Source organism: Ceratotherium simum, unplaced genomic scaffold, assembly GCF_057802395.1.
Source record: "Ceratotherium simum simum isolate JZ-2026a unplaced genomic scaffold, ASM5780239v1 HiC_scaffold_47, whole genome shotgun sequence".
NCBI lineage: Eukaryota > Metazoa > Chordata > Mammalia > Perissodactyla > Rhinocerotidae > Ceratotherium > Ceratotherium simum.
The window spans coordinates 105,190-173,262 of record NW_028261263.1 but is presented as its reverse complement, the minus strand read 5'-3'; the positions used below and the strand labels follow the sequence as shown (position 1 = coordinate 173,262).

At 44.3% G+C, this 68,073-nt stretch overlaps 1 protein-coding gene and 3 long non-coding RNA genes across 6 annotated transcripts; 2 read left to right on the top strand and 2 right to left on the bottom strand.

Annotated features, from left to right (window-relative positions):
• Positions 1 to 130: 130 nt before the first annotated feature.
• On the top strand, positions 131 to 6,819 carry LOC147911210 (uncharacterized). Its single transcript, XR_015551415.1, has 3 exons — positions 131 to 525; positions 2,553 to 2,789; positions 5,584 to 6,819. It is a non-coding gene; the product is annotated as an uncharacterized LOC147911210 (long non-coding RNA).
• Positions 6,820 to 14,641: 7,822 nt separating this feature from the next.
• LOC147911209 (uncharacterized) lies at positions 14,642 to 18,455 on the bottom strand. The gene is made up of 3 exons (XR_015551416.1): positions 17,408 to 18,455; positions 17,260 to 17,299; positions 14,642 to 15,271 (listed from the first exon to the last, which is right to left on the bottom strand). It is a non-coding gene; the product is annotated as an uncharacterized LOC147911209 (long non-coding RNA).
• An 11,660-nt stretch (positions 18,456 to 30,115) lies between these two features.
• Positions 30,116 to 38,368, bottom strand: LOC147911208 (ral guanine nucleotide dissociation stimulator-like). Its single transcript, XM_087428421.1, has 11 exons — positions 38,172 to 38,368; positions 36,516 to 36,808; positions 36,098 to 36,396; positions 35,109 to 35,324; positions 34,638 to 34,741; positions 34,084 to 34,153; positions 32,395 to 32,463; positions 31,902 to 31,976; positions 31,275 to 31,307; positions 30,811 to 30,932; positions 30,116 to 30,608 (listed from the first exon to the last, which is right to left on the bottom strand). Exons 1-11 carry the CDS (start codon positions 38,321 to 38,323, stop codon positions 30,362 to 30,364), a joined length of 1,680 nt encoding a protein of 559 aa, XP_087284547.1. The 5' UTR covers positions 38,324 to 38,368; the 3' UTR covers positions 30,116 to 30,361.
• A 22-nt stretch (positions 38,369 to 38,390) lies between these two features.
• LOC147911207 (uncharacterized) lies at positions 38,391 to 58,254 on the top strand. 3 transcript variants are annotated; one of them, XR_015551410.1, is made up of 10 exons: positions 38,391 to 38,890; positions 40,122 to 40,229; positions 43,987 to 44,076; positions 46,746 to 46,867; positions 47,674 to 47,724; positions 51,594 to 51,732; positions 52,491 to 52,703; positions 54,598 to 54,775; positions 56,639 to 56,757; positions 57,490 to 58,254. It is a non-coding gene; the product is annotated as an uncharacterized LOC147911207 (long non-coding RNA). The 3 variants fall into 3 exon arrangements; XR_015551409.1 differs by lacking the exon at positions 38,391 to 38,890 and having other exon boundaries at positions 40,096 to 40,229; XR_015551408.1 differs by lacking the exons at positions 38,391 to 38,890; positions 40,122 to 40,229; positions 43,987 to 44,076 and adding an exon at positions 46,093 to 46,365.
• The last annotated feature ends 9,819 nt before the right edge of the window (positions 58,255 to 68,073 follow it).

The following is a 68,073-nucleotide window of genomic DNA, read 5'->3' as shown; positions in this document are numbered from 1 at the left end:
AGTAAGAGCGAGAGAGAGAGAGAGATGGAAACAGAATGAGGGAGGGCAAGTGGCAGGGAACCCAATTAAGCCAGTAATTGGGAGGTGACAGACGTTTTGTAATTTAAAACTTTGGAAGTGATGCATCCCATCACCTTGGCTGTGTTCTGTTGTTCAGAAGCCAGATACTGACCACTTAGTGGTGACACAAGGATGTGCACTCCAGGAGGCAGGGAGCATTGGGAACATTGTGGAGGCTCCCACCACATAGGCCAACATGAGGCTCTTGGGACTGATTCTGAGTAAAACAGGGGACCGTGGAAGGTTTAATGCCAGTGGATCACAATGTCTGAATTTCCTCTAATTTCAGCCCCTTCAGGATGCAGACCTGAAAATGAGGCTCAGAGCGGCAGTGACTTACCAAATATCACACATCTGGGACCTAGAGAAGTTCTGACTGGTATTCTATGTGATGTCCTACTCCTTGTACTTCATCCATCTCTAAGTGTGTGCATTAGACACATGTGACACCAGCCCACAGGTGTTGTACGTATTATCACATATACACCTGATGAGGTCCCTAGGAAGCTGTTTTTAGCCCAATCCTCATTGTGCAGCTTGGGAGACTGGGGAGATCTTGAGAGGCACAGCAGCTTTTCCAGGACACAGAACTGGTAGGAAAAAAGAGGTCTGACCTCAGCTCACACCCAGAAATAATGCTTCACAGTCTATCTGGGCACCCCTGAGTCTAGTCAAGTTGACACCTAAAGTTAACCATCACATCATGGCTCTATCCCACCAAGACCAACAGAGATATCACAACGTGACCTATGTCATTTAAATTTTCCAGCACACATATTACAGAAAGTAAATACAAACAGATGAAACTCGATTTTATAACATTTTTATTTAACCCAAGAAATACAATTATTATCATTTCAAAATGTGGTCCACATCAGTACAAAGAACAAGATACTCAGGTTTTCCACCCACTGGGTCTTACTGGTGAATTTTAATGAATACTGGCTCCTCATATATCTTAATATGATCCAATATATAATTTTCTCCTATCTATTTGAGTTTTATTGTATCAAATGGAAATCATTTTCTCCTTATTGTCAAACTGCTCTGCTATCTCTTTTTAAAAAAAATTCTAGTTATATTGTGTTTATGTTAGAACTGAAATTAAGAATTTAAGGAGTTAAGAAGGCATTGATTCCAGCAAAAGGCTGGTTAACTAAAATGGAAGATGGTTCAAGAGCAAATCTCCCAAGAAAACCATAGGGTCAATGACAGTGGAAAATTCAGGGTAGAATTAGAAGACACATGGACTGTGATTACAAGGGGAGTAGACAGAACGTGGGGAGGAATAGATATCAGAAGTGAAAATACACAAACATGTTCCAAGTTGATGAAAGACATCAATCCACAAATTCAATTGATTCAAGATTCCCTAAGCAGAGTGACTACACAGGGAATATTAATGAACCAAACCTTGGTCTAAAAACCAAAGTTAATGTAAAGGATTTTAGGGACTATAGAGGCCAAATAAGCAATAAAACGTCCAATTGGTGATTTCTAACCATAAAGAAAATAAGATAGACATCAACAGAGCAGCATTTTTAAAATGCTAAAAGAAATCTCACATCAAACCAGAATTCTACACCCAGCAGCAATAGTGCCCCAAATAAAGATGTTCTAGAAAAACTTAAAGTGAAACTTTTCATTGTTAGTAGCCTTGAATTAGACAAAATACTGCAGTGAGTTATCACATCCAAAGGAATATGATCCCAGGTTAAAAACCAGGAATGCAAGAAGGACTGAAGAGGAAAGGAAAGGACAATTTATAAATAAATATAAATGAATTTTATTTTGTGAAGTAATTCTAGAAATCTCTCATAGGGATTAAAATATATAGAGAATAAAATGCATGAAAACAGTAATACAAATGTCAGGAAGCTTAAAAATAGAATTGAAAGTGTTGAAGGTATTAGCATTTGGGGGAGGAGGTAAAAGTAATTATTCATATTAGACTGTATTAAGGATTCAGGATTTAAACATTAGTGCAATTAAACAAAGATTTTTATATGATTTCAACGAGTAAGTTTATAGAGGAAATAATGGAATAATAAATGAGTTAAATCAACATCAGTGAAGTAAAGAGAGTAAAGGAACATTAATTATTCAGGTCAAAGGGAAGGGAAAGAGTAAGACGGTTGAAATAATAACAAGTTTACTGGAAATTACCTGAGATGTAAATGCACAAAATACTAAATTCTTTTTAATGGCTGTGTGATATATTCTAGAGACTTGTTAATAAATATTGTGGACATTCTTTATTGATAAACGCTACACAGTCTCTAATTTTTCCTATTAAACCATAAGTTGTATGGATATTTTTGGACATATAAACTTCCATTCCTATTTTAACAGAAGGTATCCAGTGGAAGAAAAAGGAAATAGTAAAATGTTGATAGAAACTGCAAATACCACCTCCCCACACAATTGTATTAAATGTTTTTATCTACCAACAGTATCTGACAGTGTCAGTAACCCAACATTTTTGTGTTTAGATATAAAGCTTTAGGAATCTCTCAAACCCCATTGATAAGAGACAGGATGTCTCCCCTGGATTATCCACTAATTGGATTATCCACTCCCTTCCGCAATAAAAGGGGAATCAGAGGCAGAACTCACTGCATTTTCCAGCAATCCACGGGCTGTCTGCACATCAGGAGTGGGGTCAGCAGGACAGCTCTGCAGCCATGGAGGAACCTGCATCGGCCTGTTTTCCAAGCCAGCCTATTTTGGTGAGTGTGGAATCCATACAGATGGCAAGAGTGTCCATTTGTACACTTGGTCCTTCTGTGAAACCTCTTTAAGTGAGCAGGCAGTAGCTCTTAAAACAAGAAGATACCTTATTGAAAGTTGTTTCCTAGGTGTTAATGTTTGTTAAGTAATGATCAAGGTGTTGTACTTTTCTGCATAGGAGACTTTCTTGGGATAATAGGCCAGACATTTGTTTTGTTTTGTTTTTAACCAACAACATCCCTGGGAAGTGCAAGTAGTATTTGGCTCTACACTGTTTACATTGTTCCCTTCTCTGGGAAATCTTTTACCCACAATGTGATTGGTCATTTTAAAAAATATTCAATTCTGTGCTCAAATATCACCTCATCAGTTAGTCCTTCCCTAATCTCTTCATCATCAATAATTGTAGGTGGGCTGCCCCATGCCGTAGTAGCCGTTAAGTGCACACGCCTCTGCTGGTGGCCTGGGTTCAGATCCTGGCAGGCACTGAGGCACCACTTGTCAGGCAAAGCTGTGGTGGCATCCCATATAAAGTTGAGGAAGATGGGAACAGATGATAGCACANGGCCAGTCTTCCTCAGGAAAAAAATGAGGATTGGCATAGATGTTAGCTCAGGGCTGATCTTCCTCACAAAATAAATAAATAAATGAAATAATTGTAGGTAATTTCTTTCCCTTTATCCCTCCTTGCTGTTCTTCCTCCATCCCTCTCTGTGTCTCTGTATCTCTGTGTAGCCCTTACTGTTTATTACAGGATCTAATTATACCTAACACTATATTACACATTGATTAGTCCCTTTATTAACTCATTCCTTTCTCCAAGGTTAAAAAAAACAGGGGCAGTGACTTTTAAGTTAAATTCTGTATCATGGGTTTTAGTACATAACTTGGCTTATAATAGGTGCTCTATAAATGGGAGGATCAACTAATTTTCCCTCCACACTGGGACATGTTGGAGAATAAAAGGGATGGTATTAATGATTATGGCAGGACAACAGGGATGAAGTGAGATTTATGACTTCACTTGTAAAAAGTATCTGAGGGGGCCGGCCCAGTGGCGCAAGGGATTAAGTGCACATGCTCTGCTGAGTGGCCGAGGGTCTGTCGGTTCGGATCCTGGGCTTGCACCAAGGCACTGCTTGTCAAGCCATGCTGTGGTGGCATCCCATATAAAGGAGAGCAAGATGTGCATGGATGTTAGCCCAGGGCCAGTCTTCCTCAGCAAAAAAAAAGAGAGGATTGGCAGATGTTAGCTCAGGGCCGATCTTCCTCACACACACACACACACAAAAAGTATCTGAAGACAGAAATGAGAGATTGTAAAGGAAGGGTGCACTGATTAGGTTTACATTTTAAATAGATTATTGTGGCTAGAGTCTTATAATGGATTACAGACAGAAAGGATTTGCAATATTAGTGATAACTTATTGCAGTACACCATAAAACAGATTCTATCCTTGTATTACTGCAGTCAAGTGAATTTGTTTGAAAATTTTAGAGAGTATTTTTTGGAGTTTGAAAAATTTCTTTCGATAAATATATTGTGCACTCTCTAAGGGCAAAGCAATGAGTGAATACGGCAGTGTAAAACATTACAGTCCACATTAGTCTTCACTTCATGGAGTATCTAATTTAGTGAGAAAAACACTATGAGAGAAATAGATGATAATACACTTACAATTAAAAATTAACAGAGAAAATGTGACATTACATGGCTGGATCAGGAAAGGTCACTCTGTGGAAATGGTATTTTGTAGGAATCTGAAAGGTGCTCAAGAATTATTCAAAAGTGCAGAATCTTTGGGTGGATTCAGGAGGCTGGACGGATGGTTCATTGATGTACCAGTGTGGGGTGGCAGGGTGTCCAAAATGACACTCAGGTGTAGACAGGATATCAGTACCAACAAGTGAGATTAGGGGACCCTGAGATATGGGTGATTATTTGGAGAACTGGTTGGTTCATCTTGGGACCTGCTCACTGTGAGCTGAGTCATCGAGTTATCACTGATGTGGTGAGTGGGCAGATGAGTATTTTGGTCTCAGGGTTGAAGCCAGATCTGTGCTAATTCTATGGGCATTTCTAGTTCACTAATGGTATTTGAAGCCAGGGAAATGGATGGGATGACCTAGAAGAGGGTGTGGATGTGGAACAAATGTGAGAGCAGGATTGACTGCTAAGAAGCATCAATTGTTGTGTTAAATCAGATGGTGGAGCCCAGATTAACAGGGAGGAGTAGGAGGAGAGAGGAAGAGTCAGGGGAGGAAAATGGTTATTTACAGTGGGTAGAACTGTGTGATGGGAATATGGCGTGTGTGAGTTATTTACTTATGAACAGGAGAATATTTGAGTGATGATGGGACGTGGGTGTGCAAGTGAAGTGAGCATCAAATTGCTGAGAGGAATGTGATTTCATTAGAGATGAGGCACTAAATTACTATGCTCTGGGCACACAAGCATCTAGTTTTCATAGTCCTTTCTGCCCTTGACTCATATCAGCTTGATGTCCCAGGATGTAGTTCTCAGTGTGTGGTGCCTGTGCCAGCAGCATCAGCAGCATCCGGGAACACTTAGAAGTGCAAATTCTTAGCTCTCCCCAGGCCTCCTTGGGTGGAGGTCCAGCAATCTGTGTTTTAAAAACCCTCCAAATGATTGTGATGCACAGGGCAGTTTGAGAGATATTTCTCCAGGATACAGGAGGGTGGAAGATCCAAATGAGGTGAGAACATTCTCCATGGCTGGCAGTCTGCATCCCCCATTTTATTCAAATTTCACATTTCATTTTGTTTTCACAGGGGAAGCTCAAAAGAAATATGATGCCACAGACTTCAGAGAAGAAAAGACAGGTCCATTTATCCAAGACCAAGCAGAGACACCGTGAAACGTCTGCACTTCCTATAAGACTCACCAGCTGCATTTTTAAGAGGCCAGCTACAAAGATGACTTCCTACCCTGGCGCTGAGGTCAGGTACAGTCAACGGGAGGAGACCTTGCAGAAGCCTCAGTAAGTCTGAGCACACAGGAGACTGCAGGGACTCCAGGCCTGCAGCAGTGAAGGAGAACTTTTAAGTACTTTCCATATCACAAATACCTTAAATATAATTGCACCAGGTGGTCCAGGTGAATCCCTGGGCTGTGCTGGTGCTGGGTATCTAGACCCCAGCCTCAAGCCCACTGCCACACAGTCTTCAGACTGGGCAGAGACGATCCCAGGAGTGGGTGTCGGTCTCCTCCAGCCGCTCTACAGACAGCCCGTAACTTATGGGGACATTCGCAGACAGAGTCAGAAAGTGAAAAATGCAAGGGAGAAGAGGGGCTGAGGCCCTGAGGGCAGCCAGGTTTGCCAGGGAGGCAGAGAGAGCAAGGAGCCAAGAACGATGTTCTGATACCTGATGGAAAATAAGAGAAGGTCATGCTGAAGAAGCCAAGAAGTGTGGCCCTGGGGAAGTGTTTCCCCACGAACAGCCCCCAGTTTCACTCGCCTCATTTAATGTCAACCATGCTTCTTGCTCTGGACTGTGATGCTTTGTCATTTTATAATTGTACTTCATTAAACTCTTTTGAGAGACATAAATGTGAAGAGTAGACAGTTGTGTGGGTGAAAGATCGGGTTTCCTGTGACAGGAAAGAAGATCTTTACTTGTCCTTGTATACTGCAATTTCTGCTTACCATGATTCTTATTCACTTTTATATTAAAGGTAATTTGGCCTAAGGGATCATTTAGTGTTTTTAGTTATATATTTTTTTAGAATACGTGCACTCACAAAAAGATGATACTTAATGTAAAGAGATTATTTTTTAAATTTAAACTAATTTGATTCTATAAAGTCTTACTTTACCTAAGCTTGCTTTTATAGCTCATTCTAACATAAGTTGTATCCTTTTTTCCCCCAAATACTAACTCAAATACAAGACGTTTTTATATAATTTAATTAGCCCTTAGACTACCGGTTACAGCCTTATCTGTTACCTAAAATTACCTCGGTAATTTTTTAAAATAAAGTTCACCTTTGATTCTTAACAAGGAAAATGTTGTCTGGGAGCATTTTGTCTTTGGGATGCTTGTCTTCCTACATATCGAGATGATGGGTGCATTGCAACAGAATGCTTGGGAAATCAACACAGTTGTTCAAACCTAGTGGGAAGTAACTCTGTTCTCCTGTTATCGGGTCGCTTCTTGAAAAACTATGGATGAATACAGCTCTGCCTTCCTGTCCCACATTCTGTCCTTTCTGTCATTATTTTTCCTGTATGTCTTGCTTTTCTTGTTCACGTTCTCTCTCTTCTGCTGTCTGCTATTCTCTTACCATAAATATCCATTGTTAACCAAGAGAATAAAATAAAAACTATATTTAAAAATAGTAAAATGAATGGAGTTAATCAATATGGTAAAAGAATCTGGTGAAATATCAGTGACTTCATATATTGGGCCAGAAAAGAACATCTGTTTTCACCTGTTTACCTACTGAATTAAGCCAAATACATATAAGTCTGTGGGCTTCTAGATTGAGGAACTTTTTAGGGGGTGGGTGGAAGGAGAGAGAAGCATAGTATCCTCAGTGCAGACTCACAGGCCCTCTTTGGAAATAGTTTTAACTATTAAAAACTCTCCGAACCTCCTGCTCTCCTAGTGATTTGGATACTTATTCTGTATGTGCTCCTTCTCCTTCGAAAATGAACTAGGATTCCAGTGATCTGGCCTGCTAGCCAGATGCTTGAGAGGAAACCCTGGGAGCCATTTGTGATGGTTCTCAACCACCCTTGTATATTAGAATCATTTGACAAGTTAAACTATATAGACAATAGGGCTCTAACCTCAGAGATTCTGATTCATCAGAGACCCAGGTATAAGTACATTTTGTACAACCTTCCAAGTGTTTCTAATGTATGGTCAAGTTTGAGAATCACCAAGCATGAAAAGATATTAAAATATTAGAAAGGATTTCAAACCTTTAAAGCGAGTGTTGCATTCCCATTTCCACACCGATTTGAGAGCCTCACTAAGTCAGAGCAAATCCATTTACTGTTATTCTGATAATTTGTGAAATTCAGCTAGTAAAACACACACTAGAATGGCGATGTGGACGTTTTCTTTATACCACAGAGATCTGGGCTTCATAGAAATATGTGTATTTAACTTGGGCAGCCAAGACTTTGAGTGGCTGATAGTTCACGTGACCATGATGTTGACTTAAAGCTAATTATGCCTTTATAGATGGTTAGTACAATTTGCCAGTAGTTTGCTCAGGACAAGTCAATATGTAAAAATCAAAATCGGTTATAAGAGATTTAGTATCTGAATTGACCACTTGAGGGATATTTTCTGACATTCAACACATTTAGTATTAAAGAAAGGCATGCTCAACTGAGATTCAGAAAAAAAGGAAAATTTTTAATGCCGTGACCTATGAGTTATTAAAAGATATAAAGCTGCATTAATTAAAAATGTTGTTCCTGTTAGGGAAATAAGAAAATAGGTGAAACGAAGAGAGCAGAGAGTGTAAGAACTAAATTCATGTGTGTGTGGGATGCCCAGCTCCAGGGCTGCAATAGGGCTAATGGTCACTTCCCCACCCAATTCACAAAAAAATTGCAAAATAGTACATAGAATTTCTATACACACCTCACCATGTTTTAGTTATCACATTGCATTTTGAAAAGGAGCATTTTAAATTAGCGGGTATCTAACGAATAAATAGAGCTGGTACATTTAGGTTCAGATTTGGAAAATATCTACCACACAACATATTGAAAAATGTTGCGAGAGTCTTAAGTATATTCTATGTCTGCCCCTTCTCATGCCCAGTTCACAAGATGATGACGGTATGAAACTCACCTGGACTTCACAGTCTCTGGAAAATTTATTTTTGCCAAGTTGAGAAGAATTAGGGTTGATTTCTAAGAATGAAAAATAGAAGAGAAGCTGGAGAGAGTTACTTCCTCAAGGTCAGGAACTATTTGACCTTACAAGATGAAAAAACGTCTCCCCATTTTTCTTCTCACATTCCCATAGCATCAAGTATCTAAACCTGAGACAGGATCAAGTTTTCTAAAAAAAAAAAAAAAAATGTTTTGGAGACCCAGGGAAACAGAGTAGCATTAATGAAGAATGTTTACCTTCAAATGTTCCTGAATATTTCTCTCAAACTCCTTATACCATCTCTATAGACTATTCCCTATACTAGCCACGGTCCCTGTTTTATTATATAAAACAGTGTAACCTATCACCAGCATTGGTGGGCAATAATTCTTGACATGATTTTTATGGCGTGTCCCCTGCCACCTTTTTTGACTACTGTTGTAGGTTGGGCTAAGGCAGTGGTTCTCAAACTCTGGTGTGCATCAGCACTGCCTGGAGGGCTTGTTCAAACACGCTGCTGGGTCCCATCCCCACAGATTTCAATTCAGCAGGTCTGGGGTGGGGCCTGAAAATTTGCATTCCTGACAAATTCCCAAACATTCCACTCTCCTGGCTGACACGGATGCTTCTGCTTCTGAAGCAAAGACAACTCTTACCCAACTTCATTAGTCTCTTCTCCTACCTGAAAGTGAAAATATCCAGTTATCAACTTGCACTCATTTCCTGACAGGACCATTTACAGAAGAAACCCTTGCTTCCTTAGCTTTCCTCAAAGCCACGTGGCATAAGGCCAGACCCTTCAATAAGCCCCTTCTAGCATCTTCTTACTGAGACACCGAAGCTTCCCAATGGGAGGTGCACTTTGCTGCAGCACATTAATAAACCTAACACTTTGGACGTCATATGCACTCCTGGGGGTCCGCAGGCACTGGGCTTTATCAATACTTACCCGCATGCTTCTTCCTCTTCATGTCTGAACTTTGACTTTCCCTTACTTGCAGCCAAACCAGGTTGAGGGGTACGAAGGTAGCTTCCAATTGATAGGTCCAATAATTTTGGGGTGGGCAGTCAGTGGCGCTCATCCTCATCTGTGGAATGGAGCAAACAGTTCATAATCAAACCAGCTGAATGTATACGCTCCACCTATCCATTGGCAGTGGTGCCCAAGATGTTTCTGTGGACTGACAGCATCAGAAATATTTAGAGATAATTGTTGAAAATATAAATCCCAAAGTAAATCTCAGACCCAGTAAAACGAATTTCAGAGAAGTTGGGACTCAGAATCTGATGTTTTCAGAAAAACGCTGGGTGATTTCATTCAGCATACAGGTTTGGGAGCCACTGATAAGGACAGCTGGACTGAAGAGATAAGAGATTTTCCTAAGATATTAAGAGCTTAAAAATTATCTGAGTGTATGTTCTTTGGGAGAATTCTTAACAGTAACAGCCTGCTGTGCACAGAGGCAATAATTCTCCAGTATCATAGAGAGAATCAAAATGGGAATAGAAGACTAACCTGTTCATACAATGTCCACATCTAGGACAGGGACTGGATAAATGGGAAAAGTCAACTGTTATGCTGTTACGATTCCCATTTGTTTCCTGGGTTTTAATTTGATAATGTGCACAGGCTTCTCTAGCTGCTTAGTAACGTTTCCAACTATGGATGGCCTTGGGCTTTGATTGAAAACCCTGGTCTATTAGGCTGTTATTGCAGAATGAGTTAAGACTCTAAGGTGTGGACTACTTTCAACATTCACTGTTATTTTTTTAAAGCAACCAATAAAAGAGAAAATCAATTGTAGGCCTGGTGTCACATTTCGGTTCTATGACCTGTTTTCTTCCTGGCATCTTTGCTCACTTCGGTAGGTTTTCTCTAGAATTTCACGTCATATTCTAAGGAACTGGTTCAATTTTGCAACAGCAACTAGGCTGTTACTCTATTTGGAAGTACCGTTGCAATCTTCTGTGCCATTTGTAAAATTCTCCCTTCCAGGACATGATATAAATCCTGTGTCAGTGGTAGATTCATAACCCTTTGTGATGTTATTGCACGTTGCATTTGGGGGACAAGTAGTGGAGACATTTTCACAGTCACAACAACCGTTAGAGTGGAGGAGAGGATAGGAACTCTGTTTAGACCCTGGCCTGCCTCAAGTCAACTTGAGTCTTGGTTACTTGAATCCTTTTATGTGCTGAGTGTGACACTCGGCAAGTGGGACTCACTTTGTAAACATTTGTTCAATGGATGATCAATGAACATGATTGGTGATGCCAGCTTATGTCATTAGAAAAAAAAATTTTTCTTTCAGCAGGGACTCAAACTCTTTTGGAAAACATTGGAGCAATCCTCTTGAACTGTCCTACTCAAGGTGTGGTCTCTGGACCAGCAGCATCAGCATCACCCGGGAGCTTGTTAAAAATGCAAATTTCCTGGCTCCACCTCAGCCCTACTGAATCTAAGTCTGGGTCCTGGGCTAGGAATCTGTTTGAACAAGCTCCCTAGGGGATGACGATGATGCTCAGGCTTGAGATCCTCTGCATCTCAGCTGCTTCTAGAATAAAAGAGTTCTCTGATGAAAACCCTAAGAATTTTTAATAAGACTTGATTTAGAATTTCTTGACCTTTATTTCATTCTTTTACATCAACTCAGTGAGGTGTCATGAGTCACCCTGTCACTATTTAAAGCCATGGTTTTCCATCAGCCAAAATTCCCAGGTTCATATTGGAATTCTTAAACCTCAGATTGTTTTCAACACCAGTTCTATTTCTAGTTCTTCCTTCTTTATCACCTCACCAAACCTATTACTCATTTTCTCTCTCCTCATGAAGCTTTCTCTCTAATCCCTCCTTCTCCTCTCCTTTTCCCAAGATCCAAGTCCCTTTCATATCTTCTTATCCATTGTCCTATCTCACACCCTTTCTCCATCATCTCTGGAAGCAGATGGCTATGATTCAGGGGGCAGATTTATTTGTATAAGATTTAATTTTTAAATTAATTTTAATTTCATTAGTTGTGATATTGAAACTTTTGTATTTAATCCAAATGAGATAAAATTATAAAGAAAGAGATTCATCCTCTAACATATGATAAAGTAAATAAAAATTTTTAAAAATGTGTGCCAAAACATGCATCTAAATTGTTCACCTGGGAGATTATGTACTCATTTGAATAAAATCACTCCATATAATATCTTTTAATTCTTTTCTCTTCCTTTTATTTTCCTTTTTATTTTTCTGGTCTTCTTCCTTTTTTCCTCCCTCTTCACACCTATACATTTTGTCCTTGGACTTTATTACTGAGAAAGACAAGAAAATTCACCTCATTTTCACTTTTTCTTCCAAATAGTATTTTTGAAAAGAAATAAAAGACATACCATCTTCAACTGAAGAAGAAACACCACTTTGAATACCATTTTGTATGATTTCTGACATTTCACTTTGACCAACCACCTGGGGAAAGGATGAAATGATCTGAATCCACTGAGCCCCTATGTAAGCCCTGAGTCCTGAACTCACTAATGCATTGCTTCTGCAGGCCTCTGAAGAAGTGTTCTTCATTGCTGGTGTGCAATAGAGAAGTCATCTTATTTCCAACATTATGATCAGTGTTTGAGTCGGAGGAAATAGAAACAACACTTATTGTGCACTTATTCTGGCGAGTACTGAAATAGGCAGTTTACTGGAGTTATCTTACTTAATCATTGAAGCAGGCCTCTTCATACAGTAACTCTTAAAGCCATTTTAGTGACCAGGAAAATGAGGTTCAAAGAAGGGAAGTCACTTGCCCCTGGTCTCCCAGCTGGTAGATTGCAGGACGGATAGAGTCTGGCATACTAGGGAAAAACCTTCATGGAGGCTATTACAGCACCATGTTTCAATGTGCACGCACATGATTGTGGACACACAACAGCAGTTGTAATGGGGTCTCATTTTAGGTTTCTCCAGGAGAAACTACTGATGGATAATTCTGGTCTTTAGATTCCATTTAATTTTCAAATCATGTACAAATATTTTGCACCCTCTTATCTTCCTTAACAGCTATAAATCCATATCCTTTCTGAATCTAAATCAGCTTCCATTTTAGCGAGTAATGGAATACTCAAATGCAAATATCGTAGATTTACCTTCCAATGAAAACCTATACATGCTCATTTGATTAAGGTGTTATTTTTAGGGAAAAAAAGAAGTATATTCAAGTAGACAAAAGAGCCATATATATTCTGCAAAATATTGCAAAATTGTTACCTATTGTAGCTGCCCCTCTATGGCTGCAGGAAGTGAGGAAACAGTGAGATTCCTCTCTTCTGGTTATAAAGAGTGAGTATCAGAAGCATTTGAAGGGTCATGATTTTTACATAATGGAAACAATGGACAAAATGCCATTTTGCATTATTTTGTAATAAAGTTATTTCTTAATAAAGGAGTGAAGCAATCTGCCTTACCTCATTTTGCCATGAAGAATCTAGTTAAATGAAGCTTTGATTAAAATAATGCCTATCACTACTAAGCATTTATCACACATAAGGCATCCCACAAAATGTCATTCAGATGTTCTATTTATTTTATTGCATTTCCTCAAAATAGCCATATCATGTAAATATTATCATTCACATTTCAAGTTGAGGAAGAAGCAACCTAGAGAGGTTCTATATTCTCCCAAGGTCATCTCTTGGTATCTATGGGAGCAGAGGTTCAAACTCACGATTGTCTACCTGTAGATCAAATAGCATTGGCCTCCATTCTCTGTGTGATATTCTCTTCATTACTTAAGAAGCTCACTTACCATCTCTATGCCACACTTTCTCCATCGGAAACAGGTTGAGGACAATGTTTGTCTTTCTTACCTCCAAATGGTTGTAGGATAATATAAAATCACACACAGGGACTGTGTTGAAAACCCAGTGCTGTAGAACTGCAAGAGGTACTAACCACTTCCTTCACCATCAACAAACCTTGGGTTGAACACTTTTGAATCTCAATGAAAGCAAGAAAGCAGTAGAGTCCTGAAAGGGAACAAAGATAATTTAGGTTAATAGCTGGCATCCACAAATGCCTTCTGGGTCTTGGAGTCGGCCTGGGGCTGACCTTTTTTGCCATCCTGCACATTGCAGACTTCAGTACTGTCTCTTAGTTCCCGCCAAACCAGGTGCAGAAGTTCAATTAGGGAAATACAGTGTGCCACTGGCATAACTCCAAGATTTCCACTCTAGCCAACGGCCTTTCACATTTTTGATCGTGGAGAGACCATTATAAGAGTGGATAATTGGCCCTCGGGAATCAGATTCGATGTTTATTAAGGGACTGTTTCCTAGGAGTTTCATTCTTTAGAAAACAAAGTATTGCCAAAAAAAAAGCAAAACACGAAAGTCGGACAGAAACTCAAGAGTGAAACAGAGTCAACAATTAGAGGTGTATTCTTATTTAGTTGGGATTGTCACCAATGTCACATTTTAATGACACAGGATTTTAAGGTGCATGTAAGATTAAGACTGGTGGCTAGTACTTGTGAAGTCTCAATTTTATGATGCCATCTTTGCCATCATTATTTCCTTGACCTTTTCCCTCCCCTCACCTTTACCTCGACACAAACACATACACACACACACAACCACCACCACTAACATCAACAACAAGGGTGCATGGATGACACAGGATGGATAAGGCGATGCTGCAGCTTAGCAGACTAAAAGAAGATGAGATGACAACAGTGATCTGAAGACAACTGTCTTTTAGGTTCAGCAGTTTATCTGCAGGCTTGAACTGCACGTTAGATCATTTTCTCCCTGGAGAGGGAATAAGCTGTTTAAGCCCTTACCCCAGAAAAGCAGCACTCCTCTTGTAGCCAGAGATTTGAGCACTGTTTCCTGACAAAAGTCAGAGACACACCTGAGCCCTTATTTCTCCCACCTGTTTCATGAGAATCTTCAGCGATTATGGTCTAGTCATGTAAAACAATACACAGTTTTCCTTATTACCAAAATTGCATGATCATTTTAGCAGAAAATCAGGTAAGCAAAGAGAAAAAAAAATGAAAACTGAGTCAACTGTAAGTTCATCTTTCAAAGATATTCCCTATGAATATTTTGGTGCTTTGTCTTCCAGCCAATTTTCCTCTTATGTAGATAAACATAAAAATTTCATTTCACAACGTTGGTATCCTATAATAGCTAAACTTAGTTTTTGCTCAAAAATAGACTCCGATTTGATTTTTAATGTCTAGAGTACTTAATTTGAATTTATTATAATAGCTTTAACCAGCATCCTATCAACAGACACTTAAGAGTTTGGAAAATTTTCAATATTATAAATCAGCTTACATGGAAGTTCTTCTTTGGTTCATCATGAATTGGACAAGGTCCCATTTTTCTCAGACAACAGTGGGGAAGGGCAAGTTGGACCTGATTCCAATAACCTTGTGACGGCCTTTTCCCCAGTTAAGGACTCTTGAATCACAAATATCTCCAAAATTTCCAGCATAATATTTAGAGCTCCGCATACCACTATCTCTGTCTCCTCAAACAGCCCAACATCTTCACCAGCTCCTGTGGCCCCAGAAAAACCACAGTGACACCAGGGACCTCTGCTACAGCAACCAGTTTTTCTGGAAACCACTCCAACCTGGAAGGAAGAGAATAAATCCCCCTTTTTCTGCCTCTGTTTTATGTTTCCTGTGTGACATGAGCTCTGCCATTTATACTTGTATGACTTTCCAGGGCTGCTGTAACAAAATATCACAAAGTGGGTGACTTAAAACAAAAGAAATTCAATCTCTCCCAGTTCTGAGGCCTAGAAATCTGATATCAAAGTATCAGCAGGCCCTTCCTTGACTCCCCCAGCTTGCGGTGGTGGCCGCTAATCATTGGTGTTCATTGGCTGCAGCTGCAACAGTCCAATCTCTGCCTCTGTCATGAAATGTTGTTTCCTCTCCAACCAGTCATATTGGATTAGAGTCCACACTAATGACCTCATCTTAACTTGATCACATCTGCAAAGACCCTCTTTCCAAATAAGGTCACATTCTTAGGTTCCAGGGATTAGAACATCAACATATCTTTTGGGAGACACAATTCAACCCATAGCAATAGCCTTGCTCCAAGTCAGGAGAGGTGGGTTTGAGTGTGGGAGGCCATAAGTTTATGAGGTGGTTGCAAAACCTAGAAGACTCTGCCTCAGCCAGAGTCTTGTGTGTGTGTGTAGTTGTGCATCTTGCAATTCCCAAGTCAGTAGCCATGTAAGCCTTTCATTTTTTTATCTTAATATATTTTATTTAACCCAACATCTCCAAAGAATTATCATCTCAACATGTAGTTAATATATAATTATCATTGAGGTATTATACATTCATATTTTTATATAAAAGCTTTGAAACCCATTGTGTATTTTACACTTACAGCACATCTCAATTTGGACTAGCCCCATTTTAAACGCTCAATGGTGACATGCAGCTAGAGTCTACCAGATAGGAAAATATGGTTTAAAAAAATAGATTTTATTTCTTATAACGTTTTACAGTTATAGGTTTATCGTTTTAGGTTTACAGAAAAATTAAGTGGAAATTATAGAGAGTTCCTATATATACCCTAATCCCCCCTAACATAGTTTCCCTATTATTAACATCTCATTAGTAATCTATATAACTTATATAACATTATTACTGTAACATTATTAACTACAAATTATTAACTTTAGTGTGGTACATTTGTTATAATTCCTGAACCAGTCCAGATACCTTATAATTAATGAAAGTCCATAGTTGGAATTAGGGTCACTCTTTGTGTTGTACATTCTACGGGTTTTGACAAATGCATAGTAATATGTATCCGCCATTACAGAATCATATAGAACTATGGTTTCACTGCCCTAAAATCCCCTTTGCTCCAGGGCCATAGAGGTGTATAAGTGTGACCTTGTCTTAGTCATAGATGTTTGGGGTGATGGAGAATACAGGGGCTCCTTCCAGCTAGTATCCTCTGCTTTACGGTGAGGAAAGGGAGGAATTTCTCACAACAGCATTAATAATGGAGGAAACCAATGTTGAGGGTGCAGAAGTGGATCATCACAACATATTGATCCCGGAATTAACATGGTTAAAAGAACTGAGGAAAAGGAAAGGAGGTCAATTTTTAGAAAATCAAAATGCAACTTGATTTCTGCATTGATCTTGAGTTACTGATTTGGAATCTTATAAATTCAGCATGACTATTGATTCCCCAGGCAGGGACTCATGGGTTTGTGGTGTTTCTGCACTCATGATTGGTGTGCAGCCCTGCATGGGTCACACACAGAATGTTCTGTGGCTGCCCTGGGCCCTGGGTGTGTGAGTCTGTCCCTCCCTATCTTGCACTTTGGAGGCTGTGATGCTGGATTGTTCTTGTCTGACCCCTGAGTGGCATGGGCCCTGTCTGTCACCTTCACCTTACACCTGACATCGCCTCCTCTGATGCAGTTCATTTGCATCACTGCAGAGGTTGCTCATGCAAATGGCTTGTTGACTCAGGCTTGGGACCCAATCTAGCCAAGAGCAGATGGTCCCTGGAACCTTGTTATCAATGGACATGGATGAAATCATAGAGTTTAGGGATACCAAATAAAGGAAATGTGCATACCTCACTAAGACTCTATACACTCGTCCTTGGAGATTACATCCTGTAAGAGATGCATAAACACAGTCTCCTCCTTTCTTCCTTTTCAGGCACGTGAGAATGGCATCAAAGTAGACATGGTTTCATGTCTCTCCATCCCACACAGCCTTACCTGTGGAAATTTGTACAGTTCCAGCAGTGTTCCAATCTGGGCAGAAATTGCACATGTTGTTCCAGTAAGGGCTGCTAGAGACTTGCTCTCTCTCCTACAGGTGTAATTTGGGATGTCGTTGCCCAGCCCTGAGAGCCAAGTGAGTGAACTCTCCAGTGTCCTCTGTTCATAGTGCAGGACATTATAGAGATCAACTCCCAAAGATATGTTGGGTAAAAAATGGTGGTTTCTGTTGATTTCCTCAATGGCAAAAACCAAGGCCACAACATACTTATAGTTCTTGTACTGAAACCTGCTGAGACGGATGGGGCTCCTTAGGGAAAAGATTCAAACCACAATTATCTTCAAATCCAATGTAATCACTTAATTAAGAAAGAATGCCAAGCCAACTCATTCCATCTGTGGCAACAGCTCTCCTGAAGCCTTAGAATTTATAGCTAAATCAAGTAACATCACCTGGGCTCTGGAACATCCTTACTGAATTCCACGCACATGGAGAAAAGTGATTAAGTTTATGAGAAAAGTTTAATGAATGGAAAAGCAGATCACATTCAGAGTGCGGTTTGTAAATGGTTCTTTGGTTCAGGATCCAAAATGCTTGTTCATTTGAACACATCATCAAATGCTTCAGAGAACAGCAATAATATCAACATGAGATTGGAGATAGCCCTGGGGAGGAAGAGTAATTACAACTGAAGGCTCTGGGACAAGCAGAGAAGCACGGTGTCTGTGGGTTGAGAATGGTGCAGCAGAAGGCTGGCAATCAAACTGCCTAAACTTCTGCCCCACGAAACTCGTGTATCTGCCACTGTCAACAACCAGGCAACTAGGAAGAGCTTCAGAGCTCCCATGAAGAAGGAATCACCGTAAGGCAGGAACATCTGGGAGAAGTTTGAAGGAGTTAAAACTGAAAACACTTAGGAGTCTAAGAGACACAGCCTTGTACAGTTTAAAAATTGAAAATGTGATTACCAAAACTGACTCAAATATAAAATAAAGAGAGAATATTATACAAATGTGGCCATGTGGTTTCAAGAGAACATTTGAGAAAAAATTCCAAATATCCACCAGGCCTGGAAGAATTTACATGGGTCGTTGCCTGCACGCCAACTTGGCCAGGAACAAGGTCTCCTGAGCTGGTGTGAATGGAGAGCAGAGGGCGAGAAGAAAAGCATTCAGCCTCTCGTCCTGCAATGAGAACAAGCTCTCCCTCCACCATCCAGGTGCCTGAAGCTGCGGGGACACATGAGTTGAGCTTGATTTCTGCCCCCAGGAGACTCACCCCAGACCTTCCCTGACAACACACGTGTCATTATAAATAACATGTCAATACATTTGAACATTTAGATGAAATTCACAAATTGCCAGGAAAATGAAAGTTACCAAAACTGTCTCAAGAAGAAATGAGAAATCTGAATAGTCCCATATCTAAAGAAGAAACTGAATCCATAGTTTAAAACATTCCCACATTTCATCGTGGCCAACACAGCTGCTGGCAACTTCCACCAAACATTCAGGAGAGAAATAATACACATTGACTCTAGCTCTTCCACAGAACAGGAAAAATGGGAAAAACTTTTTGATTTATTTTATGAGAATAGCTTAACTTTGTTACAAAAATCTTACAAGGTCATTACAGGAAAGGAAATTTACAAGCCTCTTTTTTTCTGGAACTAAACTCATGTATTCCTAAAAAAAATTAACCTTCCAAATCCAGCTACATATTTGAAGCAGGCCACATCATGACCAAATTTGCTTTAAGCATTGCCATTCAGTGTGCTACTTCCTGAAAAAGGAGAAATCATAATCTGGGTAACTGCGGTTATTATCTATTATATATATCATGTATAATCTACTATAAACAGAACTGGTCATGTTAACACATGTGTACACTCTTTGATAACTTATCAATCTTTACACTTGGATTTGTGCTCTATTCTGATTGTATGTCATATTTCAACAAATATGTTTATTAAAAAGAGAAAATGAAAGCACAACAACGAATGAAAAACACAACAATTATCCAACTGAGAAGTGCCCAGAGGACTAACCAGAAAGTTTGGGGAAAACAAACCGAAACAGACCTAACAAGTTAAAATGCAGAGTTATTTAGAGTCAATACAAACCGGAAATTTACCTTATTGAAGGTGAAATTGTAGAGATATACACATGTGCATGTGAGTATTCTATCATGTATACATACACGTATGTGATATACATAGGTACATGCATTATATATATGTATGAGTGTTTGTGGACACATGCACATATGCTTCTCTCTATATATAGAACTTATAGGGGGTATATATATGTGTGTGTGTGTGTATCTATACATATACATACGGCTGCTCTGGAGAGGGAAGGAGGGACAGATGTTTACTGACCACCTACAAGGTTTCTCAAACTTAATTTTTCCAATATTTGAAATGTCATTTTTTTAAACTTAATATATGTTTCAATAATACATTTGTATTTTAATGTGTTATACCAGTATAATCCCAGCATTTTTAATTTGTTCATTAATGGCAGAATTCTCCAGCTTGTATGCATTCTCTTGATGCTGTGATGTAATAGGCTGGGTGCTCACAGCCTCCCTTTTGTATTCCACAAACCTCAAGTTTGTGGTCTCTCTCTGGCCTGCGGATTTGGACCAAGTTTCTGCACGTGCTCACTAGCTGTTCTCCAAAATTCACTCTAACCACCACTGTTGGGAGCATACACAAGGAAGAAGCCCTAGGGTGGAGGTGTGTGTATGTGAGGCACGCAGAGCACTGGGGGTGCCTAAGGGCCAGCTGGGGAGATCCATGGGTGAGGCATACCCCACAAGTCGTGGGAGACTTCTTGATGGAGTGCTCAGTGCAGTTACAGGATCCACATCCTTTAAAGCCCTCTAAGAGTACCTATCTGCCAATGCCTCCAAACTCTTCAACCCATCCAGACTCATATTTTTGTGCTCCAACAGAGGGCTGGAACTTCTCTTCTTGAAACCTGGACTTCCACAAAGGCCCTCTCCTCTGTGTGTCATGATCTAAGACAGTGTTTTCAGGGGTTTCCATGCAGCAGCTGAAAGGAGCTTGAGCTGGTTCACAGGCCACTGTAGGGTCCAGAGCTGGGACCGAGGTCTGTCTGCCTATTACCAGATGCATGGCTGGGTGAGACTCCCTCTGGGTCCCTTGCCATATGGTGCTGGATCCCACTTCTCCCACAAAGGCACTTTTGTCTATGGATGGATGCCAAAGCATTGTTAGTGCAGGAGTAGAAAAACAGGAGGTATCTTATTCCACCATGATGCTGATATCACTCTCCTTTGAATTACAGAGATTCAAATTTGACTCAGTTTTTCAGGAGCCTGCTATTTGCCTACAATTCTCTACAACCTCAGACTCTCCCAGACCCACTCTATGAAGGACATAGAAAGAATGTTCTCAGATCTACTTACAAGGGCCAGGCAAATAAAAGCCAACAAATTGGTTCTGGTCATTCTGCTGGGAACAGAGGGCAGTGGACGCCTCATACATTCTGGTTTGGAAGCAAGACTTCTTGTTCTCTGTGGATGAATAAACAACAAGAAAAGAGAGCTTGTGGTAGGTAAATACATGCTTGATTCATCTGAAAAGTTCATTTCCTCCCCTTCAACTTGAAGGTTAGTGTAGGGAGAGAGCATGGGTAGTTTCCACTGTTCACCTTCTCCCTTAATATTCAGAACAGAGAATCAGTTTTATTTTGGGTGGCAATTCAACAAACTAAAAGATAAAATTCCTAACCCTTCTTGCAGATAAGAGTGACCAGACCAAATTCAGGCCAATGATGTGTGACAAGAAGTATGGAGGGGGTTTGTGGAAGCTGCACAGATGGAACTGACATAGATGGGAGGGCCAGCATTAGACACATGTGACACCTGCAGCCCACAGGTGTTGTAGGTTTTATCTCATATCCACCAGACGATGATCCTAGAAAGCTGTTTTTAGCACCATCCCCATTGTGCAGGTTGGGAGACTGGGGAGATCTTTGAGAGGCACAGTGGCTTTTCCAGGACACAGAACTGGTAGGATAAAAGAGGTGTGACTTCAGCTCTGTCTCTCAAAGCTGGCCACTGGTTCCACTCCCAAGGAGCTGTGGGGAGGGTGGTGATGGATATTTGTGTACAGTGATGGAGATGACATGGGCAAGGAGGGAGAGTAGCCAGCCAGTCTAGCGGGGCTTTGGGTGGGTCTGATTGAAGGAAGGGGCCAAGTAATAGGAACCTTGAAGAAGTGACTCACTTCCTTGGTGACAGCCCCCAACAGGAATCTTAGGAACTTCTTGTTACGCCAGGGGCACCCACACATTGTAAACCACAGCCTCCTGTCCAGTTCATTTGAGGTGGAGACACCTGGACACAGCAGGGATGTTCTCGAAGAAAACTCTGCAGTGACTTTTCTCTATGCCTCTGGGCCCCTGGAAAGCCAAGAACAGAGCATATTAAGTCGAGACATTGGCTCAGCCCCTCACCTCGACATGTCTGTGGCCTTTAGCAGGAGGAACCATCAGGTAACAGCGTAGCCCAGGGCAGGCTCACTCTAGGTCAGGCCACAACTGTGATCCTAAATGGACAGCCACAGACCCTTTGGACTCTCATTGTGTGTGTGTGTGTGTGTGTGTGTGTGTGGAGTGTGTGTGTGAGATGGAGTTAGAGAAGTAGTATGAGGAGGAACCACCCTGAGCAGGAGCAGGTAGCTAAATGGTGGAGATCTGGTGGTGTCATGTTCACACTGAAGCATGGCTGCAGGAGAGGATGGTGAGTGCTGGTGACCAAGCTCTTCTACCCACATGTGAATCCCAGGCCATCGAGGTGTCATTCACTTCCCTGATGGAGACTAAGTAGATGCCCTCTGTGCCTGAGGCCCTGATTCCTCTGGCCTGACTGCAGTCCAGGCAGAGCACCCTTCTGGCCTGTCACTGCAGAGCACCTGGTGATCTTGAGGAACTAGATGGTCTTCCAGTCCAGTCTGCCATCTCCTGGAGAGGACACAGTGCACCAGTCTCATCAATGAAGGCTGGTCTGATATGAGATGACCACATACCAGAATGCAGACTCAATACCAGGGTTTTCTCATTAGAGGCCACAGTCCCACTCCCAAAGGAATCTGGACCTCCACTCCTTCCCACCAGCTACACAGGAGGGTAGAAAGTCACCTCAATCCTCCCGCTGGTTCAATGATGTCATTGAGTGTATGTCCTCCTCTCCTCAGTGTGAGGATGAGTCCACCGTGAATTTCAATGAGGCCTGCAGGATGGGACTCCAGACAGGCATGAGGAAAGCACAGGCTTTCCTGAGGAGGAACATCTCTAGCTTCACCACCTTCATGGTCAACTACACCTTCCCACACATCCCACCAGGTCCTGACCAGGTGAGAGTGGCCACTCCCTCAGCACAGTGTGACTCCTCCTGCCAGCTGTGTGTCCTGCAGCCAGCTGTTTCCTCCATCCAGCTGGTGCCCTCTGAGGAGAGACATGGGGATCTGGGAAGATAATGCGATCAGGTGGCTATGGTGCCTGCTTAGAGAGGGCTGTGCTGGGGACTTTTCTTCTCTGGCAGAAAAGTAGTCTGCCTCACCCATCTCTGAGATGCTTCTGAATTTGGAAAAGCACATGGAAACCACCTGTCAAGGAGGAGATTCCATCCAGCTGGTCCTCCAGTCCTCTTAGCCACAGCAGAGAGGCCCTAGGCCCACTCAGGTGTCTGGGATGGGTCTATACATTCATCACCACTGATTAAGCACCTATGCAGAGAGTGATTGTGAAGAAGGAGACACATGCGTGGCCTCACCGCCTGAGAGTTGACAGACATCATTCGAGGTCTTGTCATCCACCGCCCATCTAAGGATGCCTCATAGCCTTTACATCTGAGGCATCCAGGACAGAGGGGACCACCTAAAAGTGAGTCCTTGAGGTCCAGAAGGACGGCCTCCTGTCTCTAAAGAACAAGCTGAAGCTGTGCTGAAGCCTGTCAGATATCTCACACCATCGATAGAAGGCATCCGGTGGTTCTCCAGGACAGGAGTCAAGCCCTGGATTCCAGAATGGGAACAGATCTGGGAGTCAGGGTCCCCCCTTCTCAGAAGTCACTATTCGCTCCAGACCCAACACCCAGAGGCCCCACCTTCACCTGACCTGTCTAATCCAGCTGCAGTGCATGAGTGGGGTGGCCTGTCAGACCTAGGAGAAGAGTGTCCAGTGGAAGAGAGTCACAACAGACTCTTGTCAACCTGTCAGCTGGCCAGGCAGGCAGGGGTGGGCTGCCACCCCACCTGGCGGGAGGGGCAGGGGGCGCCTCTGGTCAGGGGATGCCTGCTAGCCTCACAGGCCAGGGTCTGCTGCGCCTGTGCCTCCCTCCAGTGCCATCTCTCTCTGGTGGGAACTGCCTCCCAGGCTTTCTGGGCTCTGCACTATCCTCCTCCCTGAAGTTCTCCAGCTTGCCTTCTGAGCGCTACCTTCCAGACAGGAGCATCCACGGCAGAGCAGAGGAAGAGTCAGTCTGGAATGGAGTCTTTCAGCTTCAAGGCAGGGTCTTCTGCTTTGAGGACAGGCATTTCTCAGCTACTGTTTCCCACTGGAGCTCCTTCAGCCCTCTCCAGAGCTCCCCCACACAGATCCAGCCAGCTCACTGTTAATCCAGCTCCAGCTCTCCATTGAAGCAGTGTGCAGCATGCCTCTCCAGTGGCAGACTGAGGAGGCAGTGGAGCCCCAGCCAGAGAGCCAGCCCCCTCCTGCCCTGACAAGGAGCCAGGATCTCCAGGCCTCCACCTGGACCACCCCAGAGCCGCTTTCCCCTGTGAGAGGTGAAGCCGACTTCCATCCGGGAGAGCGGAGCCTTCAGGAGTCAGCACACAGGAACAGGAGGCTGCCAGCAGAGGCCTCACTCTGCTTCCCATGGCAGTCTGCCAGTGGAGCTGGCAGAGCTGTGTGCAGGGTGGACAGCAGGTTCTGGATGTGGCCGTGCAGTCAGGTGCATTGATTGCGCTCTTTGGTGGGGGAGGGAGCGCCAGCGCTGTCTCGCCTTCTTCACCTTCATGCCCAGGAGGCCTGCCTCAGACACTCAATAGCCCTCATGTGGACAAGGCAGACACAAATGGTGGATCTGGGATGTGCATCTGGGAGAGACACCAGTGAGTCAGTGGAAGATCCCAGATGGTCAGAAGTGCTCCAGTAAGGACCACAGAAGCTCTGCGCCCTGCAAGCAACAGCCACAGACTCTCAAACATGAGAGCCAGGGGAACAAAGCTCAGATGCAATGCCATCACACATGCCTCCCACTCAGATGGGATGCAGGATGCGAGAGCTGTGCAGGGACACTGAGGGGCTGTGGTGAGCTCTGTCCAGGTCCAGCCTTCAAGAAGCAGGGCTACTGACCCCCAGGGGACAACAGAGACACCACCTCCCATGGCTCACCACCTCACTTTCAGCAGAGAGTCCAGCTCACCCTGCAGCCTGGGCTCCTGGCCCCAGGGAAATGGAGGGGTGATCTGTGTCAGCTCACAGCTAAGATGTGAGGAGCCTGGTTTGTGCTCCTCTCCTCAGGGGGAGGTGCACCTGGACAGCTGACACCAGTCCCAGGGTGGTGACCCACATTGGTTGAGAGCCAGCAGCCCGGCCCAGGGTGGAGCCAGGTCCGGTAAGATCAGCCTCCCTGGTTGAAATCCTCCTGAGCCTGTCTCATGCAGGCATCTAGGCCACCCTGGGAGAGGGACCAGACAGCAGGTGAGTGGCTCATCCAGCTCCCACAGCCCCTCTCTTCCTCTTCCCAGGAATGCCAAGAGCCTGAAACCTTCCTCCAAGTGACCAGAGGGCTCTGAGGCTCCCAATGGTTTAAAAGAGACGGGGAGCCACTGTCCAGGCTGGGTTCCAGCACTGGGGAGGCCCTCAGGCTGTTCCCCTGGTCTGCAGCTGGAGGCTGGTGACATGGGGATGGGTCTGAGCACCTGGGTGACCAAACTCCCACATTTCAGGTGTTCAGCACAGATCAAGGCTGACTGATTTCATGATCCAGGAAATAGGAGTTCTCTGTCTGATCAGAGACTGTTGTCACATCCCTGCTGGGAGACAGAAATGCTGAAAATGCTCCCCAGGTGACAATAGAGAGAGCCCTTCCCCCCCCCCTCAGGTGAAAGACTTCAGTGCCAGCTGTCTTCCAGGCTGTCTGTCTTCTGAGTTCTCAGGACAGTGAGTGAGCTCCACAGGTCTGTGCTTTTTTCTGGGAAGGTCCTTCTCACCTGAACTGCAGCTGACAGGGGTGATCAGGGAAGGTGAGGTAGTGGTCGGTCTGGGTGGAGGAGCAGTGGGGAGGGGGCAGAGATGGAATCTCTCATCCCCAGCTTCAAGGGGTGAGTGGGGATGTTTCTCCCCCAGCAGCCAGGCCCCAGGTGCTCCTTTGGCAGGAGCAGCTGGGAGGCATTCTGCCTGTCCCAGGGATGGCTTCTCACCTCCAGGGGGGCAGGAGTTGGGTGAGGGATGGGACAGAACTGTGTGCTCTCTGGGACTGTGCAGCCCAGAGCCTCAGCTGATCACTGCTGCACTTCCAGGAGTCTGGGAGTGGGAGGGCCTGAGGTGGTGATCACATTCAGCCTGCACTGAAACCCTGGCACAGAGGTTCTTAAAGCCTCAGGGCAGAAATGACCTCAGGTCAGGCAGGACTGTGAGAGAGGCTCAGAAGGGCTGGAAGGGAAGAGTGAGGATGCAAATGTCACCATTACACAGTGTCAGCTCAAATGATGTCTGGCAAAGGGGTCCTCTTCGAGTGAGGAAGGAGGAGTTTCAGTTAGGGAGAGCAGCAGCTCCTGACCAGCGTGACCCGGGCGGAGGTCAGCCCCATGGAGACACCAGATTTCCGCTCTCTGGCCCCAGTGAGATCCTCCCTGACTACTGCATGAGGATAGTTGCGTTTCAGCAGGAATACGTGTTTGTAAGCTCTGCCTGGGGTGCGGAGCTCAGCTAAGGACACAGAATCTCATCTGCCTGAATTCAAGAACTTCAGGGTGAGTTTGAGATGGAGTGGGGATGCCAGCCTCCCCGGAGAATGATAGCCCTCAGACCGGAGACGCCCCTGCCTGGATGGATCAAAAGGCATTGCAGTTCTGATAAGTGTCTTTTACACTGTTGCACCATCCTTCCTCAGCGGCCGGTTTTCCAGAAGAAGGCTTGCTTCCAGAGGAAAACCGTTTTCACAGTCTGAATCAACATTCATGAAAAATGTAAAGATAAAAGTTTGATGAGAGAAGGAAGACATGGCCAGGTTCTCGTACTGGGGGGTTCCAGTCCATGGGATTTCCTGCATATTCAGAAAGCTGATGCAGCCAGATAGACTGCAAATGCTCCTCCCCAGGAATCAGATTATTTCAGAGTAGCAGTCTGATAGGTTCATGTGCAGTAATTGCGCTCGGTTGGTTCAGGGGACAGGTATTTTGGTCTACCATGAATCTCTGCCACTTCCTCACTGTCATTGCTGGATCAGCCAAATTTGAGGCCAGCCAGCCACTAGTCATGTGCCTGTCTGCATCAACACTTCCAGGCAGCGCCGCAAGACACGCATGTAGTTCACAGAAGCGTGCGGATGTGTCGCGGGCCAAAATTGCTGTTGCGCAGAGACGTCAGCCTAGCCCAGAAAGGCTCAATCACCATTCGCCGAAATGCTTCCTAAGAAAGGAGTCTTTCCGAGAATTGATTCGTCAGCTCCAGCTTCACCAGCATTTGATCATCAGTACCTCAGCAATACTGATTCCGCCTCCTCCTCCTTGAATAGGCGCCAGTTCTCAGATGCAGAGTGACGTCGGTTTTGGCACGCCATCCATGAAAAGCTTATCTGAATAAACAGATATTGTAATACCAAACATCAGATGCATGTCGAATGTCTGAGACATCATCTTGTCTCGATAAATTGCCCAGGAAGACATCAACTCCAGACTTTGTACTCCGTGATTATAGGAATGACACTCTTTGTGCAAGATACACTGTGTTCACCACTGAACCGAATTGTCTCCAGCCAAGGGATCCATGCACTGCGAGCATTAATTTGGCAGTATCAGGTTCACAGAGGATTTCTCTCTACCTGAGATTTAGAGATTTTGCTTTCAGAACAAACTTGATAAAATATATTAAAATGAGCTGAATTAAAATATTGATTGTAAAGGAATGCTTCTCCTTCCCACACTAGATCCAGAGTCGTGGAAATGTGTTCACCTTGCACACAGCACAGAGCACATAGGAATTACTCCACAAACATGTGGCAAGTGAACAGTTGGTGGCATCATCAGGTCATTCACAGAACGAGACTGAGAGAGAGCTTCCTTAGGTCAAGAAGGAGAAGCCTTCCTTTATATTTTCAATCAATGTTTTAATTTGTAACATTGTAATGTGAACACTGAGTATAAGATTTGTATCAAAATTGTTCTGAAAGTTTTCAAAAATCTCTAAATCTCAGAGTAGAGAAAACTCAACCTCTGTGAACCTGTCACTTGCTTCAAAAATTGTCAACTCGTATACCATCAGGCTTCGTTTATCCTCACACCCACCCCGCTAGAGTTAACCAGCTGAGATGGCTGAGAGCACATCATTTCAGCTGTAAATATTTTCAGTTTCTCTTACAGATGAGGGATTTTTTGAACACAAACACAATAACGTTATCACACACAAAAATAAAAGTGTCATTCCTATAATCAACTATCTGGTCAGTATCCAAAGTCCCCCAGTTTTCTCAAGGTGATTTCCTGGTTTTGGATTTTATTGGAGTCAGGATCTTTAAAAAACCCTTTTTTTGCAATTGCTTGATGTGTTTCTGAAGTGGCTTTTACTCTCTTACTAGTTCATGCATCTTGATGTTTGGGTGGGACATGCCCGAGTGTGTTTACATGTCTACACCGAGGTGTGAATTCTTTCTTTCCTGGATGGCAGTGCCCTGGAAGGAAGGGCCTGGGCTGTGGGAACCAGGATTTCTACTCTGCATCTGGCTGAACTGAAAAGGCCTCCCTGGGTGACACTTGCAGCCTTCAGAAAGGAGGGGGAAGATGTACCAAGGAATTCAAGACAACAGCCCTTGTATTACAGGGTGTTTCCAGGGCATGATGTTCAAAATGCCGGGTGGTAACCCTTTAGCTCCTAGTCGTAGGGTGGGTTCTCGGGGTGAGCTCAGAGTAGTGTCTGTTTACCACCCATGTGGGAAGCGTTTCAGTATTTTAATTGGTAAGTTTGTGTCTGTTGTGTCTGTGTTGTCTAAGATGGGTTGCATTCCCCTGCTGGACCCACTCCTATACCTGCCGCTCTCGTGCCTCATCTTTAAAAACTCCCAACAGGCAAGTTTCACAGCCCCGTAACACACATCCACATAACCACAGCACAGATTGGGGAAAAGAACACAGTCATCCCAGGGGCTACGTGCTCTATGCGCTCAGGCCCAGCTGCCCCTTTGGGACAAGTCAGTAACAACACGACTGAGTGTGTAAACTAGTGATTGTCTGAGACCATGGACCTCAGAACACCAGGGTCCCAGATGTCACCCTAGGCAGCAATGGACAGTGTGGGTCATTCAGTGGCCAGGATTAAGGTCTATTATCTTGGCAAACCAGAGCTCACCCCTGATCCATCAGGCCCAGCCAGGGAGGAATGGCCACAATGTACCTGACAGAAAGGCTGGGGGCCTTCTAGGGAATTTCTGCCCCAAAAGAATCATATAAGGAAGTGCGGGGATGCTGGAAATCCTAGTTCACAGGGAGTGGTGAGGTTTATGGAAGGAAGTCCTGTTGTAGGTTTAAAAGCTGCATCATGAGTCTTTTCCTCTGGATATGAAACAAGTGGGAAAAGGACTTCCATGGCATGGGCCAGGATCCCAGGAGGATTCCAGTCTAGGCGAAGGGTGAACAGGGAGCCCTAGAGGCGTCCTGATGGGGATGTCCTGTCGGCCCTTATTCCATCAGCACATGGTCTTCCTCTGGCCTTGTGTTTTCCACATGCAAACTTTTATCTTTTTACATTTTTTTCTCATTTAGTGTTGATGCAAATCCAGAGACTGATTAGAAAACGGTAACTTCCAATATTTGGTCAAAAGAAACCTCAATGGGAGGAGCAGAAAACATTCCTTCTTCCTGGAAAACTGTAGAAAGACAGCCGCTGTCCTGGGGAAGGACATGGTCCTGGCAAGTGGTATTTGAAAGACACCCACATTTCAGTGGTTGTTGCTCTGCCTGGGAAAGTCCCTCCAACCTCTACATCCAGGGAGATCTGAGGGGCTGTCTCTGCTCCTGGCCCAGGTGAACCACACTGAAATGCACCTGTCCTCTGAGGAAGGGGGACTTGAGAGTGTCATTCAGTAGCCAGGGAGGGGACTGGCCGTCCTCCCTTCTCCCACATACCATAAGCTCTGACCATACATGAGTTCTTAATTCAAGGCAGAATGTGAGATTCTGTGTCTCATTTACATGAGCATGAGAAGTGAAAGAACCACACCACAACACCCAGGCTGTGACAGAAACAGAACTTACTGCAACATTCAAATCTGATATTTACTCTTAAACATATACTAATGCTCCTCCTCAATGGATAAACAGTCCCTGGGGTGGAGATGTCAGGGATTTGGAGGGGGGTCGTGCCCTCCGTCTGGGGCTTTAGGGGAAACCAGGGAAAGTCTTCAGATGTCCTCCTTCACTTGGGGTGGGGGGGGAAGAGCTGACCCGGTGCACCCGGAGGGTCCCAGTGGCCCTGCTGGTCAGGAGGAGCTGCACTTGTGGTCTCCAGAGGGTTATGGCTCCTCGCCAAGGGCACGGTGGCTGAAGAGAAGAAACAGACTATTTTGGGGTGCCTCCCCGAGATTCACGGCACACCTCCCTCCCCCCCTTCACTCTTATCCAAACCCTGTGCCGAGTGCTCAGTCCATCAACAGCACCCCGTTTGTCCCTGATGGGGGAGGCATCATTTAGCATCACCCATTTAAGAGGAGGCAACCGAGTCCCAGAGAGAAGAGGGGAGCGGCCTGTCCCAGGCCTGGTCAGCACTGGAGCTGGGATCCAGGCCCATGCTTAGCCCGAAGCTGTACTGAGCCCCCGGATTCAGTCGCTGCTGCTCCTGACACTCACTCGGCCCTGAACTGGAGGATGTCCGGTTCCTCTTTCTCCTGAAGAGCCGCATTTTGCTCGCCTTCTGGTGTGCGGGCTCCAGCCGGCAGGAGACCCAGTAGCTACAGGACAGAGTGGACCTGTGAGCTACCAGGAGCCACACCTCAGGTGCCCCTCCCAGAGTCTGCCAGCAGCTGAGTCCTGGTGCCCCATGGGTCACCACGCTACGAGTTCTGAGGCTGATCAGCGATCCAGGACACAGGCTCTGGAGCTGGTCATCAGAGAGAGTCTGCCCTGCCCTCACCCAACTCCTGTCCCCCTCACCTCTCATGGACACTGATGGGCTCCATGGCCTGGAACCAGGCCCCAAATCGCTCATCGGGCTCCAGGTCATATGCATTTGCAGCCTGCTGGAGCAGCTGGATCCTACGGATGACTTTGAATTTCTGGGAGGAAGGACAGGACGCAGAGAGGGCTTGGGTGGGGAACACTGCCAGGGACTTGTGCGGAATGAGGATCTGGTCTGGGGTCTGTGCTCACTCGGGAACCCTCCTTCCTTCCCTCTCCATTCAGGACTTGCCTGTCCTCACAGTTGGCTTGAATTAGTTCCTCATCCAGGAAGGTGTCCTTGATGCCAGCCCCTCCCGCACCCGCCAACGTGATGGGATTCCCAGCTTTGTGGATCTGACTCTCCCAATAAATGTAAGACCCAAGGGATGAGGCCAGAGAAAGTCTTGCCAGGGGAGGTCTCTGATTTCCACATCCCCACCCTCCCCATAGCTGCTCACCTCACACCATTTCTGGAAGTTGACCCGACTTCCCTGGAAGGGAGACAGCCAATGACCATCAGAAACAGCCCCCTAAGCCCAGAACCAACCCCCATCCCACCCCTTCTCAGGCTGCAGGAATGTCAGGGCCCAGCAGAGGGCAGACCTTCCACAAAGAGAACTTGACACTGGGCCAGGCTCTGGGCTCCAGGGCAGGAGGGACAGGGGAGCTGAGGCCAGAGATCTTATGTAGCACACCCTCTCTGATGACAGACGGGGAGACTGAGGCCTCAGGGAGGAAGGGACAGCTGGAACACAGAAGTGCTTCCTCACTTGCAGGGGCTGATGGCACTCCCCCAGGGGCAGGGCCCGAGGGGGAGGCTGAATCCATCTCAGACACAGCCTCCTGCAGCTCTGCAGGCAGGCAGCTATGAGCTTCACCAGCCCAGGTAGACTGGTGGGGGGCTTATGCGGAGCGTCTATTCACGCATTGCTAAGATGTGCCTGACTCCCCAGCTCCCAGGGGTGGCCATGGGGCTCTCATGAGAGGAGGTTTGCCAGGTACTGAGAGCTCAGGTCCCAGTGCAGGGCTCTCGCCACCCAAACCTCAGGATCCTGCTCCCTGTCCCCACCTCCAGGCTCACTCACTTCCAGATCATCCGCCATCCCAATGTCCAGCAGCTTCAGGTGATAGAGGAACGTGCCCAGGAAGGGGACGACACCCTGTGAAATCAGGGTGGGAGTGGTGAGATGAGTCCCACCTCTCAGGTGCCCCCATGGACCCTCCCCCAAATCCCTTCACCCCAGCCTCCTGCCCACCACAGACTCCCACAGAGAACAGCCTAGGACCCTCAGCGGCCTCCCCTCAGTTGCCCCCTCAAGGACCACCCAACTTCCCCAATCACCTCCCAGGGGAAGCTTTTGGCAAATCCCAGGGTATGTGCTCCCTCCCCTCCCTAATCCATCCTGGGCCCAGCCCTTCCAGGCCTCCTCCTGGTCACTTCCAGGGCAGGCATTTCAGGCTCTTGGGCTCCAGGAGCTGGGCTGGAGGAGGAGGGACCCCTCTCTTCGGGAAGCCTCCAGCCGTGAGGAGAGTGACCCCTCCTCTGACACCTGGACCCTCCCCCTCAGGCCACCTCACCTGCTGCTGCTGCCTCTCCTGGGCTCCCTGCGGGTCCATCTCATGGGTGGCCCTCACAGATGACACCTCCTGCAGGGTCAAGGACAGGCTCAGGGAGGCCATGTTCCTTTCCCTGTGTCTCCCAGGGCCCTGATCTTGGACCCTGGCCATCTGGTGTCTATGGCTGCTCCCATTCCAGGGTGCCCTGATGCTAGATCACTCCCAGCTCCAACACTCCCTCCTCTGTGCCCTCAGGCCTGCCCAGGCCCCTAAGCCTCTCTCCTCACCAGGAAAGTGTGAGGAGGACTCCCCATGCCTCCCAGGGTCCCCTGAGGACTCAGTGTCATCTGACTGTCACCAGTGCTGTTCCCTCCCCCCTCGAGGAGGAGGAGCACAAAGCTCCTGCACGTTCCTGTCCCCCTTGTACCTCATCACCCCTGTGAGGCCTGCACCACAGATCATCGCCCTCCATTTCCCAGATGAAGAGACCGACGCCCACAGAGGGTCAGTGAATTGCTAAGGGGCCCACAGAGGACACGGCTCCCCCTCGCAGCCAGAAGCCCTGGCCCCCGGCCTTCACTCCGCCTCCAGACACACCTCTGACCAAGGTCCTGTCCTCTGGACTCTCGGGGTGTGTTGAGGCCCTCAGTCAACCTGAGCCATGGATGGAGAGGCACAAGTTGTCTCGGGGTCCCATGCAAGTGGCTTCTGTGTTTTCCAGCCCCCTGGGATTCTCTGAGACCAGGCTGGACCTGAGGCCATGCCAAAGGCCTCAGCTCCCTAGGATCCCCTCAGGATGGTCCCTGCACAGAACTCCTCCTTTATTCACTCAAGAAGGGGACCCCCTTGCGCCACATCTGAGTGACAGTGTAGGGGGTGACCACGGCACTGTGTAATGGTGACATTTGCATCGTTTTTCACTTGGAAACTTCTAATGTCCCTTCTCCTTTCTCAGCTCTCATGTTTGAAGTCTGTGGTCTGAGCCTTTGTACAATCCTTAGGCCCCTCCTGCCAGGGCCTCGATGGAGGCCATTAAGAATCTGTCAGGAAGGTCCATTAAGAATCTGTAGGTTCCCCGATAATTCTCATTGCCATCTGGGGCGTATCCTTGTCGACAACGCCCCGGGGGAGACTCACTGGTTTGTCAGCAGTGACCACTATCGGGCTAGAGTGCACAGTCCCAGAGAGCACACAGTTCTGTCCCAGATCCACCATTTGGCCCAAGGCTGTGCAGCCCCTGTGTCCACAAGGCCTGTGTGACCTCACAGTGCCCATCCCTGGGGCAGGCAGAGTGCCCTCCCCTGCGAGCTGCAGTGAAGACAGAAGGAGCAGCAGGGGCCTGGCTTCCTGAGGACAGACTGGGCTGCTTTAGGAAGAAAGGAACCCGCACCCACTCCATCCACCCGCCAGCCTGGAGGATGATGAGGGCCAGCTGATGGGTCCGCATGGAAGCCAGACACCTGCTCATTCTGCCAGCTCTTCACCTCTTGGAACAGTCCAGGCGACACCACTGTATCCCGTGACCAAGGCCTCCTGCCCCAAACAGTCCCCACCTGCCCCTGCAGCTCACAACCCCCGCTTCCTGTCCAGCTGGACAAGACAGACCGTTATTTCTCGGGGAACCTTAAGTGAAAAACTTACCAAAGCACATCCTGCCTGGTCCCTCCCCACCTCACCTCCCGTCCTTCCAGATCTCCAGCCTCCACTCACCTCCTTGAGAAGCTTCCTGCTCTCCCGGTGGCATGTTTGGAAGATCTTTTTAACTGTTTGACAGTTCTTCCTGAGGAGGGAAAAAACGAAAGAAACACTGTGGAGTGGTTTGAGGGTAAATCCCTTTTGTTTGAAAACCCAGAAGATCCAGACAGCCTGGATGAGCATTTTCACTGTGTCGTCTGAGCCCTGAGGTGTCTGGGACTGGGGAGGGGCTCTCCTATTGTCACCTGGGGCCTCCATTCTCTTATTTTCTCAGCAGATGTGTTTTAAACAGTCTTAATTTCACGTGGACAGAGAGTTCTGTTGCTGCAAACACTTGAAAATCTTCAATTTGGTCCAAGCCATGATCTGTCACTTAGGGAAACTGATTCCTGAGGCAGAACCACTGGCCTAAGTTTTCAGAAAGACTTGAAGCCTGCCAACCAGGTCAGACCCTATCCCCAGGGTTTGCTGTCTCCCAGGAGGTCCCAACTGACTGAAGGGCAATGCCAGCCCTGTGGGGGGTGTCTGGTCCACCCAGGTGGTGCTCGCATGGAGAGAGGCCTACCCACCTGGACACCTGTCTCCACGTGTCTTTTAAACATTGAATGGAGGGGCCCTCCAGAGCCCAGAAGATCGTATGGAGAGAGGAAAGGTTCCTCAGGCCGTGGCATTCCTGGGGAAGGGAAGAGAATGAGCTGTGAGGGGGAGCTGGAGCCCTGCTTCCTCTGGCTTCTGTCCCCTCATTGACGTCTCCTGTCCTGGATGAGACAGCGGCTCAGGGAACCCGGAAAAGGCACAGCTGGAACCTGATGAGGAATACTTCCAGGGAGGAGGATTTTAGTTCAAGCCAAGAAAGGAGCCCAGGAAGGGGTGAGCTTCCTACCACTGGGACCAGGAGTCAGGTCATCGAGGCCTGGCAGGAGGGGCCTAAGGTTTGTGCAAAGGCTCAGACCACGGACTTCAAACGTGAGAGCTGAGAAAGGAGAAGGGGCAGTTCCCCTGACTCCAGAGAGGGGCTCCCAGGGCCTCCCACATCTTACCTTGGCCACCTGGATCCAGAGCTCCACCACCCTGGCCCTGTCCTGGGCCGTCATGCTCGGGTCCCCAATGCAGGTGGTGATGATACATTCGACCACTCTGTTAAAGTGGGTCATGGTGGCATGGATGGTCGGTGCCAGGTGCTCAATGCCCCTGTTGTCACCCTGGGACCAGATGGAGTCCAGGAATTCGTGGGGCCTCACTGTCTTGAAGAGCTCCTGGGGAGGACAGGGAGTGTCACCCAGCCCTGCCACAGCCCAGCTCAGCATCTGCAGCCCCCAGTCCCAGGCCGGGTCAGTGGTGAGAGCTGGAGCTCAGGAAGCTGAGAATGCGGCCTGAGGCTTGTGGGAGTCCCTGGGTGTTGCCTGTGTCCCCTGAGGGCACCCAGCACAGGATGACCCAGGAACCGATACTGTGGCGCAGGGAAGTGGCATTTGCTCGCCGCCCAGTCTCACTTCCTCCAAGCACCAGAACTCGGCTCCTGCTTGACCATCTCTAGGGGCATCTTCCACCCATTCTGACCATCCTGGTGTCTGACTCCTCTTTCAGATGCACATTCCCCCAAGGCAGCAACAACCATGGGCTTTGTTTGTCTGCCTTGTAGTCATGTACACATGAGGTGCCTAATTAGTGCTGAGGCTGTTGAGGCCTCCTGGGCAAATGAGTGAACTACCCAAGGACGAGACAGCGCTTCAGTGTGCTCCCCTCCCCCACCAAAGCGCAGACTCTGACCAACTTCCTCTCTGCTCCCCCTCATCCACCTGCACAGCCACTCGGCACGGCAGCTGCTCTCAGTGTCCATCTCTACTGTCCACATGAGGACAGCAAAGGCTTGGGAGTTAAGAAGGCTGCTCAGGTCACATGAGGGTAAGTGGGGAAGCAAGAGGTTGGACCGAGATCATGGGATTCTGGATCAGGAAATGGCAGGTCTGGGGCAGCTGATGGCACAGGGAAGGCCGGCCCCACCTGCCCTGAGAGCCCCGCTGCTCACCACATCCATCAGTGTCAACTGCTCTGCCACCAGCCGGGGAGGGAACTCCAAGAAGTCAGGCTTCTCCTCCCTCAGCAGGTTCTTGGTGGTCACGTCCCAGGGGCAGGCGGGCTCTGGGGCTGGATCTGGCTCTGCTGTTATCTCTCCAGGTGGAGGGAGGATTCTCCCTGGAGCCAATGGTCCAGCTGGCTCCAGCTCAGGAGCTGGCACTGGGGCTGGAGCTGATGTTGGTGGTGGCTCTGGTCCTGGAGGGACTGATGGGGGTGACACTAACTCCAGCTCTAGCACAGGTGGTGGAACTAGAGCCGGAGCTGGATCTAGCCGTGGAGCTGGCCCTTGCTCTGGCTCTGGAGCTGGAGGGAGCTCTGGAGATGGTCCTGCAGCAGGAGAAAGAAACAGTTTCACTCAAGTAGCTGACTTCCCCTGTGCCTGTCAAAGCCAGGAAAGACCCCACTGCCTTGAAGTGAACCAAACCTCTGAACACTCTGCAAATTGTCATCCCAGACTGCAGTCGCCTCACCTTCCAGCTCTGCCTCAATGGGCCGTGGATGCTCCAGCTGGACCTGGAGAAGGTAGGCGTGGCCCTTCAGCCCCGAGCCAGGCAAGCTGAGATGCAGAGAGGCCAGCTTCATGCTGAAGCAGGGATAGTGCAGGAGCTCCCAGAAATCCTGCCCTGGGTCCAGGCAGGTTCCCACCAGAGAAGAGATGGCACTGGGGGAGGCAATTGGGCAACAGAGTCAGAGGCCTGGCCTTTCCCTCCACACTTCTCACCCAAGACACCCTGGCTTGGGACTGGACCCTATGCCTGCCCCTCTCCATCCAGGTGAGAGCCACATGGCAGCCCTGACCCCTGTGAGGCTGTCCTGGCTGTGGCAGGCCTGCTTATCCAGCAGGTTGACACAGAGTCTGTTGTGACTCTCTTCCCACTGACACTCTTCTCCTGAAGGTCTGGGACACAGCCCACCCCGGTCCTCCTTGCACTTGTGCAAATGGATTGAGCACTGAGACAGATTTGTGACCAGGTTGCTCACACACCTCCTGTTCTGGGCCTGGAGGCGGTGGTCAGAAGAGGTAGATGTGGAGAAGGGGAGGCAGATTCAAATGGGTCTGTGGTGGGAATGGGTTTCTAGGGGAGAACTCAGCCCAGCCACCCCTCTGGTTCCCAGGGGTCCTGGCACCCATCCATAGCTCTTTGACTCCTGTCCTCCTGGAGTGGAAGCCACCGGACCTCTGCCTTCCCATGGGAATCAAAAGATGCGTGAGATGCGGCTTCTGACAGGCTCCCCTCAGCCACAGCCTCCATCTCTCCCCACACAGCTTGTTCTTTAGAGACAGGAGGCCGTCCTTCTGGACCCAAAGACCACTCACTTTTTTAGGTGGTCCTGCGCTCTGCCCTCCTGGCTGGAATAAGGGGAGATGCCTCCAGATGTAAAGGAGTCTATGAGGGCATCCCTTGGGATGGACAGTGGATGACAAGACCTGCGAATGATGTCGAATGTCAATGTCTGACTCTCAGACGGAAATTGAGGCCACGCATTGTGTCTCCTTCTTTCACTGAGTTTACTGTCTCCAAATGTCCTGCATGCAGTAGGTGCTTAATCTACATGGTTGAATGAATGTAGTCCACCCAGAACCATCCCAGACACCTGAGTGGGCCTAGGGCCTCTCTGCTGCCCCAGAGATCCTTGACTGGCTACCCCAAGGAAAAGGACCAGGACCAGCTGGATGGAATCTCCAACTCCTTGACAGGGTGGTTTCCATGTGCTTTTCCAAACTCAGAAAGGCCGCATCTCAGAGATGGGTGAGGCAGACTACTTTTCACGGGGAAGAGAGAAATAAACACCATGAACAACCACAGCACGTCCACAGCCCTTTCTGCAGAGCCAGGCACCAGGTAAGCACCCGCCATGGCTGATCCCATGAGTTCCTACAAGATCCCCATGAAATTTATCCTCTCCCACCCTACTTTTCAGAGGAGCAAACTGAGGCTCAGAGAGATTTGGTGACACTCCCGGGACACACAGCTGGCAGGGGGCAGAGTCACCACTGTGCTGAGGAGGGAGTGGCCACTCACCTAGTAAACAGCTGGTCCAGGACCTGGTGGGATGTGTCTAAGGCCGAGTAATTGATCATGAAGGTGGTGAAGCTAGAGATGTTCCTCCTCAGGAAAGCTGGTGCGATGGACTCTGTCAGCTTCTCCATCATGCCTGTCTGGAGGGCCCGCATCCTGCAGGCCTCATTGAAATTCACGGTGGACTCATCCTCACACTGAGGGAGAAGAGGAGGCACATACACTCAATGACATCATGGTGAACCAGCGGGAGGATTGAGGTGACTTTCTACCCTCCTGTGTAGCTGGTGGGAAGGAGTGGAGGTCCAGATTCCTTTGGGAGTGGGACTGTGGAGCACTCTAATGAGAAAACCCTGGGGGGTTCCAGGGGAGACTCAGATTTGAGTCTGCATTCTAGTAGTGCCTTGGTCATCTCAGAGTCCTGGGTATGAAGACCCCTCTGCACCCACACTCACCTCAGGCCAGCCCTCTTCATTGATGGACTGGTGCACCTGTGTCCTCTCCAGGGAGATGGCGAACTGGAAACCATCTACCAGCTCCTCAACTATCACTTGGGTGCAGCTCTGCAGTGACAGTGCCCAGAAGTCAGGCCAGGAGGCCTCAGGGGCCTGCCTGGACTTCGCCACAGAGGGAAACCCCACCACAGTTCAGGCACAGAGGGGCATCTGCATAGTCTCCATCAGGGAAGGAATGTGAACACCTCGATGGCCTGGGATTCACATGTGGGTAGAAGAGCTTGGTCCCCAGCACTCACCTTCCTCTCCTGCAGCCAAGATCTTCAGTGTGAACATGACACACCACCAGATCTCCACCATTTAGCTACCTGCTCCTGCTCAGGGTGGTTCCTCCTCATACTACCTTCTCTAACTCCACCTCCCACATACACACACACACACACACACACAATGAGGGTCAAGGGATGTGGGGCTGTCCATTTGGGATCACAGTTGTGGCCTGACCTAGAGTGGCCTGCCCTGGGCTACGCTGTTACCTGATGGTTCCTCCTGCCAAAAGGCCACAGACATTCGAGGTGAGGGCTGAGCCAATGTCTAAAGCGACTTAATATGCTCTCATTCTTGGCTTTCCGGGGGCCAGAGCCTCGGAAAGTCACGGGACAACATGAGAACATCCTGCTGTGTCGGGTGTCTCCACTCAAATGAACTGGACAGGAGGCTGTGGTTACAGTGTGGGTGCCTGGTAACCAGAGTTCTAAGTTCTGTTGGGGGCTGTCACCAAGGAAGTGAGGTCACTTCTTCAAGGTTCTATTACTTGGCCCCTTCCTTCAATCAGACCCACCCAAAGCCCCCGCTAGGCTGTTGGCTACTCTCCCTTTTTGCCCATGTCATCTCCATCACTGTACACAGATATCCATCACCACCCTCCCCACAGCTCCTTGGGAGTGGAACCAGTGGCCAGCTTTGAGGAGACAGAGCTGAAGTCACACCTCTTTTATCCTACCAGTTCTGTGTCCTGGAAAAGCCACTGTGCCTCTCAAGATCTCCCCAGTCTCCCAACCTGCACAATGGGGATGGTGCTAAAAACAGCTTTCTAGGAACATCGTCAGGTGTATATGAGATAATACCTACAACACCTGTGGGCTGGTGTCACATGTGTCTAATGCTGGCCCTCCCATCTATGTCAGCTCCATCTGTGCAGCTTCCACAAACCCCCACTCCATACTTCTTGTCACACATCATTGGCCTGAATTTGGTCTGGTCACTCTTATCTGCAAGAAGGGTCAGGAATTTCATCTTTATTTTGTTGAATTGCCACCCAAAATAAAACTGATTCTCTGTTCTGAATATTAAGGGAGAAGGTGAACAGTGGAAACTACCCGTGCTCTCTCCCTACACTAACCTTCAAGTTGAAGGGGAGGAAATGAACTTTTCAGATGAATCGAGCATGTATTTACCTACCACAAGCTCTCTTTTCTTGTTGTTTATTCATCCACAGAGAACAAGAAGTCTTGCTTCCAAACCAGAATGTATGAGACGTCCACTGCCCTCTGTTCCCAGCAGAATGACCAGAACCAATTTGTTGGCTTTTATTTGCCTGGCCCTTGTAAGTAGATCTGAGAACATTCTTTCTATGTCCTTCATAGAGTGGGTCTGGGAGAGTCTGAGGTTGTAGAGAATTGTAGGCAAATAGCAGGCTCCTGAAAAACTAAGTCAATTTGAATCTCTGTAATTCAAAGGAGAGTGATATCAGCATCATGGTGGAAGAAGACACCTCCTGTTTTTCTACTCCTGCACTAACAATGCTTTGGCATCCATCCATAGACAAAAGTGCCTTTGTGGGAGAAGTGGGATCCAGCACCATATGCCAAGGGACCCAGAGGGAGTCTCACCCAGCCATGCATCTGGTAATAGGCAGACAGACCTCGGTCCCAGCTCTGGACCCTGCAGTGGCCCGTGAACCAGCTCAAGCTCCTTTCAGCTGCTGCACGGAAACCCCTGAAAACACTGTCTTAGATCATGACACACAGAGGAGAGGGCATTTGTGGAAGTCCAGGTTTCAAGAAGAGAAGTTCCAGCCCTCTGTTGGAGCACAAAAATATGAGTCTGGATGGGTTGAAGAGTTTGGAGGCATTGGCAGCTAGGTACTCTTAGAGAGCTTTAAAGGATGTGGATCCTGTAACTGCACTGAGCACTCCATCAAGAAGTCTCCCACGACTTGTGGGGTATGCCTCACACATGGATCTCCCCAGCTGGCCCTTAGGCACCCCCAGTGCTCTGCGTGCCTCACATACACACACCTCCACCCTAGGGGTTCTTCCTTGTGTATGCTCCCAACAGTGGTGGTTAGAGTGAATTTTGGAGAACAGCTAGTGAGCACGTGCAGAAACTTGGTCCAAATCCGCAGGCCAGAGAGAGACCACAAACTTGAGGTTTGTGGAATACAAAAGGGAGGCTGTGAGCACCCAGCCTATTACATCACAGCATCAAGAGAATGCATACAAGCTGGAGAATTCTGCCATTAATGAACAAATTAAAAATGCTGGGATTATACTTGTATAACACATTAAAATACAAATGTATTATTGAAACATATATTAAGTTTAAAAAAATGACATTTCAAATGTTGGAAAAATTAAGTTTGAGAAACCTTGTAGGTGGTCAGTAAACATCTGTCCCTCCCTCCCTCTCCAGAGCAGCCGTATGTATATGTATAGATACACACACACACACATATATATACCCCCTATAAGTTCTATATAGAGAGAGAAGCATATGTGTGTGTGTGTCCACAAACACTCATACATATATATAATGCATGTACCTATGTATATCACATACATGTATGTATACATGATAGAATACTCACATGCACATGTGTATATCTCTACAATTTCACCTTCAATAAGGTAAATTTCTGGTTTGTATTGACTCTAAATAACTCTGCATTTTAACTTGATAGGTCTGTTTTGGTTTGTTTTCCCCAAACTTTCTGGTTAGTCCTCTGGGCACTTCTCCATGGGATAACTGTTGTGTTTTTCATTCGTTGTTGTGCTTTCATTTTCTCTTTTTAATAAACATATTTGTTGAAATATAACATACAATCAGAATAGAGCACAAACCCAAGTGTAAAGATTGATAAGTTATCAAAAAGTGTACACATGTGTTAACACCACCCAGGCCAACAAACAGAACATGACCAGTTCTGTTTATAGTAGATTATACATGATATATATAATAGATAATAACCGCAGTTACCCAGATTATTATTTCTCCTTTTTCAGGAAGTAGCACACTGAATGGCAATGCTTAAAGCAAATTTGGTCATGATGTGGCCTGCTTCAAATATGAAGCTGGATTTGGAACGTTAATTTTTTTTAGGAATACATGATTTTAGTTCCAGAAAAAAAGAGGCTTGTAAATTTCCTTTCCTGTAATGACCTTGTAAGATTTTTGTAACAAAGTTAAGCTATTCTCATAAAATAAATCAAAAAGTTTTTCCCATTTTTCCTGTTCTGTGGAAGAGCTAGACTCAATGTGTATTATTTCTCTCCTGAATGTTTGGTGGAATTTGCCAGCAGCGGTGTTGGCCACAATGAAATGTGGGAATGTTTTAAACTATGGATTCAGTTTCTTCTTTAGATATGGGACTATTCAGATTTCTCATTTCTTCTTTTTTTTTTTTTTTTTTTTAAGATTTTATTTATTTTATTTTTTCCCCCCAAAGCCCCAGTGGATAGTTGTGTGTCGTAGCTGCACATCCTTCTAGTTGCTGTATGTGGGACTCGGCCTCAGGATGAACGGAGAAGTGGTGCCTCGATGTGCACCCGGGATCCGAACCCGGGCCGCCAGCATCGCAGCGCGCGCACTTAACCACCAAGCCACAGGGCCGGCCTCTCATTTCTTCTTGAGACAGTTTTGGTAACTTTCATTTTCCTGGCAATTTGTGAATTTCATCTAAATGTTCAAATGTATTGACATGTTATTTATAATAACACGTGTGTTGTCAGGGAAGGTCTGGGGTGACTCTCCTGGGGGCAGAAGTCAAGCTCAACTCATGTGTCCCCGCAGCTTCAGGCACCTGGATGCTGGAGGGAGAGCTTGTTCTCATTGCAAGACGAGAGGCTGAATGCTTTTCTTCTCGCCCTCTGCTCTCCATTCACACCAGCTCAGGAGACCTTGTTCCTGGCCAAGTTGGCGTGCAGGCAACGACCCATGTAAATTCTTCCAGGCCTGGTGGATATTTGAAATTTTTTTCTCAAATGTTCTCTTGAAACCACATGGCCACATTTGTATAATATTCTCTCTTTATTTTATATTTGAGTCAGTTTTGGTAATCACATTTTCAATTTTTAAACTGTATAAGGCTGTGTCTCTTAGACTCCTAAGTGTTTTCAGTTTTAACTCCTTCAAACTTCTCCCAGATGTTCCTGCCTTACGGTGATTCCTTCTTCATGGGAGCTCTGAAGCTCTTCCTAGCTGCCTGGTTGTTGACAGTGGCAGATACACGAGTTTCATGGGGCCGAAGTTTAGGCAGTTTGATTGCCAGCCTTCTGCTGCACCATTCTCAACCCACAGATGCCGTGCTTCTCTGCTTGTCCCAGAGCCTCCAGTTGTAATTACTCTTCCTCCGCAGGGCTATCTCCAATCTCATGTTGATATTATTGCTGTTCTCTGAAGCATTTGATGATGTGTTCAAATGAACAAGCATTTTGGATCCTGAACCAAAGAACCATTTACAAAACGCACTCTGCATGTGATCTGCTTTTCCATTCATTAAACTTTTCTCATAAACTTAATCACTTTTCTCCATGTGTGTGGAATTCACTAAGGATGTTCCAGAGCCCAGGTGATGTTACTTGATTTAGCTATAAATTCTAAGGCTTCAGGAGAGCTGTTGCCACAGATGGAATGAGTTGGCTTGGCATTCTTCCTTAATTAAGTGATTACATTGGATTTGAAGATAATTGTGGTTTGAGTCTTTTCCCTAAGGAGCCCCATCCGTCTCAGCAGGTTTCAGTACAAGAACTATAAGTATGTTGTGGCCTTGGTTTTTGCCATTGAGGAAATCAACAGAAACCACCATTTTTTACCCAACATATCTCTGGGAGTTGATCTCTATAATGTCCTGCACTATGAACAGAGGACACTGGAGACTTCACTCACTTGGCTCTCAGGGCTGGGCAACGACATCCCAAATTACACCTGTAGGAGAGAGAGCAAGTCTCTAGCAGCCCTTACTGGAACAACATGTGCAATTTCTGTCCAGATTGGAACACTGCTGGAACTGTACAAATTTCCACAGGTAAGGCTGTGTGGGATGGGGAGACATGAAACCATGTCTACTTTGATGCCATTCTCAGGTGCCTGAAAAGGAAGAAAGGAGGAGACTGTGTTTATGCATCTCTTACAGGATGTAATCTCCAAGGACGAGTGTATAGAGTCTTAGTGAGGTATGCACATTTCCTTTATTTGGTATCCCTAAACTCTATGATTTCATCCATGTCCATTGATAACAAGGTTCCAGGGACCATCTGCTCTTGGCTAGATTGGGTCCCAAGACTGAGTCAACAAGCCATTTGCATGAACAACCTCTGCAGTGATGCAAATGAACTGCATCAGAGGAGGCGATGTCAGGTGTAAGGTGAAGGTGACAGACAGGGCCCATGCCTCTCAGGGCTCAGACAAGAACAATCCAGCATCAATGCCTCCAAAGTGCAAGATAGGGAGGGACAGACTCACACGCTCAGGGCCCAGGGCAGCCACAGAACATTCTGTGTGTGACCCATGCATGGCTGCACACCAATCATGAGTGCAGAAACACCACAAACCCATGAGTCCCTGCCTGGGGAATCAATAGTCATGCTGAATTTATAAGATTCCAAATCAGTAACTCAAGATCAATGCAGAAATCAAGTTGCATTTTGATTTTATAAAAATTGACCTCCTTTCCTTTTCTGCAGTTCTTTTAACCATGTTAATTCCGGGATCAATATGTTGTGATGATCCACTTCTGCACCCTCAACATTGGTTTCCTCCATTATTAATGCTGTTGTGAGAAATTCCTCCCTTTCCTCACCCTAAAGCAGAGGATACTAGCTGGAAGGAGCCCCTGTATTCCCCATCACCCCAAACATCTATGACTAAGACAAAGGTCACACTTACACACCTCTATGGCCCTGGAGCAAAGGGGATTTTAGGGCAGTGAAACCATAGTTCTATATGGTTCTGTAATGGCGGATACATATTACTATGCATTTGTCAAAACCTGTAGAATGTACAACACAAAGAGTGACCCTAATTCCAACTACGGACTTTCATTTATTATAAGGTATCTGGACTGGTTCAGGAATTATAACAAATGTACCACACTAAAGTTAATAATTTGTAGTTAATAATGTTACAGTAATAATGTTATATAAGTTATATAGATTACTAATGAGATGTTAATAATAGGGAAACTATGTTGGGGGGGATTAGGGTATATATAGGAACTCTCTATAATTTCCACTTAATTTTTCTGTAAACCTAAAACGATAAACCTATAACTGTAAAACGTTATAAGAAATAAAATCTATTTTTTAAACCATATTTTCCTATCTGGTAGACTCTAGCTGCATGTCACCATTGAGCATTTAAAATGGGGCTAGTCCAAATTGAGATGTGCTGTAAGTGTAAAATACACAATGGGTTTCAAAGCTTTTATATAAAAATATGAATGTATAATACCTCAATGATAATTATATATTAACTACATGTTGAGATGATAATTCTTTGGAGATGTTGGGTTAAATAAAATATATTAAGATAAAAAAATGAAAGGCTTACATGGCTACTGACTTGGGAATTGCAAGATGCACAACTACACACACACACAAGACTCTGGCTGAGGCAGAGTCTTCTAGGTTTTGCAACCACCTCATAAACTTATGGCCTCCCACACTCAAACCCACCTCTCCTGACTTGGAGCAAGGCTATTGCTATGGGTTGAATTGTGTCTCCCAAAAGATATGTTGATGTTCTAATCCCTGGAAGCTATGAATGTGACCTTATTTGGAAAGAGGGTGTTTGCAGATGTGATCAAGTTAAGATGAGGTCATTAGTGTGGACTCTAATCCAATATGACTGGTTGGAGAGGAAACAGCATTTCATGACAGAGGAAGAGATTGGACTGTTGCAGCTGCAGCCAATGAACACGGATGATTAGCGGCCACCACCGCAAGCTGGGGGAGTCAAGGAAGGGCCTGCTGATACATTGATATCAGATTTCTAGGCCTCAGAACTGGGAGAGATTGAATTTCTTTTGTTTTAAGTCACCCACTTTGTGCTATTTTGTTACAGCAGCCCTGGAAAGTCATACAAGTATAAATGGCAGAGCTCATGTCACACAGGAAACATAAAACAGAGGCAGAAAAAGGGGGATTTATTCTCTTCCTTCCAGGTTGGAGTGGTTTCCAGAAAAACTGGTTGCTGCAGCAGAGGTCCCTGGTGTCACTGTGGTTTTTCTGGGGCCACAGGAGCTGGTGAAGATGTTGGGCTGTTTGAGGAGACAGAGATAGTGGTATGCGGAGCTCTAAATATTATGCTGGAAATTTTGGAGATATTTGTGATTCAAGAGTCCTTAACTGGGGAAAAGGCCGTCACAAGGTGATTGGAATCAGGTCCGACTTGCCCTTCCCCACTGTTGTCTGAGAAAAATGGGACCTTGTCTAATTCATGATGAACCAAAGAAGAACTTCCATGTAAGCTGATTTATAATATTGAAAATTTACCAAACTCTTAAGTGTCTGTTGATAGGATGCTGGTTAAAGCTATTAAAATAAATTCAAATTAAGTACTCTAGACATTAAAAATCAAATCGGAGTCTATTTTTTGAGCAAAAACTAAGTTTAGCTATTATAGGATACCAACGTTGTGAAATGAAATTTTTATGTTTATCTGCATAAGAGGAAAATTGGCTGGAAGACAAAGCACCAAAATATTCATAGGGAATATCTTTGAAAGCTGAACTTACAGTTGACTCAGTTTTCTTTTTTTTTTCTCTTTGCTTACCTGATTTTCTGCTAAAATGATCATGCAATTTTGGTAATAAGGAAAATTGTGTATTGTTTTACATGACTAGATCATCATCGCTGAAGATTCTATGAAACAGGTGGGAGAAATAAGGGATCAGGTGTGTCTCTGACTTTTGTCAGGAAACAGCGCTCAAATCTCTGGCTACAAGAGGAGTGCTGCTTTTCTGGGGTAAGGGCTTAAACAGCTTATTCCCTCTCCAAGGAGAAAATGATCTAACGTGCAGTTCAAGCCTGCAGATAAACTGCTGAACCTAAAAGACAGTTGTCTTCAGATCACTGTTATCATCTCATCTTTTAGTCTGCTAAGCTGCAGCATCGCCTTATCCATCCTGTGTCATCCATGCGCCCCTGTTGTTGATGGTGGTGGTGGTTGTGTGTGTGTGTATGTGTCTGTGTCGAGGTAAAGGTGAGGGGAGGGAAAAGGTCAAGGAAATAATAATGGCAAAGATGGTATCATAAAATTGAGACTTCACAAGTACTAGCCACCAGACTTAATCTTACATGCACCTTAAAATCCTGTGTCGTTAAAATGTGACATTGGTGACAATCCCAACTAAATAAGAATACACCTCTAATTGTTGACTCTGTTTCACTCTTGAGTTTCTGTCCAACTTTTGTGTTTTGCTTTTTTTTTGGCAATACTTTATTTTCTAAAAAACGAAACTCCTAGGAAACAGTCCCTTAATAAACATCGAATCTGATTCCCAAGGGCCAATTATCCACTCTTATAATGGTCTCTCCACGATCAAAAATGTGAAAGGCCATTGGCTAGAGTGGAAATCTTGGAGTTATGCCAGTGGCACACTGTATTTCCCTAATTGAACTTCTGCACCTGGTTTGGCGGAAACTAAGAGACAGTACTGAACTCTGCAATGTGCAGGATGCCAAAAAAGGTCAGCCCCAGGCCGACTCCAAGACCCAGAATGCATTTGTGGATGCCAGCTATTAACCTAAATTATCTTTGTTCTCTCTCAGGACTCTACTGCTTTCTTGCTTTCATTGAGATTCAAAAGTGTTCAACCCAAGGTTTGTGGATGGTGAAGGAAGTGGTTAGGACCTCTTGCATTTCTACAGCACTGGATTTTCAACACAGTCCCTGTGTGTGATTTTATATTATCCTACAACCATTTGGAGGTAAGAAAGACAAACCTTGTCCTCAACCTGTTTCCGATGGAGAAAGTGTGGCATAGAGATGGTAAGTGAGCTTCTTAAGTAATGAAGAGAATATCATACAGAGAATGGAGGCCAATGTTATTTGATCTACAGGTAGACAATCGTGAGTTTGAACCTCTGCTCCCATAGATACCAAGAGATGACCTGGGGAGAACATAGAACCTCTCTAGGTTGCTTCTTCCTCAACTTGAAATGTGAATGATAATATTTACATGCTATGGCTATTTTGAGGAAATGCAATAAAATAAATAGAACATCTGAATGACATTTTGTGGGATGCCTTATGTGTGATAAATGCTTAGTAGTGATAGGCATTATTTTAATCAAAGCTTCCTTTAACTAGATTCTTCATGGCAAAATGAGATAAGGCAGATTGCTTCACTCCTTTATTAATAAATAACTTTATTACAAAATAATGCAAAATGGCATTTTGTCCATTGTTTCCATTATGTAAAAATCATGAACCTTCAAATGCTTCTGATACTCACTCTTTGTAACCAGAAGAGAGGAATCTCACTGTTTCCTCACTTCCTGCGGCCATAGAGGGGCAGCTACAATAGGTAACATTTTTGCAATATTTTGCAGAATATATATGGCTCTTTTGTCTACTTGAATATACTTCTTTTTTTCCCTAAAAATAACACCTTAATCAAATGAGCATGTATAGGTTTTCATTGGAAAGTAAATCTACAATATTTGCATTTGAGTATTCCATTACTCGCTAAAATGGAAGCTGATTTAGATTCAGAAAGGATATGGATTTATAGCTGTTAAGGAAGATAAGAGGGTGCAAAATATTTGTACATGATTTGAAAATTACATGGAATCTAAAGACCAGAATTATCCATCAGTAGTTTCTCCTGGGGAAACCTAAAATGAGACCCCATTACAACTGCTGTTGTGTGTCCACAATCATGCGCGTGCACATTGACACATGGTGCTGTAATAGCCTCCATGAAGGTTTTTCCCTAGTATGCCAGACTCTATCCGTCCTGCAATCTACCAGCTGGGAGACCAGGGGCAAGTGACTTCCCTTCTTTGAACCTCATTTTCCTGGTCACTAAAATGGCTTTAAGAGTTACTGTATGAAGAGGCCTGCTTCAATGTTTAAGTAAGATAACTCCAGTAAACTGCCTATTTCAGTACTCGCCAGAATAAGTGCACAATAACTATTGTTCCTATTTCCTCCGACTCAAACACTGATGATAATGTTGGAAATAAGATGACTTCTCTATTGCACACCAGCAATGAAGAACACTTCTTCAGAGGCCTGCAGAAGCAATGCATTAGTGAGTTCAGGACTCAGGGCTTACATAGGGGCTCAATGGATTCAGATCATTTCATCCTTTCCCCAGGTGGTTGGTCAAAGTGAAATGTCAGAAATCATACAAAATGGTATTCAAAGTGGTGTTTCTTGTTCAGTTGAAGATGGTATGTCTTTTATTTCTTTTCAAAAATACTATTTGGAAGAAAAAGTGAAAATGAGGTGAATTTTCATGTCTTTCTCAGTAATAAAGTCCAAGGACAAAATGTATAGGTGTGAAGAGGGAGGAAAAAAGGAAGAAGACCAGAAAAATAAAAAGGAAAATAAAAGGAAGAGAAAAGAATTAAAAGATATTATATGGAGTGATTTTATTCAAATGAGTACATAATCTCCCAGGTGAACAATTTAGATGCATGTTTTGGCACACATTTTTAAAAATTTTTATTTACTTTATCATATGTTAGAGGATGAATCTCTTTCTTTATAATTTTATCTCATTTGGATTAAATACAAAAGTTTCAATATCACAACTAATGAAATTAAAAGTAATTTAAAAATTAAATCTTATACAAATAAATCTTCCCCCTGAATCATAGCCATCTGCTTCCAGACATCATGGAGAAAGGGTGTGAGATAGGACAATGGATAAGAAGATATGAAAGGGACTTGGATCTTGGGAAAAGGAGAGGAGATGGAGGGGATTAGAGAGAAAGCTTCATGAGGAGAGAGAAAATGAGTAATAGGTTTGGTGAGGTGATAAAGAAGGAAGAACTAGAAATAGAACTGGTGTTGAAAACAATCTGAGGTTTAAGAATTCCAATATGAACCTGGAAATTTTGGCTGATGGAAAACCATGGCTTTAAATAGTGACAGGGTGACTCATGACACCTCACTGAGTTGATGTAAAAGAATGAAATAAAGGTCAAGAAATTCTAAATCAAGTCTTATTAAAAATTCTTAGGGTTTTCATCAGAGAACTCTTTTATTCTAGAAGCAGCTGAGATGCAGAGGTTCTCAAGCCTGAGCAACATCGTCATCCCCTGGGGAGCTTGTTCAAAATGATTCCTAGCCCAGGACCCAGACTTAGATTCAGTAGGGCTGAGGTGGAGCCAGGAAATTTGCATTTTTAACAAGCTCCCGGATGATGCTGATGCTGCTGGTCCAGAGACCACACCTTGAGTAGGACAGTTCAAGAGGATTGCTCCAATGTTTTCCAAAAGAGTTTGAGTCCCTGCTGAAAGAAAATTTTTTTTTCTAATAACATAAGCTGGCATCACCAATCATGTTCATTGATCATCCATTGAACAAATGTTTACAAAGTGAGTACCACTTGCCGAGTGTCACACTCAGCACATAAAAGGATTCAAGTAACCAAGACTCAAGTTGACTTGAGGCAGCCCAGGGTCTAAACAGAGTTTCTATCCTCTCCTCCACTCTAACGGTTGTTGTGATTGTGAAAATGTCTCCACTACTTGTCCCCCAAATGCAACGTGCAATAACATCACAAAGGGTTATGAATCTACCACTGACACAGGATTTATATCATGTCCTGGAAGGGAGAATTTTACAAATGGCACAGAAGATTGCAACGGTAAGTCCAAATAGAGTAACAGCCTAGTTGCTGTTGCAAAATTGAACCAGTTCCTTAGAATATGACGTGAAATTCTAGAGAAAACCTACCGAAGTGAGCAAAGATGCCAGGAAGAAAACAGGTCATAGAACCGAAATGTGACACCAGGCCTACAATTGATTTTTCTCTTTTATTGGTTGCTTTAAAAAAATAACAGTGAATGTTGAAAGTAGTCCACACCTTAGAGTCTTAACTCATTCTGCAATAACAGCCTAATAGACCAGGGTTTTCAATCAAAGCCCAAGGCCATCCATAGTTGGAAACTTTACTAAGCAGATAGAGAAGCCTGTGCACATTATCAAATTAAAACCCAGGAAACAAATGGGAATCGTAACAGCATAACAGTTGACTTTTCCCATTTATCCAGTCCCTGTCCTAGATGTGGACATTGTATGAACAGGTTAGTCTTCTATTCCCATTTTGATTATCTCTATGATACTGGAGAATTATTGCCTCTGTGCACAGCAGGCTGTTACTGCTAAGAATTCTCCCAAAGAACATACACTCAGATACTTTTTAAGCTCTTAATATCTTAGGAAAATCTCTTATCTCTTCAGTCCAGCTGTCCTTATCAGTGGCTCCCAAAACTGTATGCTGAATGAAATCACCCAGCGTTTTTCTGAAAACATCAGATTCTGAGTCCCAACTTCTCTGAAATTCGTTTTACTGGGTCTGAGATTTACTTTGGGATTTATATTTTCAACAGTTATCTCTAAATATTTCTGATGCTGTCAGTCCACAGAAACGTCTTGGGCACCACTGCCAATGGATAGGTGGAGCGTATACATTCAGCTGGTTTGATTATGAACTGTTTGCTCCATTCCACAGATGAGGATGAATGCCACTGACTGACCACCCCAAAATTATTGGACCTATCCAATTGGAAGCTACCTTCGTACCCCTCAACCTGGTTTGGCTCCAAGTAAGGGAAAGTCAAACTTCACACATGAAGAGGAAGAACGCACGGGTAAGTATTGATAAAGCCCAGTGCCTGCGGACCACCAGGAATGCATATGACGTCCAAAGTGTTAGGTTTATTAATGTGCTGCAGCAAAGTGCACCTCCCATTGGGAAGCTTCGGTGTCTCAGTAAGAAGATGCTAGAACGGGCTTATTGAAGGGTCTGGCCTTATGCCAGGTGGCTTTGAGGAAAGCTAAGGAAGCAAGGGTTTCTTCTGTAAATGGTCCTGTCAGGAAATGAGTGCAAGTTGATAACTGGATATTTTCACTTTCAGGTAGGAGAAGAGACTAATGAAGTTGGGTAAGAGTTGTCTTTGCTTCAGAAGCAGAAGCATCCGTGTCAGCCAGGAGAGTGGAATGTTTGGGAATTTGTCAGGAATGCAAATTTTCAGGCCCCAGCCAGACCTACTGAATTGAAATCTGTGGGGATGGGACCCAGCAGCATGTTTGAACAAGCCCTCCAGGCGGTGCTGATGCACACCAGAGTTTGAGAACCACTGCCTTAGCCCAACCTACAACAGTAGTCAAAAAAGGTGGCAGGGGACACGCCATAAAAATCATGTCAAGAATTATTGTCCACCAATGCTGGTGGTAGGTTACACTGTTTTATATAATAAAACAGGGACCGTGGCTAGTATAGGGAATAGTCTATAGAGATGGTATAAGGAGTTTGAGAGAAATATTCAGGAACATTTGAAGGTAAACATTCTTCATTAATGCTACTCTGTTTCCCTGGGTCTCCAAAACATTTTTTTTTTTTTTTTAGAAAACTTGATCCTGTCTCACGTTTAGATACTTGATGTTACAGGAATGTGAGAAGAAAAATGGGGAGACGTTTTTTCGTCTTGTAAGGTCAAATAGTTCCTGACCTTGAGGAAGTAACTCTCTCCAGCTTCTCTTCTATTTTTCATTCTTAGAAATCAACCCTAATTCTTCTCAACTTGGCAAAAATAAATTTTCCAGAGACTGTGAAGTCCAGGTGAGTTTCATACCATCATCATCTTGTGGACTGGGCATGAGAAGGGGCAGACATAGAATATACTTAAGACTCTCGCAACATTTTTCAGTATGTTGTGTGGTAGATATTTTTCCAAATACGAAGCTAAATGTACCAGCTCTATTTATTCGTTAGATACCTGCTAATTTAAAATGCTACTTTTCAAAATGCAATGTGATAACTAAAACATGGTGAGGTGTGTATAGAAATTCTGTGTACTATTTTGCAATTTTTTTGTGAATTGGGTGGGGAAGTGACCGTTAGCCCTATTGCAGCCCTGGAGCTGGGCATCCCACACACATGAATTTAGTTCTTACACTCTCTGCTCTCTTCGTTTCACCTATTTTCTTATTTCCCTAACAGGAACAACATTTTTAATTAATGCAGCTTTATATCTTTTAATAACTCATAGGTCATGGCATTAAAAAATTTCCTTTTTTTCTGAATCTCAGTTGGCATGCCTTTCTTTAATACTAAATGTGTTGAATGTCAGAAAATATCCCTCAAGTGGTCAATTCAGATACTAAATCTCTTATAACCGATTTTGATTTTTACATATTGACTTGTCCTGAGAAAACTACTGGCAAATTGTACTAACCATCTATAAATGCATAATTAGCTTTAAGTCAACATCATGGTCACATGAACTATCAGCCACTCAAAGTCTTGTCTGCCCAAGTTAAATACACATATTTCTATGAAGCCCAGATCTCTGTGGTATAAAGAAAATGTCCACATCGCCATTCTAGTGTGTGTTTTACTAGCTGACTTTCACAAATTATCAGAATAACAATAAATGGATTTGCTCTGACTTAGTGAGGCTCTCAAATAGGTGTGGAAATGGGAATGAAACACTCTCTTTAAAGGTTTGAAATCCTTTCTAATATTTTAATATCTTTTCATGCTTGGTGATTCTCAAACTTGACCATACATTAGAAACACTTGGAAGGCTGTACAAAATGTACTTATACCTGGGTCTCTGATGAATCAGAATCTCTGAGGTTAGAGCCCTATTGTCTATATAGTTTAACTTGTCAAATGATTCTAATATACAAGGGTGGATGAGAACCATCACAAATGGCTCCCAGCATTTCCTCTCAATCATCTGGCTAGCAGGCCAGATCACTGGAATCCTAGTTCATTTTCGAAGGAAAAGGGAGCACATACAGAATAAGTATCCAAATCACTAGGAGAACGGGAGGTTCGGAGAGATTTTAATAGTTAAAACTATTTCCAAAAGAGGGCCTGTGAGTCTGCACTGAGGATACTATGCTTCTCTCTCCTTCCACCCACCCCCTAAAAGTTCCTCCATCTAGAAGCCCACAGACTTATATGTATTTGGCTTAATTCAGTAGGTAAACAGGTGAAAACAGATGTTCTTTTCTGGCCCAATACATGAAGTCACTGATATTTCACCACATTCTTTTACCATATTGATTAACTCCATTCATTTTACTATTTTTTAATATAGTTGTTGTTTTACTCAATTGGTTAACAATGAATATTTACGGTAAGAGAATAGCAGACAGCAGAACAGGGAGACCGTGAACAAGAAAAGCAACACATACATGAAAAATAATGACAGAAAGGACAGAATGTGGGACAGGAAGGCAGAGCTGTATTCATCCATAGTTTTTCGAGAAGCGACCCGATAACAGGAGAACAGTTACTTCCTACTAGGTTTGAACAATTGCGTTGATTTCCCAAGCATTCTGTTGCAATGCACCTATCATCTCGATATGTAGGAAGACAAGCATCCCCAAGGAAGGTGTTTCTTTAGTTCCAAATCTCTAGAGAAAGGTCTTGGGCACAGAATATTCAATTTCAGGCATCTCTTTCCATTTTCCTTAGTGACATTTTCTATATTTTATGGCAGGGGATAGCTAATTCTTTTGATCTCCTCGCAAACGTTACTGCCTATGGAACTGCCGGAAACAAAGAAGAAACGGCTGTGGTGCTAACTCTGCGTCTTCAGCATGTTCAATCAGCAGCATACGGTGCAGCTCAGAAACAAACCACAGAGCGGAAACGGAGGGTAGAGACACAGTTTATGGGTAAGCCCACACCAGTCACTCTTCCTCACAAGGCATCTGCTTGGATGAATGTGTTTCAAAATGGGTTGTCTCTGCAAAAAAAATTCATGGACCACAATGAAAATAAGACCCTTTCAGAACCTACACAGGCCAGGAGTCATGAAGTTTCCACAGAGTGTTATTGAATAAAGTAACTTGTGTCCTAGAATAATGAAATCATGGGTGGAAAGATTGCGACTGGTCACTCTCAGTCTAACCACATATTTAACATTCTTTTTGGGTATTTTCCAGGTTTGTATTTCAATGGGCACTTGTCCTTCAGCTGCTAAGCTGGAGGACTTATAACTTATCTAGTGCATGGTTTCTTGACTTTGGCAATATTGATATTTGGGGCTGGTTCATTCATTGTTGTGGGGACTGCCTTGTCTATTATAAAATGATTAGCAGCAAACCTGGTAGCCAGATGCCAGAACCTCACCCTGACATCATGACAAACCAAAATATCACCAGATATTACCAAATGTCCCCTGGCGGGTACAAATCACCCCTGGTTCAGAACCACTGATGTGGAGAAATAAGATGTAAGTACATGAAATAGTAACCATACATGGCAGACATAATCAGTGTAAAATGACTATATTTCCCAGAGATTGGAAATCTTACTTTCAGGCAGGGTTGCCAAAGAAACGCTTCAAAGAGGTAAGCATCAAGGATGTGGTCAAGAAGGGAGATGAGAAGGAAATACCATAAAAAATAAACTGACCCATCATGCAGTGATTGATGGAAGGATATCTGCATAAATAAGTGATGAAAGCAATATAGCAAAATGTTATCAATTGTAGAATGTGGGTGGTGGGTATTTGGGTGTTTAGTGTGCAATCTGCTTGACCATTTGTGATAAATTGTTGGGAACATATTTTTTTAAATAAGGCAAAATACCAGTGAAAGAAAGCCAATTGTAAAAGTTACTGCCCTCAAGGCATGATGACATGTGACTGTAAGATAAGTGCACAAATAACAACTCCTTGACTGCAAGTCTAAAGCATTCTAGAACTAGGACTATACCACTGTACCATATTTCCAAGGTGAAGCACATAGTTCAAGAGCTTTCACCAACTTTAACCAATTTGATCCTCATGACAGTCCTGTAGAGTGAGCAAGGAAGGTGCTGCATTTTATGGATGAGGGAATGGATTCAAAGAGGTTGAGATTTAATCACTATGTGATATAGGAATAAAAAGGCAAATTATGATTATTAATAATTCAATCCATTTTATTGCAAAGTAGTTTTCTGTTATATGACCATACCACAGTTTATCTCTTCTATTGATGGACGCCTGAGCTGTTTTCAATTTTGGCACTATTGTGAATGAAACTCCTACAAGCATTCTTGTACAAGGCTTTTTGTGGACCTAAATTTTTGTTGCTCTTGGATGTATACCTAGGAGTGGAATTGCTGGGTTTCAGTTAAGAAACTGCCTAACAGTTTTTTAAAGTGATTGTACCATTTTACACACCAAAATATGAGAGTTCCAGTTGTTTCTCATCTTCACCAACACTTGGTGTTGTCGGTCTTTTTCATTTTAACCATCCTAATGGGTGTGTGGAAGTATCTCATGGGGTTAATTTGCATTTTACTGATGACTTATGATGTTGAGAACTTTTCCATGTGTTCACTGGCCATTTCTTCTTTGTTCACTGTCTACTCAAGTTTTTTGTCCTTTTAAAAAAGTTGGATTGTCTGTTTATTATTGAGTTGTAGAAGTTCTTTATATATTCTTGACACAAGTCTTTTGTCAGATACATGTGTTGAGAATATTTTCCCCAATCTGTAGCTTGCCTATTCATTTTCTTGATGAGTAAGTGTTGAATCCTGGATCCTAGGAAAGAGCTTGCAAATGGATCAACTCTCCCTTATTCAACTTATGTTCCAGTCCTCTTGATCAAGCACCCTAGACTCCAGTCTCACACACGCTCTCCTGACTTATGCTGGTCCATGCTGGGTAGGTTTTGTAGCTCCCTGGGGCATAGTCCCTTTGCTCCCTTGTCAGCCTCAATGTGTCAGCAGCTGGGTTATGTTGTGACTTAATCCTAATTTTGAGATTAAATCACAGTTGTAGGGATTAAAGTCCTGGTGGCCAGGAAGGGCAGATCCTGAATATCCACACCCCACTGAGATGGAGGTGGGTGAACATTGTCTTGTGGGGAAGCAGCCTCTGCATCATCTCCAAGCAAGTGGGAGACAGGAGGTTAGTGCATAATGGAAAGGAGTGGGCTACCTTTGGAGGCTCAGAGGGTTCAGGGGAATCTGGGGATTCAGGATCTTCAGGGACATCAATCTAGATAACTCCATCCATCTTTTTCCCAACCGGGCCCTGACCTTGGTACAGCAGACCTACCTTTGTTGGGAATTTATCCTTCTTTGGAGTTTGGCTGTTCTGACTATTGAGTCTTGGGCCTGGTCCCCAGTTTCTCTGCCTTCCCACAGAGGAGATGAGAGCCTGTTTGTATACTGCCAAGGTGGCTATGGTGGTTTTAAGATATGTCCACAAATTCTTTGATATTCTTCCCTTCAAAACGTGGAGCCTAGTTCCCCTCTCCTTGAGTGTGGGCAAAACTTGACTACTCACTCCTAACAAATAGAAGAAAGTGAAAGTGATGTTGTACATTTCAGAAACTGGGTCAGAAAAGGCACTGAGGTGTCTTCCTTGCTCTCTCTTGGATTTCTTGCTCAGGAGGAAGTCAGCTGACATGTCATGAGGAAACTCAGGCAACAGATGGAGAAATCCTTGAGGTGAAGAACCGAGGCCTCGTGCCAACAGCCACATGAGTGATTTTAGAAGCAGATCCTGCAGCCTCAATCAAGTCTTCAGATGACTGTAGCCTCAGCTGATATCTTTTATTGTTGCTGTGGTGTGTGTTGATTGTGGAGTGTTGGTTAGAAGTAAGCTTGTTTTACTAATAGAGGCAATTCTCACTTTAAAGAACATTTTTTTGATGCACAGATAAAAGGAGGGCATGTTGGGAGAATAAAAAAATAGTAGATTAAAGATAGACTTTGAAATACTGGACACCAGAGATGTTCTAGAATGATAAACTCAAAGATGATGGTACATTGTACAATAAAACAGGGGTCAGCAAACCATGGCCTTTGGGTTGACAACCTGTTTTTTTTAAAATAAACTCCAGATGTTACAACGTTATTACAGGGGTAGAGTTTTTATTTTATAACTTTTTTGAGATATATGTCACATACCATACGATTCACCCACTTAAAGTACACAGTGCAGTAGTTTTTAGTATATTTACAGTTTTATAACCATCACTACAGTCTAATTTTAGAACATTTTCAACACCGCAAAATGAAACCCCGAGCACATTAGCATCTCTCCCCATTCCTGCTCCATCACTTGACCCAGCCCCAAGCAACCACTGTTCCGTCTCTAAGGATTTACTATTCTAGACCTCTGCTCATTGAGTTCTGCAGATCTTCCAAGTGTTGACACATTATACGAAAACAAAACAAAACAAAATACCATACAGTGCTTAACACTACCCCCGACCTATCAGAAAAGTCTCACATAGTGGAAAGCTGTCAAGCTCTTTGTATCAAGTGTAAGTTTTCCATAATTTTGGCTGAGAGCTTGAATTTTGTCGTTGTCAACAAATACTGTCAGTTGTTTTCCTTGAAGTGATAGGCTCTTGGAGGTAATTTTTGAGAAAATGTGTGCCAAATACCCAAAACTGAATAACCTCAGTTTGTCAGTTGTTCTTTCAAGTAAAAATGACGTTCTATCAAGAGTGGCTAGGTCAGCTCAGATTGTCACACAAGTGCTTCTCCTCAAGACAGCCATTGTCCTTCAGTGCGTAACAGAAGTGCTTCCCGCCTACTTCCCATTTCATCACATACTACGTATTATATCAAAATATTAAAAAGAGGTATATTCAAGGTCAAGATTTAATAAAGTTAATAACATACGGGCCGGCCCCGTAGCATAGCGGTTAAGTGCGCGTGCTCCGCTGCTGGCGGCCCGGGTTCGGATCCCGGGCGCGCACTGAGGCACCGCTTCTCCGGCCATGCTGAGGCCGCGTCCCACATACAGCAACTAGAAGGATGTGCAACTATGACATACAGCTATCTACTGGGGCTTTGGGGGAAAAATAAATAAAACTTTAAAAAAAAATAATATTACTGCTCCATCAAGAACATTGTTTAGGGGCCGGCCCCGGGCGCAAGCGGTTAAGTGAGCGCGCTCCGCTGCGGCGGCCCGGGGTTCGCCAGTTTGGATCCTGGCACGCACCGACGCACTGCTTGTCGAGCCATGCTGTGGCAGCATCCCATATAAAGTAGAGGAAGATGGGCACGGATGTTAGCCCGCGGCTGATCTTCCTCACAACAAAAAAAGAATGTTCTTTAGTAAAACTGGCTTTTTTTTTTTTTTCCAGCGTGAGGTCATGCCTGTGAAGACTACGATGACTCTAATATAGTTTGGTGCAACCACCTTGATTTGTGCTGAGGCGTCATCTCTCTTCAGTCATATCTGCTCCCCTCCACCTGGGGGCAGATGACCTCTGTCCCAGCTTCCAGTGGGACAGATAAGTTTTGCCTGTTTCTGAACTTCATATAAATGGAATCATAGAGCATATACTTTTTCGTGCCCGGCTTCTTTCACACAGCATTATGTTTGTGAGATTCATACGTGTGTATGGCTACGGTTTGTTCTCATTGCTATTTATATTTTCCTTGTAGAAATATCTGTCCCTTCTGTTGTAGATAGATATTTGGGTTATGCCCATGTTTTTGTTTTTGACTCGTGTGAGTAGTGCTGCTCTGAGTACTGTACCTGTCTTTGATGAACATATGTGCATGTTTCTCTTGGTATTTACCTAGGAGTAGAATTGCTAGGTTGTAAAGTATGTGTATTTCAGCTTAGCAACTGCTGCTGGTTGGTTTTCTATGATGTTATGTTTTTGAAATCATGAAATTAGATTGGACAAACAACTGTGATTTATATATAACAAAATAAAAGATGGGAAAATGTGTACTAGATTGGAGAGGCAGTTTGGGGCCACACTCTTCGGAACCTGAATGCCATGTGAAGGCAGAGTGGGCCGGGTGGTACAGTGAAGATGGGGCTAGGTTGAATCCACTCCTTACATTCTGTGTTACCTTGGCCAAATTACTTAACCTTCTTCAACATTAGTTTCCTCATCAGTAAAACGGGGATAGTACCCACCTAAAAGTGTTGTTTAGAAGATGAAATAAATAATGTATGAAAACTGCTTAGAAGAGAGATCCCCCAAAGTATTAGTTTCTTTCCTCCCAAGGGATTTTATTTGGAAATATTAGGAGATATTGATAATATTTGAGCAGGAAGATACATCATTAACTGTTATATCCTTTAAAGTGTTTAATAAACTAAAGGTAAGTCTGAGACTGAAGTGTTGGAGTTGCAATCCCCTAGTTTTCTGCTGGCGGGTATATTTTATGCCTGGCACAGAATGGGAGTGAGTGCATTTTGAGCTTCATTCTCAAGATATTGTTCTACGGAATGCACAGACCTGCCCATAGATCTACAGGGCTTTGAAGAGTAGAAATAACTTATTGTCATCACATAGCAAAAACATTTTGGCATTCTTCTTTCTGTAGCATCTGCCCCAGAGGATGAAGCCCTAAAAGGTAAAGAGGAGAGACCAAGATGCAAATAATTGGTCTTTGTCTCAGCTGTAAAGTGATGACCATTGCTGTCATAGCCAAAGAAAGGCAAGGCCAAAGGAGCTGAAGTCCCAAAGTCTTAGGACCTAATAGCATGAGCAGTGACGTCAGATATAAGGAGAAGGTAAGGAACAGCATCAGATGAACCTGACTGGAACAAAGGGAGGTGGCCTGGAGATGCTGGTGTTTTGTTTGGATGTAAGGGAGGAGGGAGCAGAGTGGAGGGCACCTCCTGCTTTCCCAGTGGACACAGGCTGAGTAAAGACTTGTCTTCTTCAGTCTCATCATAAATGTGTCAGCCTGGGATTTAGTTATCTGTGGTCTCTTCCAATTAAACAAGATATGTGCAGCCATGACCATCCTGGAGATGCTCATCCAGAAACTGTTGTTGGAGGATAACTGTTCACAAAGCTTATGTAAAAAAAAATGAGAGCTCCCTATAGGGAGGCTGAGTGGATTAGTGACAGCTTCCTCTCATCCTTCAGTCTCACACCATGCCAGAATAATCTTCCTAAAGTACCACATTGATCATGGGAAGCCCTACATCGAATGCTTAAGTGGCTCTCATTGCCTATAAAATCAGTCAGACTTCTCACCCTGGCGTTCGTGGTCCTCGCTGAGCTGACCTCATTCTGTTGTGAGCCTTCTTTCTGATGACTCAGTAAACCATACTTTCTTCTTTAGCAAAACTAGTTTACTTGAGCTTTTATGACTTTTTAATTCTTTGTGCTTTTATAAATCCTACTCATTCTTCAGGGGCCAATTCAAATTTATTTTCTGTCTTCCCTGAAGTTTTTTCTTTCCAGTCCAGCTTCCAGTATTTTCCTTCCTGTGAATTTCTGTAGCAAATAATTTGTTCATATTTAATTTGGCAACTAATCTTGTGCCATCTTGTGATGATATTTTATGGTGGACTGTTGTTTACACCTTTTTCTCTTTGCTTACATTTTCATTGTTTTATTTTTTTCTCCAACCAATTCATGAGCCCCTTAAGCCAGAGACCCTGTTATCAAGTTACTTTTTAAAAGAATGAGGTTACTTTTTATGTCTCACTATATCAAGCTAATGATTTACAAGTAATAGGCCCTTAATGAGAGTTTCTGTGTGTGTGTGTGATTATATGTGTCTTTTGACAGTAAAAATGAAGATAAATAAAACTATATGCCAGAAAACATCAAGGATATCTTACAAAACCAAAGATTTTCATAAGAAAAACAGAACTGAATTTTCCTGGAGCCAGACATGATGAGATGTTGCACAGAACTGAGGATGCCACGTCTACTGTGCAGAGACTGGATTGTTGGAGGCAAATGTGGAAGCAGAGAGATGAGTGAAGAGGCTGTTTCACTCATCCAGGGGAGAGAGAATTGTAGCATATGCCACTGTGTTAGCAGCGGAACTGCAGAGAAGTTGATAGACTTGATGTGTAATTTTTGACAATACAATTGATAGAACTTGTTGATAGATTAAATGTTTGGGGAGAGGTAAAATCAAGGAGATGAGAGAAAAATCAGGGATGACTTTTGGGGGTGGTCAACGTTGTAGAAAGAAAAGCAGGAAAGTGTCGGGTCATGAAAGTTGAATATAGCCAGGAAATCAGCTAAGATGAAGAGAAGAGCATCTATTGGATTTAGCAACATGGAGCCCAGTGGCGATCTTAGCAGAACATTTTGGGTGTGTTGTAGGAACAGAATACACATCACTGTGTGTTGAATAGTGAATGAAGACTGGGAGGGGTAGAAGTGTAGACATGGTGATGAGGGTCTTTGGAGAAGCTTGTCAGTGAAGGAGAGCAGAGAGAGAGCCATCACTGAAGGAAGCCAGAAGGTCAAGGAAGCAGGAGATAAGACAGGCTTACTAAGCAAGTCGGTATTCTGTGTCAAGGACCCCTTGTGGGCAGTGTCAGCAGAAACATGTGGACTGATGATGTCCTCCATGCAGATACATACCATGGCTCCACAGAAGCCCCCAGTTGAGGACACGGTCCCAGGGCCAGGGTGGACTCAGCCTCTGAATTGAAGGAGATTATTTCTGACACCTAGAGAATGGGGGATCCTAATAGACTTTAAGGTCCCAAAGAAAAAAGGCAATGGCATGGTTTGCCACCTGAGCGTGTGCACTGAAATTTGAAACCATTACACTTCTGTGGTGTTCCCAGTGGTATTCTTCTGTTATTTCTGCTGCCTGGACTCCTCCCCAACTTACATCGCCCCATCTCCATTTTCTGTCATTCAAGAGTCAGCTCAGTGGCCCCAACTTCTGGGGTGAGAGTACCCCTCCATGCTCCGATGGCACCTGGGTGCCCACTTCCATCCGACTTACTGTGTTGGGTTGGGATGGCACCCACCTGTCTCCCAGTGTGCATTCTCTTTCTCTCTATGCCCCATCACGAGCCTGAAATCTGGAAGCAGAGCAGCTGAAACACAGTTGACATCTGGCAGTTAGGAAGGAGCCCAAACTCCCGAGTCATATTTGAGCGCCACCATTTCTTGACTGTGTGGCCTCAAGCACATTATTTAACTTCTGTGTGTTTTGTTCTTCATCTGTAAAATGGGGGCTACTAAAAGCACTTACCTCATAACACTGTTGTGAGGGTAAATGAAATAATACCTATAAAGCAGTAACAGTACCAGGCATATAGTAAGCGCTCAATAAATGTTGCTATCATTATTAAGACATGGTAGATATTGATACATTTTTTATTGAAAGAATAAGTGAGTAAAGGGAAGAATAAAATCTGATGTGAAAGGAACCAGAACATGTGTCAGCCTGTTTTTCAATGCCTCTTCTGCCAGGCCAACTTGAGTATGCCTCTGGTGAATTGCATAAGTTCTCTGAGCCAATTTTCAGGCCATGTACAAGGAGGAGTGAGGACAGACAAGCAGTGGTTTCCTGGGGGTGCCTGGAACCTGACAGAGCCGTCTGGCCAGTCTGATCAATGAGGATCAAAGGAAGGCTGCCTCTCCATGAGAAGGACAGTATTCCTCATGACCTCTGCCTGCTCTCTCACTCCTGGTACCTCCCAAATTAAGTATCTATGTACAAGACCTTGTCTCCAGCTCTGCCTTTATTGATAAAGCTGAGACACAGATTGATAAAGGAGAAGTATGTAAATATGATTGTGTTAATCAGCGTTCTCCAGAGAAACAGAACCACTAGGAGACATAGGAGTGCCATGATCTTCCGTCTGCAAGCTGGAGACTCAGGAAGGCTGGCGGTGTAGTTCCAGTCTGAGTCCACAGGCCTGAGAATCAGGAACAACAATGGTATAAGTTCCAGTTCAAGGGCGGGAGAAGACTGATGGCCCAGTTCAAACCTTCAGGCAGAGAGAGAGAGAGAGACAGAGAATTCAACTTTCCTCGGCATTTTTGTTCTATTCAGGCCCTCAGTGGGTTGGATGAGGCCCACACACAACAGGGAGGGCAATCTGCTTTACTCAGCCCACTAGTTCAACTGCTAATCTCTTCCAGAAACACTTTTACAGACACCCTCAGAAATAACGTTTAGCCAGCGATCTGGGCACCTCATGACCTGGTCAAGTTGACCTATTTAACAGCCTAACTAATGATCACAATTATTAATATAGTTACGGGATATTTACGTATTTATGAAATGTGTATACCACTTTCAACTGTTCTTTGATAAGCAGGACTGTCTTCTGATATGAGTTTATGGCCTTTCTGATTTCTTGGTTTTAAATAGCTGTTCTTTTACAAACTGGCAATGATGATAGATAGTAGTCCCTTAAAAAATCTTGACTTGTCAAAATTAAAAAATCCATAACCCTACTTGGGTCTCTTGTATTTCTAAAACATTTAACTTTGAAGGGATATCCAAAAGACAGAACTCTTGGTTTGAGATTTGGGGGCCAAAGGGTATGGTGATGGACCCTGCAATGAGAAGCAGAGCCATGAGGTGGTGATGCTGGCCCGTCAATGTTGTGGCTCTTGTTCGTGGAGAAACAGGCTAAAACAGCTTCAAAGCTGGTTTTGGCCAATGAAGAGGTAGATTTAGAGTGACAACTGGGCTTTTCCGTTTTATTTTCAAGACCTGGTTGGTTTTATATCTTGGCTGTATCCTGGCAAATACTTGCACTTTTGTCCCAAGGTTTGCATGGCAAAGACGGTCCTACAGCAAAATATCAGCTCCCCTAATGTATGAAAAATGTCTGCTCATGTTAGCCAAGCTCAATTGTCCCCCACCTATGCTGACATTTTCCTGTGGACGTTCTGATTTCTTAGTTACTTTGGGGTAGCTGAAATTCTCTATAGGAAAGAATGAACTTAATTAGTCTTATGTATTTTAATTTTTCATTATACAAATAATATATGAAGCAGTACCTTTGTAAAACATTAATTAATTAAAAGTTATATATGGATCAAGCTAAAGGCTGCTTTAACCACAGCCCCACATATATCTCTCGCTGTAGAAAAAATATTCTTTTCTTTTTGTTTTGTGTGTTTAAAGAAAACGGTATAATATGCACCTCATTCTGCAGCCCCCTCTTTTCACCCAAAACTATATGGGAGATACTTCTGTAACAATTTGCTTGGATCTACTCCATTCTTTGTCACTCTGACATGTTACTATGAATAAACTACCTCTTGTTGAACCATTCTTCTTTTGGTGCACGTTTGGGTTGTCCCCATTTTTTGCTATTACAATATTATGAAGAATATTCTTATACATGTTTCTTTTTGCATCTGTGTGAAGGTATCTCCTGGGCAGATACTAATAAACAGAACTGCTGAGTCATAGAAAATGCTCATTTGAGAAATTCAACAGGTATTTTCAATTTGTTCTCCAAAAGTTGTGCTTCAGTACTGTATGAGTGGATTCATTTTTCCATGTAACCAACACCTGAAACAAACTTTGTAAATGTTTGTCAATCTGATATCTAAGGCATGTCTCTTTGTTGATTTATTTTGTATTTCTGTCATCTCTGGGAAGGTTGAACACTTCTTGGTTACTGGCATTTCATATTTCCTCCACTGAGAATTGTTTGGCTGTTCGTATCCTTTGCCACACTTCCACTGGAAGGTTTGTCTCTCATTAGTTTACAGGAGTTCTTCATATAGTCTGCAGAGAAACCCTTGATTACATGTTGGAGTGTTTTCCTCTGTTTTTTTACTTAATTTACGGTGCCTTTGGTCTTACAAAGTTGTATTTTGCTGTAGTTAGTTTTATGAATCTTGTCGACTAGAGTTCTGCTTTCTGAGTCTCGTTTAGCAAGACTGTCTATTATCCAAGATATAAAGATGTTCTATAATCTTTTTAAAACAATCTAATACTTTTAATATTCATTCAACTTTTATTGTTTATTATATTCAGATTTGGAGTTGATTTTTAAGGAGTGGTGTGAGACCAAATAGAATATTTATTAATATTTTGTCAAATGAATATCTGATTGTCCCAAAATAATGTATTGGCTATTACCAGACTTTATTAACATACATAGTGAATAGTTATGTCAAGTGCTGGTAGATCAAGTAAATCACAGACTGACAAATGATTGTAGGACTTAGCAATGTGGTGGTCACTTGTGACCTTGGAAAAAGAGTTGTAGTGGGGGAACCCATTGGAATGGGTTCAAGAGAGAATGAGAGAAATCAGAGATGGTGAGTACACACAGCCATTCCTGAGGTCAATCAGTTGTTCTTTTAAACCAATCAGAAGATGTTTTTGACATTTTTAACAAATGGCTCAAAACCATGAAACTCTTCATGTAGATTTTAAAGCAGATTAGAAAGCCTTCCATGTTGAAGTTCTGAAGTATGAGTTTCACACACTCATTGTTTTTGGCAACAGAACAGAGTCAATCCTCCTTATTCAGTAATTTGATATTCGTGAATTCACCTAGTCACTAAAATTTACAGGTGAATCCAAACCCAACACACACTGTGTTTTCCCTGGTAATTCCTGGACGGGTGCAGAGTGGCAGAAAGTGGGAGTTGCCTGAGGCGCACGTTCCCAGCTGAGGTAGAACAAGGTGACACTCTTGTTTCAGCTCTCAGGTCAACAAGTGTCCTTTTCCTAGTCTATTAAATGGTTCGTTTTTCACCTTTTTTGCTTCTTGCTGCTGGTTTTCCTCTTTGTAATGCTCCGCAAACATAGTGCTGAAGTGTTGTGCAGTGTTCCTAAGCACAAGAAGCCTGTGATGGGCCCTATGTAGAAAACACTTGTGTTAGATGAGCTTCCTTTAGGCATGGGTTATGGATAGTGATATTGGCTGGGAGTTCAAATAATGTGTCTACAGTCTATACTAAATAAGGTCTTTTCAAAAGAGACAAACATAAAACAAGGCTATGTGTTGATAGGTTCCCAAACATGTCACGACCAAAGACTGCAGAAACCTAACCTTGTCCTTCCCCTAGGAGCACTGGTTCAGTCTGGCTCACGCAGTGTTTGCTAAAAATTAATAGAATGTAACTCTTCCAAATAGGGAGGATCAACGGTAACATGATGGAGATATTTTCAAACCTCTCTTTTAAAACTGATGTCTAAAAAGCAGGTAGTTTCTCAACTAATGGTTGACTTGTCATCTTTACTTTGAAAGGACAGAGTTTTTAACAGCATCTGCTCAGAAGCATATCTTTGATAGACACATAAAAAAATCTCAGCAAATTGGGGACAACTGTTTTTTGCAAGAGAAAATGTGTATAGAATACATATATTAACTTCAAGACAGTAGTTACCTTTGGGGAGGAAAGAGAGAGGAAGGAGAATGGTGTCTTCCGCTGTGTAATATTTCTTAAAAAACGACATCAATAAGGTGTGCTCTGTTAAATCTCAGCAAAGAGTAAATGGTTTCTGTTATCCTATTCTCCTTCTAAGTATATTTAAAATAAATATGTAACTGGAACTGAGCTGAAATAACACTAATGTAATAGATGCTATTTGCTGGAGTGCTCCCACCATCTTATGGACAGCTCATGATGGGTTGGTGATGCCACTGACACCAGCTAAAGGTCAGGACACGTTGTTTACCAGCTGTGGAGCTAGAGAAGGCTCAGTCACCAGCAGCAGAGCCAGAGTTACCTCAACCTACAAAGTTAGAGCCACATAGAACCAGCTCCTGCTCCAGCTGTGGACTAGTGAGAGCCCTGGCGCCAGCTCTAGAGCTCACTTGCAGCCAGCTCCAGAACTAGAGCTCCCTCCAGCTCCCACACTTGACCAGCTCCAGAGCAGCAGCCATTGCCATCACTAGCTCCCGCACCAAATCTGTCAACAATGCAGAGCTAGAGTCAGTCTCAGGACCGGAGCCAATTCTAGAAGCAGGTCAGGCACCATCGCCTGAGACAGACCCAGCTCTAGCCCCAGCTCAGGTCCAGCTCCTGAGCCAGTTGCACAGCCAGAGCTGGTGGGATCTCCAGCATCAGCCACAGCAGTGGCTCCAGCACTAGGGCAGCTGCAGCACCACCCACATCGCCAGCAACTAAGGCCCGGCCGGCTCCAGCCCCCACCCAGAGATGTCTTTTCCCTTTTCTATGTTTTATGATTTCTTATGTTTTATGTGTTCCAATTTAGATTCAATAAAGTTTAATGTTTTCATCACTTAAAGTTGTACAATTCAGGGCCGGCCATTAACTACATCCTCTATGCT

What these genes read in the sequence shown, in the direction of transcription:
- LOC147911208 (XM_087428421.1), bottom strand. Translation starts at nt 38,323, where the DNA reads ATGCGGGCCCTCCAGACAGGCATGATGGAGAAGCTGACAGAGTCCATC. An exon ending in CTTTGACAGGCACAGGGGAA is followed by an intron (nt 36,397 to 36,515) that starts GTCAGCTACTTG and finishes CTCCGGCTCTAG; the next exon opens with TTCCACCACCTGTGCTAGAG. An exon ending in ACGTGGAGACAGGTGTCCAG is followed by an intron (nt 34,154 to 34,637) that starts GTGGGTAGGCCT and finishes TTCCCTCCTCAG; the next exon opens with GAAGAACTGTCAAACAGTTA.